General features: G+C 34.2%; 5 protein-coding genes and 2 long non-coding RNA genes across 7 annotated transcripts in view; 1 reads left to right on the top strand and 6 right to left on the bottom strand.

Moving 5' to 3' along the window:
- Nucleotides 1-8432, bottom strand: part of LOC128221744 (protein madd-4-like) — a 23695-nt gene extending 15263 nt beyond the window's left edge. Inside the window, exons 1-11 of the mRNA XM_052930345.1 lie at nucleotides 8411-8432; nucleotides 8177-8251; nucleotides 6204-6283; nucleotides 5425-5490; nucleotides 4002-4107; nucleotides 3688-3810; nucleotides 3275-3442; nucleotides 2634-2804; nucleotides 1162-1329; nucleotides 838-968; nucleotides 50-146 (exon numbers count right to left, since the gene is read on the bottom strand). Of these exons, the coding sequence (XP_052786305.1) occupies nucleotides 50-146; nucleotides 838-968; nucleotides 1162-1329; nucleotides 2634-2804; nucleotides 3275-3442; nucleotides 3688-3810; nucleotides 4002-4107; nucleotides 5425-5490; nucleotides 6204-6283; nucleotides 8177-8231 (1165 nt within the window). The 5' untranslated portion in view covers nucleotides 8232-8251; nucleotides 8411-8432. The remainder of the gene's footprint in view (nucleotides 1-49; nucleotides 147-837; nucleotides 969-1161; nucleotides 1330-2633; nucleotides 2805-3274; nucleotides 3443-3687; nucleotides 3811-4001; nucleotides 4108-5424; nucleotides 5491-6203; nucleotides 6284-8176; nucleotides 8252-8410) is intronic.
- Nucleotides 8433-18630: 10198 nt separating this feature from the next.
- Nucleotides 18631-19086, bottom strand: LOC128221743 (uncharacterized). The gene has a single exon (XM_052930344.1). It carries the CDS (start codon nucleotides 19084-19086, stop codon nucleotides 18631-18633), a length of 456 nt encoding a protein of 151 aa, XP_052786304.1.
- A 2971-nt stretch (nucleotides 19087-22057) lies between these two features.
- On the top strand, nucleotides 22058-31910 carry LOC128221742 (uncharacterized). Its single transcript, XM_052930343.1, has 8 exons — nucleotides 22058-22837; nucleotides 25075-25137; nucleotides 25536-25598; nucleotides 25810-25872; nucleotides 28987-29038; nucleotides 29393-29481; nucleotides 30153-30337; nucleotides 31781-31910. The coding sequence occupies exons 1-8, from the start codon at nucleotides 22058-22060 to the stop codon at nucleotides 31908-31910; spliced, it is 1425 nt and encodes a 474-aa protein (XP_052786303.1).
- Nucleotides 31911-40800: 8890 nt separating this feature from the next.
- On the bottom strand, nucleotides 40801-47766 carry LOC128221740 (uncharacterized). The gene is made up of 7 exons (XM_052930341.1): nucleotides 47658-47766; nucleotides 47260-47294; nucleotides 46365-46821; nucleotides 45035-45072; nucleotides 43821-43981; nucleotides 42444-42479; nucleotides 40801-40954 (listed from the first exon to the last, which is right to left on the bottom strand). The coding sequence occupies exons 1-7, from the start codon at nucleotides 47687-47689 to the stop codon at nucleotides 40931-40933; spliced, it is 783 nt and encodes a 260-aa protein (XP_052786301.1). The 5' UTR covers nucleotides 47690-47766; the 3' UTR covers nucleotides 40801-40930.
- A 2134-nt stretch (nucleotides 47767-49900) lies between these two features.
- Nucleotides 49901-51964, bottom strand: LOC128221828 (uncharacterized). Its single transcript, XR_008258995.1, has 3 exons — nucleotides 51840-51964; nucleotides 50888-50973; nucleotides 49901-49977 (listed from the first exon to the last, which is right to left on the bottom strand). It is a non-coding gene; the product is annotated as an uncharacterized LOC128221828 (long non-coding RNA).
- Nucleotides 51965-52003: 39 nt separating this feature from the next.
- LOC128221739 (uncharacterized) lies at nucleotides 52004-55442 on the bottom strand. Its single transcript, XM_052930340.1, has 5 exons — nucleotides 55318-55442; nucleotides 54498-54784; nucleotides 53904-53990; nucleotides 52112-52265; nucleotides 52004-52020 (listed from the first exon to the last, which is right to left on the bottom strand). The coding sequence occupies exons 1-5, from the start codon at nucleotides 55373-55375 to the stop codon at nucleotides 52004-52006; spliced, it is 603 nt and encodes a 200-aa protein (XP_052786300.1). The 5' UTR covers nucleotides 55376-55442.
- A 2336-nt stretch (nucleotides 55443-57778) lies between these two features.
- Nucleotides 57779-59886, bottom strand: LOC128221827 (uncharacterized). Its single transcript, XR_008258994.1, has 4 exons — nucleotides 59841-59886; nucleotides 59337-59360; nucleotides 57975-58154; nucleotides 57779-57871 (listed from the first exon to the last, which is right to left on the bottom strand). It is a non-coding gene; the product is annotated as an uncharacterized LOC128221827 (long non-coding RNA).
- Between the last annotated feature and the right edge of the window lie 12203 nt (nucleotides 59887-72089).

Raw genomic sequence — 72089 nt, 5'->3', positions numbered from 1 at the left:
TATAGTTAACAATTTAAAAGAAAGGTTTGTAAGTGAATACATGCTTTACCTAACCAGTGTTCTCCATCAACAGATCCAAACCCATCTTCATAGTCTTGAAAGTTTTTGTAAAAATCTAGAGACCCATTGAACCGTCTTTGGAAAACCTAAACAAAAATCGTAATGTTTTATCATGTGCGTAAATCAAATGATATAATACATGAGCTTTATTCAACGCAATAATATTCATCGAGTACTCTCTAATATGGTTGATTATGACTAGAAGGGAGATCACTTTGTACCCAGTGATTTTTTATAACAATATCAGCATGTTTTATGTACGATTATACATTATATATAACAAGTTTGATAAAACATCAATATCAGTAAATGTCATGCTTCTTGTGCAATTTTAATTTACAATTTGACAGCATTACACCTTCTCCTGACGCCAGTTGGCTATTCTTATACCGTATTGTTACGTTTTGCTTAAGAAATATTTATATACATATAGTAGTATATCTAATGACGTTGCCCCAATCTACAAAAATCATTACTTGTATTTGATATATAAAACTAGTGTTATACATTTGATGTGGCGTTATAATGGACCTGCGTTGTAAACAGGCGACATATCGTTCTTCATTTGGCAAAGTACATCGTAAAGTTCAAATTTATTATGTAAATACAATTATTTTCTTTGCATGCGAAATTTGTGTAGAAACAATGTAACTGAAATTGATCAACTCCGTGTTGTAACACCACTAATGCAACATCCTCTCTGTTGTGTTCAGGATTAATTCCTTTAATCTAGAAAGACAAAAATAGACTAAAATGATAAAAAACAAATCAATTTACAGTCCATCCACCGCCTGCAGTATCCATATCGCAATATACTTGTATGAAGGTCCTCGTCACGGGTGTTGAAATGGTATACACTCCAGATGGAGCTCCGGTCATCGCATTCCGGATATCAAGACAGTTATTAACTATAACATGGTTTTAAAATTAATGTCAAAACGTACGAAAAACATGTATTACGGTCATTTCGAATTTTCTTCGTCAATTTTAAAAGTATGAAAGAACGTTTCGGTAATAACAAAAACATTATCTTATAAAAAGATTTTGAGAAAACATCTACGGAGCTATAACACTGTCATGAATTATAACCCATATACTTACTTGGACAATTTCGCCGGAAACAACTCCCCCAGTCTTTATTGTCTCCATCACATTGCTGACCTAGTAAAGATGGCGCGGGATTGTTGCATTTTCTGTCACGTGATGTAACACCAAACCCACACGTGACCGGACATGGCGCCCATTGTTCCCATGCAGACCACTCGCCATCTTTAAATTACGAAACATGAATTCAACAACCAATATTTACTGTAAAAAACATAAATCTACTTAATAAGTTGTGTTGCAATATGGAGTTCATGGTGCACGCGTTTTTTTAACATTAATGAAACGAGCCTTGTTGGTATTAAATTATTGCTAGTAAACCAGGTACAACATTTAGTTTTGAATGACCACACATGAACATTTCTAGCTTGATGATCTTTAGCAAAATCATTCCAACAGTTAAAATTGATGACTTGACTTGAACCTTATTACACTAGTTTTCCAACATATTTTATTTGCTATCTGTTTTATTAGAATTCCGATTTGGATATAGCTAGATTGATTAGGTGTTACTATCAACGTTTGAGACCTGGACTTGTTAGAATAAAGTTTCAAACCTGGCCATGTTAAAAAAAAGCTTCAGACCTGGTCATGTTAGAAAAAAGATTCAGGTCTAGTCATGTTGGTACAGAGTTTCAGACCTGGTCATGTTGGACTCAAGTTTCAGACCTGGTATTCTCTGAATAAAGTTTCAATCTATTAGTTTATTATTATTTGTTTCATTATTAAGTTTCCTCACGTTAATGCATACTTTAATAAGAATTACTTTTTACGTGTTTTTCTTTATTCAGGCTTGTTGAGAATAGTGCACGTAAACTGGTTTAAACCCCCAGTAAATATACATTTTACTGACCGTTCCAAGGCGGTACCTAACAATCCTTGATAAACATATCTAGTTTTTGTACACTATATATGCAATGTTCTGTTAGTGGAGTTTTGTGCTGTTGTTCCATGTTTCTTGTTTTTGATTTTTTGTTTTTGTGTTCTATGTCTTCGGCGTTTACCCAGTGCCATTGAACTTTTGGCTACTGAGCTTGTTACTGTAGTGTTTCACATAAGTACTGGTCTAAATAAATTTAAAGTTCTAGACCTGATTTTGTTGAAATACAGGTTCTGATCTGGTATTATTGGAATAAAATGTCCGACCTGGTCTTCTTGGAATACAGTGCTACACCTGGTATAATCGTAATACATTTTCAACCGTAGTTTTGTCTGAATAAAATTTTAGACTTTTTAGTTCTTTTTGGAAAAGATTGTTGTTGCCGACCCGGCTGTGTTAGAATAAACTTCTTGACCCGGTAAATGAAATGAAGATCTAGACTTGTTCTTGTTGAAATACAATTTCAGACGTGGTGTTGATAATCGAATGTGTATATGAAATTCATATAATGAAATAAAAAAGGTACTGGCATACACACATTTGCAAACAAATTATATTCTGAAGAGCAAAACAAAACATATCTTCATACTTCGACACGGGCGGGGAGTGCAGATTCTGCTTTCCTGTGGCTTGCCAAAGCAGTGGTCACCGAATCGATCAGGTTTTGGATTAGTGCACGTCCTATCTCGACTGTCAATGCCAATTCCACAAGACACCGAACACGACCCCCATGACAACCATGTACTCCACCCTCCGTGGACTTAAAACAGATACGATTTCTACAATTATGATTCTTTATTGTTTTATAATTATGTTATATTTTCTATTTTATCATTCATTTAAGAAACTTTTGAAGAATAGAAAAGTAGTCATTAATGCATATATCAATTGAGAACATAAACGAACTCATTTTTTGTATTCACAATGAGAAACCAGATTAAAATAATATATCAAGATAATGTATTGAAGAATGCAATATGGTCAAAACATTCAAGAGCTAGAAACATTCCAGACTGCTATGTGGTTAAACGAGTTGAGGAATTGACCGGGGGTTATAATTGCGGTCGAAACATTCAAAAGTAAGAGTCATTCCATACTGGTATGTGGTTAAAGGAGTTGAGGAATTGCCCGGTGGTTAAAACTGCGGCAATTTCTTGTGCACATTTACAATAAATCACTATAATATCATTAAGAGCATTGTTTAGAGAAAACATAACCATATTGAAATACCAGGACATGGTTCGCGGTCACAACGTTTATATTCATTGGCAACGCCGACACAGTCACTGCCGTTATTCTTTGGTTCCGGGTTGGTACATGTTCTTGTGCGTGTGTGTTTCCCTTGATCGCATGTGACGTCACATGAAGTCCAATCACTCCAGTTTGCCCACTGACCATCTTAAAATTGGAAATTAAACACCTTCCAAATTTAATCACAGATGGGTTCCTTGTCTCAGATTATTGTTAAGTGTAAGAGGCTTTTGACTCCGTTGTATGCTATGCGATCGAATTGAGTTTGATCATTTAGTTAAGATGGTTTATGTTCTGTTTACTCAAAGATAGGTTTATAAATAATATCACCATAACTTGTTTTAATAATTTCTAACATTTGTATAAGTAAGCTAAAAAAAGTCTAGACTTACCTACTGGGCAAATTCCACAAAAGTTCGGACATATCTTCTTTGCTTCGTCAACATTATTGCATATTCCAAAAAGAGTGTTTGCCCGAGGGCAGTCAAACGATTCGTCGTCATGACATGCAGTGGCTGAAAATTTATCAAGTTGGATTTTTTTTTGTACTCGCAAACAATTTTGAATCCCCTACATATACAGTGTATACAAACTATTCAATATAAAATAATAATATGGCAGTACCTCGGGGGAGTCTTTTTTTACACACTTCATTGTAAAAACACAGAAAATGGTATGATTATACCACAGAGGTAAAATTATTTACGTGGCAGGTAGGAACACAAATGCGTGTTACACAAATCGTGGGCACAACATTCGTGGCACGCCGTGGATTGACGTTTGCCGATTATACCAGGATCTCTTTGACATAACTGAAAAGAGGACAGCTTTAATTACACAAGTACGAGTCAAACCCTGTTTGCTCGACGCGCTTGGCTCGATGTATTCCATGTCTCAATCATTACATGTAATTTTCTATCATTATTTAGCCGACAAATAAATCAATATTTAGTTTAAAATAAAAATGTGTGCAAGGTTTACGTTGTCCTCTCTTGAAAATATTGGGCCATCTTTTAAATACAAATCTCTAATTACGAGTAGTTAGACATTTAGTTATCTTATAAAAAAAAGCATTTCATTGTAAAATTTCATTGTAAAATTGAAGATTTCAGATTTTGACACTTGGTACTCATTTAAATGCAATTTCTTGCCCTTACTATTCTTGTCAAACGCTCATTGATACGACTTCCCTATATACACTGATACTTGTTAATTATTTTGACATTCATGATTATTGCATTTTAAAATCGCTCACCTATAAGGCCAGCATGATATTATTGATACGACCTAGTGTTATGGGCTCTTGATTAATAATAACACTACTCTTATTTACCGCAAAGACTCTGGCAATTGTCTAACGGTTGCGGTTACCCGTGGTAAATGACATAGAACCGTTTAAATGTAACACAGTCTGGACTTTTATTATAAATTAACTCCGCCATATGGGGAAATATTTGATGCTTTTTATATGATATGATTATCGTATTTAAAAATCGCTGACTTATAAGACCAGCATGGTAGCATTAACACAGAGGTTTGCAAATATCAATAAATCAGAACATTTAACAAACAATAGACTGAAAAGGTCAAACTTGCTGTAAATTTCAGCGATGGTTATCGTATCGTAATTCGCCAACTTTAACTAGATCTTATATATAGTATCGTACCCTTCCGACAACAATCGTTGGACTTTAAGGTTATAAGTTATTAATGAAGTTTCGATTTAAATAGTAGACCAATCGTTAAGAACCTTGTTAACAACGTTATTGATGGCTTCGTTGTTTCCTTTCAAATTTAAACAATTTAAATTAAAAGTTTTAAGAAATAATAAGTGGTGTTTAAAATAATGTTTAAGACAATAGCTTCAATTGTTCTTGTTTGAATATAATTTATGAATCCTTAAAAACAAAAGAGTTAACAATATGAATAAAACATTATTGTTCCATTTAAGAAATGTATTTGCAATCGATGAATCAATCTTGCATGAGTATTTACATGTACTATGAATAAAACTACTTTCAATATATTAAATATCATACTACTTGGGTATGTCGATAAATATTGTAAGAATAAATCAATATATAGTAACAATCGATTTACATCAAAGCAAATGCAGATTTTAGATCTACCTGATTATCCATACATGACAGTGTATACGTCTTCGTGGGTCCTTGTGGTACAAACATGGAGCAGGACTGAAAAAATAAATCAAATATATGATCGTATTATAGTCGAACCCCGTCAGCTCAAATTCGTTTGGCTCGATTTCATCAATAATGTCTTGATTTAGATGAAAGGGGCTGATTTCTATCTAGCATTTCAGCTTTGCCCCTAGGCTCGAGCTATTGTTACCGGTCCCTGGGATTTCAAGCCAACAACGAACGACAATATGTTTTTCTCATTAAACATTATATATTTATCAACGCTTGTGATAACTTATACCAAGTTACTCTCGTTGCCACGATGTTGCATGAGAGTGTGGTTTCATTTTGTCGCGGAAACCGGAGAACTCGGAGAAAACCCACTTGCCCGGTAACCACTAACCACAAACGCCCAGGCCGGGAATCGAATTCGGGTATCCTTGGCGGGAAGCGAGTGTGCTATTCACTGCACCAACCGGACATCATTCCTTACTGAGTGGGTAAGGGGTAGTGACTATATACGAGTACAGTTGGATTTTCTTTTAAATAAACTTACTTTATCTTGCTTGCATTGCATGATTTAATAATGTTCTCTGATCAGATTATCGAAACGCCTTTTACAGTTGAGGACAACTGCTGCTGAGATTCACAGACGAAAAATGGGAGATCATCAGTTTCCGTCCAATTGTGCATTACTCATATACTGCATGCGACATTAAAGGCAAAAAAGTTAGAACAGGAAAGCAAGTGAAAATAATATTTTGTACCTGATGTTGGTTGCACGTAACCGTCTGATTACAATCCGTCATGCCTGGTGCGTTGTCGCAGGAATAACATTGCAAGGAATCTAAAACATGGAACATAAGTTAGAACCTAATACGTTGTCGTGATATCTCAATCATCATTTTTGTTAAGCTTAAAGGCCTAGTTTAAGTAATGTTTGGCATGACAATCCCCTGCTGTGCATATCCTGCAAATTGCACTGATGTCACAGTAGGGGCCAATTTCCTGTGTATTTGTTTATGGCTCAGGGCCATTTAGGGTCCTTTTTTATTATTAAACCTCCAAAACTACCCAGCAGAAAACTCAGATCAGAGATCTGATCAGACAATTGGGCAATTAGATTAAGATTAATACACGGAGGTTTTTTACTATACACGATTTTTTTTTGATTTTTTTATTTTTATTTTTTTTGGGGGTGGGGTGGGGGGTCACTTATAGAATGATTAAACTAAGCCTCTAAGTCAGCACGAAGGATTTATGCTATTTGGTTTAATCAGCGTCTGTACATCGAGCGTGCCTGTATTACTCATCGTTAAATAATGAAAACAACAGGGACTGGCCAAATAGTCGAAATCAAAAACTGACCCTGTTAAGAGGCACAAAACAATAACACAAACGACAATGAAAAAGAGAAACAAACGACAATGAACAAGAGACACAAACGACAAAGAACAAGAGACAAAATCGACAATGAATAAGAGACAAAAACGACAATGAATAAGAGACAAAAACTACCATAAACATGAGACACAAACGACAATGAACAAGAGACATAAACGACAATCAACAAGAGACACAAACGACCATGAACAAGAGACAAAAACTAACATGAACAAGAGACAAAAACGACAATGAATAAGAGACAAAAACGACAATGAACCTGAGACACAAACGACCATGAACAAGAGACAAACACTACCATAAACATGAAACACAAACGACAATGAACAAGAGACAAAAACTACCATAAACAAGAAACACAAACGACAATGAACAAGAGACATAAACGACAATAAACAAGAGACACAAACGACCATGAACAAGAGACAAAAACTAACATGAACAAGAGACAAAAACGGCAATGAAAAAGAGACACAAACGGCAATGAACAAGAAACACAAACGGCAATGAACAAGAGACACAAACGGCAATGAACAAGAGACAAAAACTAACATGAACAAGAGACAAAAACGGCAATGAAAAAGAGACACAAACGGCAATGAACAAGAAACACAAACGGCAATGAACAAGAGACACAAAGGACCATGAACAAGAGACACAGACAACAATGAATAAGAGACACAAACAACAATGAACAAGAGACACAAACGACAATGAACAAGAGACAAAAACTACCATGAAAAAGAGACATAAACAACAATGAATAAGAGACAAAAACGACAATGAATAAGAGACAAAAACAACAATGAACAAGATACAAAAACAACAATGAATAAGAGACAAACACGTCAATGAACAAGAGACAAAAACGACAATGAATAAGAGACAAAAACAACAATTATGAATAAGAGACAAAAACGACAATGAACATGAGCCACAAATGACATTGAACAACAGACACAACGTATAAATTTGACATTCACGATACAAACACTACAAACAGGCAACTGGCGCAACAAACTAGTTTTGCCGCTTATTGATTCAAGGTCAGTGAAACAGGAATTTACCGTAACACATGTCTACATTTGGGCTTTTACTAGTTTGTATGGCATTATATAAACCCCACGCCTCTCAATATTTATCAGTTTTTTTTTTCAAAAATCAAAAATACAAACCTCTTCAGGGACAGCATCAAGTTAAAAAGTACGTTAAATACACGATACGTGCATCGGGAGTTAGAGTTAGAGGACGTTGGTCCAAGTGTGTGCACCACTCTATCATTAAAAATGCTCGCACACCAACACACTACACTGATTTGAAATCTAAAATGACTTACCAACATTCTTAGCACATATCCATAGAATGGTTACTCCCACAAGTATTGCTGGCATATTCTTAGGCTCAGTAATTTCTGCTGAAAAATATACACGATTAGAAGAAGGGAAACAGTCTGATAAAATAACACTTTTAGGCTTGACCATTTTAAAGCTAAGAAAACTATAATAAGAGTAATTCACATTAACCGTGTCATCAAATTTGTTGAAATATTGCGTGTATATTCGCAGTTTACCGTTTACGAAACACAAACACAGCCTTGGTGGTGCATACTTAATGCAAAATGACTATTACAGATTAGAGATCTACATGTGATGACGACCTTATCGTCGTTCTTAATAAAATTTACAGTTAAGATAACACTATTATATTGTTCTCTTTTTATGTACAGAACATGTAATGACATGTAATGACACAATACAACGTTTATTTCTTTATTAACATCCGATCATTTAATGTTATGCATTTACTTGTTCAGGGTAAAGGATAGCCTATATACACAAGATACTTGCGTTTGGGGTAAAGGGGATTTGCTAATATATCATACTGCCAACATTCATTCATATTTATTCAGTGTATATAAATATATAATCTTTGTTTGAAAGAAGAACAAGCCCCGTTCTAATTTGAACTTAAATAAGACTGAAATGTTATAGTACGTGTAATAACGCTTTATAGACTTATTAAAAGCATTTTCTGCACAATCATCATATCTTTATGATCAACATAGCTTCATCGCTACCAATGATTTTGTTAGCTTAAGATTGAAATTGTTCATTGACAAATCATTGACATTTTGGCAATATACAATGAAAAGGGAAAGTGAAGACCGACTCCAGCAGTAACAGACCAATATCTTAGCCCATGTTTCAGCAAAATCTTTGAAAAAGTAATTTTGAACAGACTCAATAACTCAATAAAAATAAACACATCGCGTTTCCATACAAACAGCAGCAAGGGTCTCGTTTCGGAAAACACTTAGTTGTGTTACGACGTTGTTTAAACTGCAGGAAACTATCTATCAACAAATAGAACATAACAGCAACGTATTCGTAGGCATGCTTGACCAAAAGGCTGCTATGACTCTGTATGACACGAAGGCCTCTTTCTTAAGATGGGACGATTTGGCTTCGTTGGAAAAGCATTACGAACACTCATGTCCTCATATCAAGACTTAAAATGTTTAGTGAAAATGAACGGTAAAACCTCAAAGAACATTTCTGTACGGAAATCAGTCCGCCAAGGGGGTGTTCTTTCCACGTTTTATTATTTACTATACGTGGACAAACCACTAAAAGATTTAAAAAAAACAGTAACCATGGTTGCACCGTACAATCAACAAAGGCCGGTAACCCTTCATACGCAGACGACATAGCTCTGATAGCATTGTCTCCCCTCAACCTGAATCTGAAATAATTGTTTACAGCAAGAAACGTGCACCTCCTAATGTCGCGATTATGTTTGGAAATAATATTATTATACAGACTAATTCGGCAACTCACCTTCGTGTTAAGAAAACTTCCAACACGAAATGTAAACCTTCAATAGAAACGAGATATCAGAAAGCAAAAAATGCATTTTACGCAATGACTGCTCAATGGGTCCATCCATATGGGTTAAATCCACTAGTATCTGATGACCTGTATATCAAAATAATTATGCCAATTGTTCTATGTTGTAGCGAATTTTGGAATAATATTACAGCTAGTGACATCACTACAATCAATCAACTCCAACACTTTATTGTTAAGAAAATCCAAGGATTTAACTTGACAACTAGATTTGATATGTGTGAGTCCATGCTGGGACTTAAGACGTTATATTCGACAGTTATAATCAGAAAATTGTTGTTTTTTACATCTACTTTTATGTCTCGACTCTAAAAGTACTAGTAAAAATTTATCCTTAAGACGATACTTTCAGTACGTCCAAGATTAAACTGTCACTTTAGGTTTTATACCTGCCATCTGTTAAATTCTGTGTGCCTTTGGACTTTATTACTTTATGAACCGTGCTTTAATACACCCTGAACAAATACCATCAAGACACCAATGGAAAACTACTGTGAACTGTCTCGTGCATTTTAAAGAAACGTTGCTGTGGGCAGATAGAACTGTGTCGGACAAAGATTTTAGACTTTTCAAAATGTAACACCTAAATGTTTCCAAAGCAACAGTGTATTGTATTTTTGACACGAACTATTTCAAACACACCCGAATGTTATGTTATTTGTTTGCGCAAAATACCAACACACTGTATTCAACAATACTACAACTGTGATAAAGGGGTTTATAACATAGAAATACACAGCGTATATGAATGCAGTGTACATAAACGGGATAGGTAGTGTTTCATCACTGACGTCACAGAACTTGACGTCAACCTTGCCAAGAACTAGCATTAATGGACGGAGAAACATTTTTCCTCGCATTTCTTGGCGCAGAACTCATAGTTCCTGACTACCAGCTGACTCGCAAACAGTTCTTGAGGCGATCGTATATGTTTATATATAAGTGCCTGTATGTCTAAGACATAAAGCTGTGTTTTAAACCACGTAAGAGACACTTTTGCACTGAATAATCGTATTTATTGCCAAAGTGAAACGCTAATCCGCTTATTTTGTACAGTATTGTCATTATTAATTTTTATTTGTATATAATATGAATATCGTCACGTGTGGTGGAAATAAAGATAAGTTGGGTTGTTGAGTTATACGTTATGGAAAAACGGACTTTTTTATATCAAAAATACAAAGAAAACAAGACAGCCCTGTAGTAACCGATTCAAATATAAACCCTGTTTAAAAAAACGATACACGGTATGATTGTAACTGCTTACCATACAGTCGAACCCCGTTGGCTCGAACTTGCTTGGCTCGAATTCATCGTTGGCTCGAACAAGATGTTAAGGACCGATTTATGGAAACTGTAGTTAAATAATCCCGCTTGGCTCGAAATATTGGGAGTTCGTGCCATCGGGGTTCGACTGTATATTGCAAAACAATGATGTACTTCTGTGTTTTGTTAAAAAACTGATATCTAAATATCTTGTGTTCAAGAGTGTTGATGAGTCGCTCCGGGTAACTGGCTTTCTTCACTGTGTTAAGAGCGTTAACTTGGTATAAATTGAAACCCCAAAATGCCTGTTTAGTTGTTTACAACTGCGTTCCACCCCTTGATCTCACCATTGTTTATTCGACCCTGAAATGAAAGCTGTATGGCTTGAACGACGTCAAATACCTTTCTATTCTTGATCAGTTCGCCTGGGACAAAGCGAAACAAAACATCGATCATAGATACTAATACATATTTTGTCGGCATTGTTGACGTTGGCCATTTAAACCATCTCCATTAGTTATGTATCTTTCAACTCAACTCAACTTTATTCAGTACATAAAGGCCTCCGGCCCAAAATACATACTATAATATATACATCATTAATTACAATAGTGTGGTGTCATTGCTTAATACAAATTGTTAACAAATTTAAATCTGCCATTTTTAACAAGTAAAAAATAAATATTGCCAATTGTCGAATAACAAAACTATTATCTGACTTTAAGAGTTTGTAAAAGGCATGTAGGTCAGATCGACCCGTGTACCAGCTAAATAAAAACTGATTTCTTACAGTAGAGAACCTTGGGCATATGAAAAACGCATGAAATTCATCTAATAAAAGCCTGTTCTCGTTGATCAAGCATGACGCACATTTTCTGTCATTTTCTTCTATGGTAAGATGTCGGCCAACTTCGATATTTAACCGGTGACTTGAACACCTAAATCGCGCGAGCGCTCGGACAAATTTATGTGACAAGTTTATGGAAATATATTTTTCCGGATTTAGTAAGGATTTAACATGTTTATAGAGATCGCATCTTGAAGATGAATAACTGTATCGTGCCATCCCTGAGTCATACAGTCGATTAAGCGAAATTTAAATTGCGCGTTAAAAGTATTAATGTCGCCTACGTCTTGCCATAGCCAGACGTAGCCAAATCCATACAAAAATAATATTTCTCTAACTTTTGTTACTCAATTTATTCTTCCAATATCGTCTTGACGTTTTAACATAACGTATCAATGTTTAGGGTAGCGATGGTTTTGCATATGCAGAATTTTACACCAGTATTTTATACATTTTGAATAATACGAGGGGTGTCCCAGAAGTTCGCGGAATAACGTCATTATTCGCAAACGCAAATAGGTATTATCTTGACATTTATTGAGAATGTATTTTAAACTAATTGGTGTTTAAAGTGGAGCACGACCACATTCACCTAGTACCATACAATCATTAGTACTTATATTGAGACTGAGACAATTTTTACAGAATGAACTTCGAGCTCGTTCGATTTCAGGAGCGTAACTACAACCCCAGATCTCCGCTCCATATGTCAGAATGGGGACCACCATAGAGTCAAACAGTTTAAAAAGTTCCATGTTATTAAAACGACCAAACGGTCTTTCATAAGATTTGATAGCGAAAACTGCTTTCCTGGCCTGCAATGTTAACTGGTGTTTTGCATCTGACCAAGAAAGTTGGGGGGGGGGTAAAAAGTAGACCCATATATTTATACATGGAGGTTGCTTAACATGTTAACCTTTGTATAGCCAAGTTTCATAATTTCTCAACGGACCGCCGTTTCGAAATACAATGATTTCTGTTTTCTTTAAGTTAAGTCATTTCAGCGTTATCACAATATTCCGATATACGGTTAAGTTGCAATTGTAAGTTATTCGCGGTTTCTGCGCAATTTGCTACGTCGTCAGCGAATAGCAGACTTATAATGTCGGGGATATCATTTGTAATGAAAATTCCTCTATTAAAATGTTCCCTTAAATAAGAACAGAGGTCGTTTATATATAGACTAAAAATTATCAGCGAACTCAAATCTCCTTGTCTGGTACCGATGTTGCAAGTAAAGGCTTCTGATATTTTTTTCTTTTCTTCTCTAACGCACGCGGTCAATTTGCATACATTGATACAAGAACATATAATACTTTTCCACGAATGACTTTACTTATCAAACTACTAACAGTTTTTGATGAACTAACGAATGAAATGCCTTTTAAAAGTCGACAAACAATACGTAAAACCTCCCCACAGGCTTTGATGTATATTTCGTTATCATTGATTGCAAACAGAAAATATTATCTATAGTAGAATAACCCGCACGAAAACACGCCTGCGCCTCGTCAATTACGTCGAACTCCTCCGCCCAACGTGTAAGTCGGTCATTTATTATACCAGAACAGATTTTATATATGACAATGATGAGAGAAATGTCTCTATAATTAGATGGATCGTTTCTCGAACCTGACTTGAAAATAGGCACTAAAATGCTTTCGCACCAAGCATCTGGGAATGACCCTATATCTAAAATTTTATTAAAAAGTATCAATAATATGGGTGCTATTTGGTCACACGTGTGCTTATAAAACTCTGCCCCTATCCCATCAGCGCCGCATGCCTTGTCCGTTTTAAGTTTACCGATACTCCGAAACACTTCTTCGTAAGTAATATGACAATTCAATACTGAATCCATGTCATGGTTATATATACCATCCGTGTTTATATTTAACAAGTTAAACTGACCATCTTTAAATAATAGGTCTTTAAAATACCTAAACCACTCTTCATTCGTAATCTTACAAGGAATTGGATTAGTTTGGCGAGGGCTAGACTTCAATAATGACCAAAACTGTTTTGGATTGTTGCTAGCTCGTAACAGTAGATTTGTACGGTTAATTTGATGCGAAATTTGCTTAGATCTACAAAGTGATAAACCTGTTACGCACTGCTTTATATGTAGCAAAATCCTGCTCATTATTTGTGTACCTAAAGCTTCAATTCATCGCATCCGTTATCCCACCAAACGGGCTGTGAGTGTATAGTAGTCTTAAATCCTTGATTTTAGCGCATATTATATGCAGACAATTTATATACATGTAATATGAGCGCGACCGCCACGTTGACGTTTTCGTTAAAAGCAGTATGAATACGTTCGAGGCTTAATTCAAGATTTATGCCAAATAAGTTAAAAAAACTCAGTCGATACATTTTGTTGCCATTTATAAGTATCGTATGTCATGTTTGTTTGTTGGGCATTATTGATCTGAATCCGATAAGGGACATCGCTTCGTGCATCGCGGTATCTTATATGAGAGGCGATGGGAAAGTGGTCCGATTCGTCTCGATTCATGACGCTAAAGTATGAAATATACGGAAACAGTTCTGAAGCAACAATATGATAGTCTACAACACTCTGTCCCTCATTTGCTAAACATGTTATATCCCCTGAAGTATCATCATGTAACCTACCATTTAACAAATGTACATTGCGAATACAACATAGATCAATTAATGACCTACCAAAATTATTTACTCGACCATGGTCTTTATTATTATGCGGTTGTTCAAACGTATCGCCAACGTCTCATGACTGTTGATACCATTTAGAATGGCCTTGGAACGTTTGAAATGACGTATGGCCCCTTTTGTCAAAATGAAGGAGTCCGGATCGTGTAACTTTTTATATATATATTTCTCCCAATACTTAATTTCCCATCATACAGATCTTAACCCTCTGAAATGACCCGGGACCTAGAAAATTACTCGGAAATACAGGATTGAAATACATAAAAGACAAAATTTATATCCAATCAGATATATTTAATTCCGTACACCACAATCAACATTCTTGCAATTATTCATCAATATGTGAATGAAAAACAAATACATTCGTTACATATTGTTTACAGTTACAACAATTGTTATATCGCGTAAATATATATCTACACAGGCAGAAAACAAAATGAGTCCGCATGCATTGAAAGCGACAAAAACAATATCCACACTGCAATTTAATAGTTTAAATATGTCCATCACTGATTGGTTGGTATTATGTTTATAAACCATTTTGATCTGTTTCTGTACATTTTTTTATCAACTAACTGACCACAACTTAATCAAAGCTGAATTTCAACGTCCGAATAGTTGCCATAACCTGTAGGTGCAAATTTACATAGAGAAACCATGACAAGAATATCTCACCTTTGAATCGATGCACTGATAAGAACGTAGACACGTAAACAATGTGAAAATTCTCTGTTACAGGATGATCAAATCCACCAATGCATTGATTTACTCATAACAACTTAGAGACGTGAAACAAGGCGAAAATTCTCTGAAAAAAAACAGTCAAATCCACTTGTGTATAATTTACTCATAATAAGTTAAAAAAAGAAACGTGAAAAGGGAAACATCTCTGTTAAAGCAGAATCATATGCCAACATAATATTTGATATTCCTACATCGACAATATCGCAAATACAAGGTTTATGTCCATATTCCCGATAATTCAAACACACTTTAGTGCAAGCGAAAGATCTATATTACATATGTTATACTAATATAAAGATTAGGATGAAAATGGTGTAACGGTTTAACAGAAATGCAAGAAACGTCAATTTTCGAACTGAAATATAAAAATCTGCGATCTATTTTTTGTCAGCAGTCTTGTAATACTGGTTCCCATGCATTTTCGCAGAAATTGGCTCGTTCCAAGACCAAAAATATAAAAGTTTCTATTCCAAGATTCTATTCAAAGCCTAGCGGCCGTAGACAAGTAAAGGCATTCGCGCGATATTTTGCATCATCGACATGTCCATTCATTTTATAACACTATTTTAACGAAACATTTACTTGGTTGTCAAAAGAGTGAAGTATTCGCAGATTCGGAATGTCCATTCAAAAATGAGCCTTATGTCACCATTGTATAGAAGCAAGATTGTGTAAAAAGGTCAGATCCTGAGATAAGAAGAAAGAACAGAACAGAACAGAACAGAAGTTTATTTCGACTTATGCAACACAGCATCTCGTCAAACAAATATATACAATTAAACAAAATATTCATGCGTGTGATCATCGTTACAAGGTAGCCAATATCAATAACAATTCAAGATAGCTCAAGAAATATGGAGAATGTTCACGTATAACAATATTGATAATAATAGATATAAGAAGCTGTTTATCTAGTTATTTAGATACATTATAGAAATGCAGATGATTAGTGGTCACGATAGTGATTGTACGATACCGACTTAAACAATATCATTGATTAATAGGTTTCTTCTAGTATTTGTCTGTACCAAAAATTTACATAAATTTACAATAGTTGTTTTGTTATTACTACTAACTAGTTGAGTAAATTTAAACATGCAGGGTTTTACATAAAAATACTTTTTAATAAAAAATTACGTATGTCATCGAAACAGTTACATTTTATAACAAAATGAAATTCATCCTCAATTTCCTGTGTATGGCATAATAAACATAATCTTTCATTTCTTGGCAGTCTGTTTTGTCCGTACCTGCCAGTTTCAATACGTAACCTGTGAGCTGATACACGTAATTGAGTGAGGTATTTTCTATTATTTTTGTTATATAGTAAATTAAGATATTCAGCCATACCAAACGTACTGTGCAGATGCAAGTATAGAATATTAAGTTTCGCACTGTTTTCAATATCAGCACGCCACATTTGTAGAAACTATCGATTAAACGTTGTTTAAAGACTTGAGCAAAGAGTTTGACATTACACTTCCCCGGATTAACCCAGACATCTAAAAACCCATTCTCAAGTTATTTTCATCGTACCAATTTTCGACTCTTTTAGTGAGCACACGTGTAAATATTTTTCCTAGATTACTAACTAAGGTAATGCCTCTATAATTGTTTGGGTCATTAACGTCACCCTTCTTATGTATCGGTACGACGAAACCGTATGACCAAGACAAAGGGAAATAACCTCCGTCGAGAATGATGTTAAACAAGTCCGTTAAATGACCGACTAAAATATCTTTAGTATCGATAAAAACTCATTTAGTAAATTATCAATCGGACATGAGGATTTATTACGTTTAATGCCTTTTACAGCAAGACGAATTTCCTCAGGAGTTATGGCAGCGTTAAGTGCCTCAAATGTGGGATCATCGATATTAAAATCAGTATCGTTGATAAAATTATCTATTTCGTCTATTTGTGTAGAGCGTATATCATTGAACAGACCGGCAAAGTATTCCTTTAATGTTTCGGTGTCAATATTGTCTGAAAAACTGGGTTTCTTAGATTTAAAGTGGTTCCAGAATTCTTTTGGGTTTTTACTTCGCAACTCGTACAATTCTTTAGCTTAACGCGTTCTATACGCTCTCTTTTTCTTTTTAGCAAGTGTTTTAAATGCACACTTTTTATGACACAAAACTGATCTATTTAATTCAGATTTATATACGTTAAGGTTATTTAGTGCCTCTAAATACGCCTTTTTGACCGTAAAACATTCGTGGTCAAACCAGGCATTAGAGGATATATTTATGTAACTATTACTATCGCTTTGCAATAAATACGTTTTCTTAAAATATGGGTCTTCACTTTTAAGCACGACAGACGAAATTCAATGTCGCATGGCCTTGAAGAGTGCAAATCGTTGAATATAGTATTCATAGTATTTAGATTCGCTATCAAATCTCTTCTAAATAGGGGTTTATTGTTTTCACACCAATTATAATATGTATGACTTGTCTCAATATTAGGCCGCGGGGTAGTATCTAGTTTACGCTCATAAACTCGAATCTCAAATAATAACGGTGCATGATCACTGAAAGCATTAAACGGACCTACTTCAAAATGCCTTACGATTGGAAAATCGATTTCTCTCATCACTAAGTAGTCAATAGTGCTACATGCATTACGACTGAAATATGTATATGATCCTTTGTTATTATCCTTTCCTAGTCTCCCATTTACAATGCGCATATTAGTGGCCTTACAAAAATCAAGCATGCGAGACCCTCGTGTGTTACATAATTGATCTTGAGAGGCCCGTACTCTAGTTTCGTCAGGTAAATAGTCCTCCGAGTCTAAATCAGATATTACATTATCGTGCAAAATATGATCTGGCCTATCACCTACTTTACAATTCCAGTCTCCGACTAGCAATACTTTCCCTTGATTTTCAAAATGATACATATCATCACTTACAATATCGAACAAATCTACATCATATACAGAGTTAATTGGTGAATCGTCTGCCCATAAATACAGACAACATAAATATATATCATCATCCATTAAAAAGTATTTTTTATCAATTCTCAACCATACAATAGTGTCAAAATGATTCCTAACAATTGATATTCCTTTACTTATTTCATTTTTCACATAAATAACTATGCCGCCACTATGTCTTTTTGCCTTTTTATGTTTATATTTTCTAAAAAAGTTATAACACTTAAACCCTTCAACATTTAAACTAGAGCAAGAATCAATCCATGATTCAGATAAAATTACAACATTATGTTTTGTAAATATCTTAAGAAAATCTTCGTCAGACAGTTTATTTTCCGTTAGACCATTACAATTCCAGACAAGTATTTTTAGTTCATTCTCCGATGTATCCTAATCAGATGTTACCGGGCTCCCATTAACGTAAAGCGTGTCATACACTAGCCAGGTCCGTTTTCCGGCTTGCTTGGCCGCATTTAGTTTAGGTAGAAGCCTCCGTCGTGCTTCCATGATTTCAGCAGGGAACTGCTCACTTATGAAGAAGGTTGTGCCTTTCAGCTGCCGACCTTGCTTTCGGGCCGTTTCGCGATCCTTGAATTCGGTGAATTTGCACACAATGTTGCGAGGACGTGGATTACCCCCATTCTGGTTATGAGCACCAATACGATGAGCACGTTCAATCTTCATTGCAGTAACCAGTTCCTGTGCCAGATTTAGTTTAGATTTTAGAAATTCACGAAACTTGACCTCTGTGTCAGCTTGTTTTTCCTCCGGACCCTCTTCTATTCCACCAAAGATCAGATTGTTTCTCATGCTTTGAGATTTCATATAAACCAACTCGTTTTTCATCCTTAAATTTTGTTGTTCTAAAGCTTCTATGTTTGACTGTATTTTAGATTGCCGAAAGTCCAGGTGCTCAACCTTTTCATCAATGGTATTGATTTTCTCATCAAAACGTTTATTTGAATCATGAACCAAGGTCCATAGCTTCTTCAAAACAAGTGTTGTAGATATATAAGTGAAAGACTCATATTTGACCCCCACACACACAAACGCACTTCTCCCACAGACATACTCACATGACTCTAGCAGTACCAATGTATATGCTGACCAATAAATGGTTTTACTCTCAGTGTCCTTGTTATAAAATATACGAAATATGTGGGTCAAAGGGTATACGGATAAGTAAACAGTCATGGTCAAGGAAACATCAAACTCATTCAATTTTGTATTTGGGTCATGCCCTTTTGTCCATATATTTGTAGATGTTTAAGGTTGTAAGAACGAATACATTTACCGCATTTGGAGCTCGTCACTTTATTTAAGCATGCCAAATGAGTCAATTTGAAGTGAAGCGGATTGAGTTTTTAATATTTGCCAAGATTGAACATTTATTTGCAATATTATTATACACGCCTGATGTTGAATTTGCAGATGATACTAGCACCACAGTTGTACAGCAAATTTGCGTACATTGATTAAAACATACACGCTCGACAAAATTTACTCGATTTAGGTATTTTTGTTCTTCAGTTATGTTACGATTAGTAAAATTAATCGATTAATGTGCCACAAACTGTTTTAGCACATGGCCGCGAAGGACGCGATTCTCTACAATCGTATTGACCACGTACGACTACGATTAAACGATGTACCGTTGAAATGTCACAGCCCTGATATTCAACCTCATTTTTATCTTAATTTGTAAAGACGTAGTCAAACGTTAAATACAGTACAAAGACTACAAAATCTTACAACAGAGCTGGAAAATAATGCTACAGTCATGTGGAGAAACTAGATTGTCAGCAGTCGATATATAGAGAATACTAGGTTAGTGCCGTGGATGGAGGAAGTTTATCTGGCAAGGCCGAGAAAATTATCGGATGAGCCGAAGGCGGTTGGGGTAAGATGTTCACGTCACATGTAGATTTTCTGGTCGATTGATTGTTTTGCCAGTGTCATTATTATGCAGATTGGTGGGCAAGTGATTGTTGAGGTCGGTTGTTCGCGCACTATTGATAAGATACTAGAACACTATTTGTGCATTTCCTCTGACATTTCAGAATAAAAAATAGTCCTTTTTCGTGGTCACATGACCAACTGACTGTAGATAGACATCACGTGGTCAACTAACCAAATAAACTAAAATTTACACGGCACCTGGTTATCGGACCGATTTTTATGAATGTGACAGGATAAAATTGTGCGTCAGGATTCCAGTGTCGCCAATATTCCACGGCGTAAATAGGATTAAGCATAAATCTTCCTTTGCATATCAGACAGAATAATTACCTACGGTACCTGTAGACGTGGGCGTCCAGTAAAAGGTATCGGTAGTTCTCAAAAGTAAACGTCAAATAGTCCTCAAGAAAATAATATTTCGAAGAATACTTTGATTTCCATGTATCTTTAATTTTTTGGTGAATTTACTAGCGCTTCTTTACCATTCTTTGCTTGCCCTAGTGCGTTCATACAGCACAAACGCGAGAAAATATGCGTTCAATACTTATATTTGCATTTTAAAAAATCATTACGATTAGATATTAACAATATATTCAGCAATTGTGTATTTATTCTTAAAGAAGTGTAACCGACAACATCCGTTGTATGATTGACGTTGCGCTTATCAAATGGGACATGCATTTAAGGAACATTCTTTCCAATGATCCACTCATTGTTCATGAAAAACAAATAATACGAAATTCCATTTGAAACTTAACTGTAATAAAATGACCTATGTGTGTACTTTCAAGGCCATAACCAGAAGTTGTTGGTTCTGTACAGACACGCTTAAGACGGAAACAACGATGATATTAAGATGCTGTTTTACTGATAGTCTTACTTTTATTGCAAATCGCAATACTGTATCAAACCTGAAACTAGACCATCTTTTAACTAAAAACACAATATTTTGAAACTCTGGTTCATTAATCTTTAAGCGTGTTTAAGATTGACAAAAATATTTAAAACCATGTTAATGTATTTTATGTTAAGATAAATCAATACAATTCGGAAGAATTAAATAATATGTAGCATAATAAGAAATTGCTAGATTTATAATGAAATTCTAAAACTATGTCAATATTTCCAAAAGCGTTATTATAGTGTTTTCAAAATCTCGGTGTTCGAAAGAGACCAAGCCCTCAAACTTTATGCACATTCGTAACAAAAAAGACCACCATGTGCACACGATGTCTGCACATGCGCAATTTATACTATTTTTTCAGAAAATGCAAACACGTTTCCAGTGTTGTACGTTTTATGAAAATAGATCGAAGTTGCAACTGAAATCAAGACACAGTCTTTTTCATAATCAAATACACATGGTACTTCATTGTTCTAATATCCTAAACATGGCGAAGTTATTCATAACCTTTTAACAATAAATAAGTCGATCGTTACACATTCCAAATAGTGCACGCAGGAATGCATATTATTATGCTTTTCTTGTAACTTGTTGTTGCTTCGGAGTTGAAGTATCTTCATTCATCTTGTCAATTTAATCAGCGCTCACTTTATACATAATTGTTAGTCTGTTATTTTATCATCAGCCTGGTCATTATCTAAATATTATCAGTAATGCATACTCTCAAATGACGATTTAGTGATAACAACGTACTGGTTTATTGACTTAATATAATCTTGTGCACAGTTGATTTAAGAACATTTAATTTCATCAAAATAGTCTTCTTAGCTTTCATTTATATATAGCACCGCGTCAAATCAGTGTATATTGTGCGGTAATGAAAATGCAGGTGGATATTGCAAAACCTACGGATACGTTGGAGAAACTTGTTTAGATATTCACAAGACAGGAACGATGTTTCAAACTGACAATGGCATTATGAATGAGGAAAACAATGAAATCCCTACAGTCACTAAGCGGGACATAACAAAAGAAAGATGTAAGCAGCATCCGACAGAGAGAGCTATATTTCTTTGTAAAACACATGAGTCCATGATTTGTGGCAGATGCCTTCATTCAGGACATCTTGACTGCGTACATGACGTCGTGGACTTGCTGCACGAAGCTGTTACCATTGATTTTGAGAAAGTCAACAAAATGAAGTCAGCTTTGAATGAGGTAAAAGAAGAAATTCTGCTTTTGCATGATGAATCAGAAGATAAGAAAACAATCGCTACGAATAATGCTGATAAATGTGTGCAAGAATGCATGGAATTAGGAAATCAAATTAAACAACGTGTAGATGAATTGACAAGTGGTATAAGAGACGGAATAACAAAGACACATGACGAAAACATGAGCAACCATTCCCGCATAACTGAGACGTGTGATGTGAAAACCAAGTGGTGTGACAGTGAAAAAAGTAAAATTGATGATTTTGTTGGCAATAATATGGTTGGTTACTTGTACCTAATGAGCAGACATTTTGAGAAAGAGGTTTCGGAAGTTAGATCCCACCTCAAAGAAATCAAAGACAAACATACGTTTAACAAGTTTTACTTTAAACAAAACAAAGTTATTCTGAAATGTGTGTTTGAGGATTTGGAGGAAGTGTGTGAACAACAAAAAGAAGCTATGGGGAGCAACGATGGAAATTTCAGCGATATTTTCGAATCCAAAATAGAAATAAACAAGGTATGGCGTATGGTGTCCGTTGTTGAAGTGCTTAATACCGTTAATGCCGGCATGGAATTTAAGTTATAATTACGTATAGCTGCCCAAGTATATAACAATATACTGCTTTTATGTATTTACAATTCGACCAAACTAAGCCAATTAAAAAATCATCATAACAACTTGCTTGCATCTGTTTTTAAAGCTCATATTCCGCTGTAGACTTGCATCATATCTGTAATAAGTTAGGCTTGCATCATATCTGTAATGAGTTAGGCTTGCATCTTATCTGTAACGAGTTAGGCTTGCATCATATCTGTAACGAGTTAGGCTTGCATTATATCTCTACTAAGGTAGGCTTGCATCATATCTGTAATGAGGTAGGCTTGCATCCTATCTGTAATGAGTGAGGCTTGCATCATATCTGTAATGAGTTAGGCTTGCATCATATCTGTAATGAGTTAGGCTGGCATCATATCTGTAATGAGTTAGGCTTGCATCATATCTGTAACGAGTTAGGCTTGCATCATATCTGTTATGAGTTAGGCTTGCATCATATCTGTAACGAGTTAGGCTTGCATCATATCTGTAATGAGTTAGGCTTGCATCATATCTGTAATGAGTTAGGCTTGCATCATATCTGTAACGAGTTAGGCTCGCATCATATCTGTTATGAGTTAGGCTTGCATCATATCTGTAATGAGTTAGGCTTGCATCATATATGTAATGAGTTAGGCTTGCATCATATCTGTTATGAGTTAGGCTTGCATCATATCTGTAATGAGTTAGGCTTGCATCATATCTGTAATGAGTTAGGCTTGCATCATATCTGTTATGAGTTAGGCTTGCATCATATATGTAATGAGTTAGGCTTGCATCATATCTGTAACGAGTATGGCTTGCATCAGTAAAGAGTAAGGCTTGCATCAGTAACAAGTTAGGCTAGCATCATATATGTAATGAGTTAGGCTTGCATCATATATGTAATGAGTTAGGCTTGTATCATATCTGTAATGAGTTAGGCTTGTATCATATCTGTAATGCGTTAGGCTTACATCATATCTGTAATGAGGTAGGCTTACATCATATCTGTAATGAGGTAGGCTTGCATCATATCTGTAATGATGTAGGCTTGCATTATATCTGTAATGAGTTAGGCTTGCATCATATCTGTAATGAGGTAGGCTTGCATCATATCTGTAATGATGTAGGCTTGCATATTATCTGTAATGGTGTAGGCTTGCATCATATCTGTAATGAGTTAGGCTTGCATCATATCTGTTATGAGTTGGGCTTGCATCAGTAACGAGTTAGGCTAGCATCATATCTGTAATGAGTTAGGCTTGCATCATATATGTAATGAGTTAGGCTTGCATCATATCTGTAATGAGTTAGGCTTGTATCATATCTGTAATGAGGTAGGCTTACATCATATCTGTAATGAGTTAGGCTTGCATCATATCTGTAATGAGATAGGCTTGTATCATATCTGTAATGAGGTAGGCTTGCATTATATCTGTAATGAGTTAGGCTTGCATCATATCTGTAACAATTTAGGCTTGCATCATATCTGTAATGAGTTAGGCTTGCATCATATCTGTAATAAGGTAGGCTTGCATCATATCTGTAATGAGTTAGGCTTGCATCATATCTGTAATGAGTTAGGCTTGCATCATATCTGTAATGAGTTTGGCTTGCATTATATCTCTACTAAGGTAGGCTTGCATCATATCTGTAATGAGTTAGGCTTGCATCATATCTGTAATAAGGTAGGCTTACATCATATCTGTAATGAGATCGGCTTGCATCATATCTGTAATGAGTTAGGCTTGCATCATATCTGTAATGAGTTAGGCTTGCATCATATCTGTAATGAGTTTGGCTTGCATCATATCTCTAATAAGGTAGGCTTGCATCATATCTGTAATGAATTAGGCTTGCATCATATTTGTAATGAGTTAGGCTTGCATCATATCTGTAACGAATTAGGCTTGCATCATATTTGTAATGAGTTATGCTTGCATCATATCTGTAACGATGTTGTAAAAGGTTATAAATTTCATGCACTTGCCCGATGACTGTATAATCTGTATCATCAGTATCTTCTGTTAAAAGTATTCAGTATTAAACTGGTAGTCGTACAGCGCTCGTGTGTTTGTTATTCATTATTTGAGTTATATCTTTCACCTGCATTTAATTGACTCACGAACAACACACGAAAATAATGCAATACCCTGTGCTTGTTTGAAATATTTCAGACACGGCGGGAGCTTACTGCACTGTTGAACCAGGCCAAACAAGACTTAGATAACACAGAACTGGTTTGTAGACGAGTGAAAGAGCCCAATTTAGTAACGCACGTACATTTTCAGAAAGTATTGATAGTAGCATCATTCTTGTCAAACAAAGTTCTTAAAATTTGTATCTAAAAAAAGAAATCCGCACATGCTTCACTTGCATTGCATGTGTAAATGTTTATTTGTGTAAATTATTTCTCTCCCTGGCCATGTGGTTTATTGAACATGTATTCAAAATAAACTATCTATCTTTCCATCATATTTTTTAAATTCATAATTGTACTGGTGCACTTATGTAAAGGTTTTGACCTTGGCAACTATTGTCACATACTTATTTGTGTTCAGTTGTTTCGTTGGTATATAAGTTCTGCTAAAATAATCGTAACTCATACTGATGTAACACGGCTGTGACATATTTCCAGGCAAGGAAGAAACTGTGTGATGAGCTGAAACAAGTGAAACAAGACCTAGCTCATTCAGAAAAGGTTAGACCTCACACAAGCAATAATTGAATCCTATGGACAGAATAAGAGGGAAAGCACGTATCGTGAACCATGGAAATTAGTCACTGCTATAACACCCATATATAGGGCTACATTACATTAAGTCAAATTGTTTTCGATAAACGCATTTGCATTAGTCTATGTGCACTGAAAGTATAATTAAAACTACTAAGTTTCGCTTTGATTCTTTCAGACAAGCAAAAAGACCGGACAAGAGTTATTGAAAGCGAAACAGGGCGTAGAGAAATCCGAACAGGTAGAGTAAAAACAATACATATGTATAATCTGTTAGAGGTTATATTCAATTAAAAAATACACAAACCTCTTATGATGCTAAAGAAATGGGAGTAGAACGGGCAAAATAAACTCAATTTAATATTAAATGTAGTATTCAAATAATGCTCACATACGAAATTAAATTTTTAATATTAAACATAGGAATGAATGGTTTAGCCATATAATATTTGTCTTTATTTTCGCGAGTTTACAGTTAGTGCACAAGTTCGTGTGTAATTGTAGGGAGGTGCGGTGCTCGAATCTTCGGGCGAGAACATCTATGCAACATATAAACATAAGCAGCTGTAAGAACGAAAGAGAACAATATATCATTACGTGTTCAGTTCCTTTTATGCAAATTATATTAAACAAACAAAGCTATAAACGGTCTTATAAGGTAGATATTGACATCAATGCTGTCATTTATTCGAAATAATGAACACTTAATATGTGCTATCTTAATGTTAATGGTATTATTTCTTTATTATGATCACAGACCATGATATATTATTACAAACTATGTTTAAATGTTATATTTTTAATCAAAATGTGTTATTACATTTCAGACTTATTTTAAGAATTCGCAAACTTGATTTTCTCTGAAAATTATTGTTCTCTAGAAATAGTTCTTGTCCACAAAATTGTTGTAATATTATGGGATATTTAGATGAGGCAGTAATCCTTTTCATACAGCTGTGCAAAATAAGTTTAACGCACTTAGATAATTTCTCTGAAAATTATTGTTCTCTAGAAATATTTCTTGTCCATAAAATTGTTGTAATAGCGAAACAAGGAAACTCCCCCATCAATTTTTCAGCCGCTTATATATGATGGCCAATAAATCAAGTCGTGATCGTACAATCGGATATGTCAAGCATATACATGTGCTGTGTTTCTTGACATACACCCTTTGGCACCATCGATATACAATGAAATAAACAGGGACAAGCCAAGCATACACAATCTTAACGCATAAGTTTCAACAGTAGACCCAAACGTACAAATACACAGGAAAACACCACATGTATCAAATTGTATTTAGCCCAAAAAGTGAAAACGATCATTAAAATAGGAGTATTCGGGTATATGTATCCTGTTGTAATGAAACTAAATTAATTCGTAATAAGCATGTAAACAGGATTTATAACACAATTACTAAATACTTAAACGTGATATGTCTATTGATGTTTTTTCAATACTTAGTAGCCATGTATATTATATTCATGTAGGCAATTTCGGCACATTTGTAAAGAATCTACTTGACAAATGTACTCAATAGGTCTCAATAAATATTATATGTTTCACAAGCAGTTATTTTTAATTCAAGTTCTTGTTTGAATAGGTTTATATAGTTTTACATTGGACCGTAACAACATAAATATGTCAAATGTTGTATTCATCACTTTATATTTACACCTCAATTTCCATTCCTTAAATGAACTGCCTTTCGGCAATTGCGTTCATCGATCGATGAACGCAACATCTTCGGATATGTTTGGATCGTAATTCATTGCATAACAATATACATGAAAGCTATTGATCTTGTTATTGGTAGTATTGTGTCTGCAGGTTCCGTAAAATTTAGATCAACATTTTTAAAAATGTTAGTTTATTATATCTTAAATATATTGGTACCAGAAGTGTTTCAATTTTACGTTTCAAAGTGATTTCAAGTGGTTAATCTTTTCCCGCGTTATAGTGACGTCATTTGAAAAAAAATGTTTCCGGTTATAGTCGGGTCGTTCTATTTACCAAATGGATAAGAAGGGTTACTGAAAGGTTTTCTTAAATGAAATAAAGTATTTTTAAACAATTCTTGAATGAAATAATGAACTATTGGTGTAAATATAAGGAATGAATTGCGGGGTTGATGTCATTATCAGGGATATGAACGCAATTGGGTTGGTCAAAGTACGCGTGGAGTCCTTCGGACTCCACACACATTGACCAACCCAATTGCGTTCATACCCCGATAATGACATGAACCCTGTGATTCATTCCTTAAACATACAATTCAATTTAAAAAAGGGAACATCAGAACCAAATATTTTGAATGTTCATAGAAGACCTATATCACAACATATATCTGGATCTATTTTGTCAATTACAGCTATAAAGTGAAAACAATTGGACGGCCGATGTACATATAATAAGTATAAGCGTGGCGGGCAACACTTTAAAATGTTGAGATATATGTTGCTTGATATTATTGCACGATGATCCTACCTCAAACATACGCTCTGTGTAAGGCCTAAAATACATTTGGTTCGGGTTACCCGACCTTCCTACGAAATAGGCGCCGACCCTACCGTTTTTATAGTCAGTTTGAAAAAAAAATGAAAATCTAAAAAAATAAATGCTTTTCAATAAGTAGTTTAAAACCTTGAATGCATTAGACAGAAGATAACTATAACACCATTCTCTAATGACTAAAATAACATTCTTTTATAAAGCCTAATAAAAAAAATAAAAAGCCTACCTACCCTACCTATTTTTGAAAATGATGTTACCCTAAACAATCCTTTTATTTTTAGGCCCAAGCAAAGATAACACTGCCGGATTGATGTTACTAGATCTCTGATTTATTTTTTCGTCGTATGCCTTTGCTAACCTATATTGCTTTGTCTAGATGATAGTTGACACTGAGACGGTCTTAAAACAAACGAGCAACAAATTGGAGCGAGTTCAAAGGGTATGCAACGTTCGCCAAAATACAAAACATATGCTTATTGAATGACAATACTTGTTAGATATATGTTTAATTGAAGGACAGTACTTGTTAAACATATCCTTAATTGTAGGACAATACTTGTTAAATGTATGCTTAATTGAAGGACAATACTTGTTAAATATATGCTTAATTGAAGGAAAATACTTGTTAAATATATGCTTAATTGAAGGACAATATTTGTTAAATATATGCTGTTTTGAAGGACAATACTTGTTAAGTATAAGTAAATTTTTACCGACTGCAAAGTGGTCGAATGATAAACGATCAATATTGTTCTATATTTAAAGTGTTATTTATGTTGTTAAACGGTAACAAAGTCCAATCTTGAATAATTCTAGTTATTGATATATTGTCTGTTTTCAGGAAGGGGCAAATATACAGAAACAATTTCTACACATCCAACAATACCTCAACTGTAAGTTATCCTTACAAATGTATTATACAGAATCAGTTATAGACAACGCATGTTTATGTCCGCATTTCATATTTATCTTTAATGTTATGAGTTACAATGTTAATGATTAATCGTGCTTGGTGGTATGGTATTTTCTTCCTGTAGGTAAACTTTATTAGGAACATTTTGCTCTTAAGATGAATCTACGTAAAATAAAAAGGATAAGCTGTATATATAACCGTTAGATTTCGCTTGTTGAAACCATTGGGTTGCTCAAACAACGACTAATGTCCGAAATGGCCAGGATGTTCAAAAATCCGTTATATGTTTTATTATTTGAGCGGACAATTATTAAAGCCATTTTTTGTATCAAAGGGACTCAGCCAACTGGAACAGTTGTGGTCAAGACCGAAACACACCCGTCTATCGAGTTGGTTTTTACATTCCCGGATGGCATCCAGACGGTAACCATTTTTTTGTTAACAACATTAAATTTATCATTCATGGTTTTCACGTCAAGTATTGCAAAATGCTTTATAAACAAAAAGTTATTTTACGACGTTGTAAAAATGTCTGCGTCCGTTGGTAGAAAACCATTTGCATAGAAATGAGTTTGATTTGTAATGCTTCCTACGCGAGATAACTCGACTTTTATTCAATATTTCAAGAAGCGAACTATAACATCTGAAAAATATTGAGCGTTCTTATTGCACTATCTAAGCGGCGCTGACTTACAGGAATTTTTATCTTTCATGTCCTTTGATGTAAATGGATTTTATACAATGTATTGACCTATTTTAATCTTTAAATTTATACTTTGATTCCATTGTCATACTCCTAATTAAGTAGATTCGCATCTGCATGTCTCCACCCTTACATTAAGCATATAAGAAACATGCTGGATATGTCGGGCGAGAAACACACACGCACACGCACACGCACACACACACATACGCAGACACACACGCAGGCGAGTACAAACTCACACACACATATACAAACGCACGCACACTCAACTTAAAAGTAATGCTGACTGGCAATGACAAATGTTGAATATAATTCATGGTATATTTATACAAAGTTGTTATATCAATTAAATTTTATTTGATATTACGTTCGTCTACCCTAATTGCAGAGGCACCATCCGTCTCGCGGAAAACCGTATAAAGGCGGCACCTTCGTAGGAAATCTGGAAGGCGGCAGCGATGGTTTGGCCCTATGTATGATGTTAAAGGAGGCGTTCAAGAGAGGACAGATGTTCAATGTTGGGAAAAACGGGAACGTTGTTCTGAATGGCATCTCGCTATATAAGGGTCGAACGTATACGCGTTTTGGGTTCGTATTAGTGATTAGTCTACACACGGTAAATATAAGCAGCATGTTCATAGAATGTTAAAGGCGTAGTCAGAAGAAGGAATGTATAGTGTATAGAAATGGAAAGGATTTCGTATTACTGGTTAGTCTACAGTAATAATCTGTGGCATCTATACAGCCTGTTAAAGGCGGTAGTAAATAGAAACAGTTATGGAAGGCGTATTATATAGTACTATAGTTTTGGTAAAAATGTTTAGTTTTACATGAAGTATATATCTATAGTAGAGTTAGTGTTTACATTTGAATTTAACGGGAAATAATGTTTTCTCTTTCACAATTTGGTAGCCGTAAATATTGTCATTGTTTGCTGTTACATTCTAATATTACTTTCTTCTTGTGTAACGGTAATTTGTTAGAGCATGAAATATAAAGCAATTGTATTTGAGAAATTTTCACAGGTTTTGTAAATAAGGTACATATTCATAACGAAACCGCCATTTGGACTTAGTTCACAAACGCCAGTTGAATCATTTCCTGTTTTGGTTTTCCTGCACTGACCATCATGAAGAGCTTCTCGCTAGAATTAAGTCTTACAAGTTACGAATATGTGAGCATCGCATGACCTTTCCTTTTAATATAATTTCTTATGACGTCATATAATGGACGCCATAGGTTATTAAGTGTTTACATTCAAAGCAGAACATTGAAGATATAAGTTTGAATGGAAATTTGAAACTAAAATCCAGTTATAAAAACTGTGAAACCTTAGAAACAAGTGACTGTAATTTAAATATGTATCAAGATTAAATGCGAATGCAAATATTTACCATGTATATGTCTGCATAACATGCTTTATTTTGGCTTTCTCTTATGTTGGATGTCCTGTTTCAATTGTCCATCAAATTCTTACAATTGTATATATGTAAACGCAAGTTCGTCATTGAGTAGACAATCGAGTTATCGCCCTGCGGTTGAATATTCCAGTCGTCCACCTTGTTTTCGTGGATATCAATCGTTGCAGTGTATTTCTGGAACATGTGATAGAAACAAAACATAGTAACATACATAGCTTAGTTCATGCATGTTTAACAACACAGACACTGACATTCCATACCTCGAATTTTTTGCTACATAGTTGTTCATGTTGTAAGGGCATTTGTAATAGATATGAATTGTTATTGAAGTTCAATTAAATATTCTTTTTTTCCTTTCTTGTTTATCGACTAGTAAACATTGATTGGAAAGCCTTATCAGAATTATATCAGAAACACATATTGGGTTAAATATTGATCGTATAAAAATATAATAACAGGGTCTGGTACACGATCTTATAACACAAGATGTGTTTACACATCGAAAGTGTATTTTTTAAAAAATGAAAAAAAAACATAATTGGGTCAAACTGAATTGTTTACTGTTCATGACTATATTCTGTCTGTATATTTGAAGGCTGCCAACTCCTTTGGCTTACCTTGAATACAAACAGAAGATGAAAGCGGAACTGGCAGCCAAAGGCATCACAGAGGCAAAGATAGATCAGACGGGGACATTAGAAGAGACAGTGACTGTCGATGGTTAGTAGATTTCATACATCTCATGTTGTAGATATTCTATCTCCAAAGTATACTGTTCTATATTAAAATAATATGCATTTTGGTGTTTTATTCTACTTGACATACAAGCCTGTGGTCTTTCTCCCTACAATCTATTTCGCCTTTGTGCCTTTATTGAGTTTAGTTTTGGATTGTTTATCTACTAAGGAATATGAAAGGTTAAATTTAGCTTTTCATAACAGCATTTATTTGTTTCAATACAAATGATGAACTATTTTGCCAGTTAACATCTCTATCGGATAATATAAATCTTAAAATCGATTTCAATTATAATGACTTGACTTACTAAAACATACTAACACTTCTCATTATATTTCATCTTTGTGATATCAAATAAACATATCTTTGAAATTTCAATGTTCATGCTAAATAATTTTATTTCGAGCCTTTAACATTGCAAAAGTTGTTGGGGAAGGCCACAAATTAATCGTTTCAAATGTTTATATTTTATTTAGTTTTGAGCAAAAATATTTTCCGGAATAAAACAAACATTCTTTGTGACATGTTTTAGGGCCAAAAAATTTGACAAACATTTACGAAAAAAAGATTTAATTACATTTTGGGTAAAAAAGTAATTGCATATTTTTGGAAAATTTTGTTGACACTATAACTATGTGTCTGTGTCAGAAAGCCCAAGACTACCATATCAACAATAAACGTTGTGTTCTTGGTGATATCTTTCAAAATAAGAAAGATAAACTATAAAAAACGAAAAATAGAGAATAATATTTATGTCTTGGTTACACAAATGCAAATATATTTCTGAATTGCTGTAATCACCAAAAAAGCCAATGTACATTGTTTACTCTTTTGTCACAAAATAAGATTCAGTTTGTACACATTCATATTCGGAATAATGCAAATGCTTTTTGATTGGATATCTGATAAAATCTTCTTTCGTTATAATTGCTCAACTCCTAACTACAGATACATACGTTGCAACGGATATATCATTATGCTTGCTAAATATTGAACCTCAAAACTAAACAAAAATAAATTTCATTTTAGTCGTTCAAACGTTTGTTTTTTTTGCATTGAGAAATCACACCCAGATGGAGTATAATTATGCATTGTGTTGATATCAAATATTTTTTCTCAATAATTATTAAAATCTTGATTCGACGTTGTTGGTTTTGTTTAATGGTATTGTGTCGTCAACAAAGTTTATACTGCCATTTAACAGTAGTTCATAACTGATGTAGTACCTTTGGTTTTAAATAGGTTGACAGTTTAAGAAAATGCAATGGAATATTCCGTAAGTGAATGAGATAATGTTTATGTATCTCTATTTCATTGTCATGATTGCAGTACAATATATATGGTTAATAATTTCAGGTTTGTCTTTGCTCGAAGCTGAACTGAGGTCATCAATGAGTTGACAGTGAAGTTGTCAGACAATGACATGACAGAGGCGAATGTAGAACCTTAATGAATATTGCAAACAGACATACGTATATTGTCCGTGGTCAACTGCTGTGGATATTATATGTCCCAATGACCTTGTATTGGATATGAATAAGCGTGTTGTATACGATGTTTAACGTTGTTGTTTTACTTATACTAAGGACTTTAATGTTCCAGTCGTTTATGACTTTGGCACATAGAAGAAATTGTTGTTTATATCAGTGACATTTTAAAACATATAAAACCGTATAATTTTAGAATGTTATAGTTGTCCATGCGTTGTGTGTGTGTGTGTGTGTGTGTGTGTGTGTGTTTTATTTTATTTTAATATGCATTGGTGTTAATAATCATGAATACATATTACTAGACCCTTATATCTACCCAGTTAGAAGATTTAAATACACAAACATAATGGACATGTTTAGATTGTTCTGTTTAGAATGATCACATTTTAAAAAGCTACAACGTTTCATAAAAATAATACAACGGGAACTAAATTCATATGAGAAGCTGTCAATGCTTCAATTAAGACCTTGTCCGAACACTCAATACTTACATCTAAAAACATCCTCCACGGCATAAACATAGCGCCACAAGACAAGAAATAGAGGCGTCTGGTCATTGCCTGGCGCATGGTATTAATATGATTATTTTTAAATATATATGTTGTCCCAATTGTTTGGTCGTACGCGATTCAAATAGCTTAAATTTCCAGTCAGCTCGTCTATCACTGACCGTTTCAGGGTTGTAATCTCGGCATGTGATATAAAAGCTTTCAAGTGGATGAATGGTCGAACTGTGATGTTTGTACGATTAGTGTATCTCGTTCGATTTATTTTAGGCCTTAGACGTTGTATGTTAAGTAAGCTGTTGCTTAAACGTTTGACTACTTGGCTTGACCCTCAGTTTCTTGTATTGTATTATCACATTTTTTTAAAAGGCATTTCGTGTTAAGCGCAACCTACTGTAGTAATGCACTATGGGGAAAGTAGTAGATATTTACGTAACAAAAAAGCTTGGATATATAATAATTTATACAACTTCAGAGATATTTGTTGTACAATGAGTTTTTTTATGTTTAAACATTTTTTGTAGTACTTAATGCAATACAGTTATTAACGTGTATATCACTTTTACTGCATACGTGAATTCTCCATGTACTTATCACTTATACATTTTGAATGTTTATCTTAAGATATATGATACTTGTATTATACACGTCCAATCACAGTACTGTAATAAGAGTAAAGTAATTGTAAAGAAAAAGTGACAAACCATGTTATACAAAACACACATACTTTAATGCTGTTTATTACGAAATAAGCCAATTGGATAGAGGATGAATAATCTGTCGTCTAATCTTATCTTACATTGTACAATATTGTTTCGAAAGCTCTGCAAGTATGGTTCATTGCAGTCGTATAATAGTTATCCTGATATGGTGTTCAGTATTGAAACTGTTTCATAATATAATTCCTGAATGCAGTCATTGCCATAATGTGTATGCAAAAATGGATGTGAATTATAAATATGCTTTGTATTACTCGATATCATGTCTGTATTTCAAATTAACATATTAATCGGAAAATAAATACGAACATATTAAACATGCTTAGGTTCTAACTTGACCTTGAATTTTCATAACACCTACTTATTTCAAAGATATTTTGCCAATGTCTTACTTGATTAATTTGAATTTCAACGGTTTAACATGCCCCCCCCCCCTCCTGTTTCTAATATACAAAAATACATGCAAGTATATGACGCTCATGAACCTCTGTTTTAAGAAGTCAATTACCGGAGTTATTTGGTTTTATTTGGAAAAAATCGGTATAAAACTACATATATTTTGGTGTGGAAGCAACATACTAAATCTGGGCAAACTCACTACTAGTTAGGACTGTAACAGTATTCACCACGTTTTGGTGCATTATTCTAGGTGTGTCAAGACTAAAAAGAGCTAGGTTATCGCCTCCATTATTACTGCGTCGTATCATACTCATTTTGTATCGAGGTGAATCAAATCCAAACACATATAAAGATTTTAAGAGCAGAGGTGGATCCAAGCTTCGATATAAGTGGGGGCACAACTCAGAGTGACCGTGCAAATTAATAGGCGGATTAACATCCGGCTATATAAAGACAGCTCATACTGAGCTTGATATTTAAATTTAAATGACACTTGTCACTTAAAATAACACTATAATTTTAATTGAATTTAAGCAAACGCAATAAAACCTTGTAACAACTGATATAGCTGACAATGCTGAACGTATTAATAAGGAATGTGCTGGTTATAGACGGTTTAAGAGAAAACATGTTTAAGCACTATATAAAATCTCGTTAACGATAGTCCATAATATCGCCATTTAAGCAATGTTCCTAAACGTTTCTATACAAGTGGTTGCATAATAAAATATATACAGATAAGTAAATTATTACGTTAAAAAACATGGGCTCAAACCCCAACAACGGGGAAAACATACAATAACAGTCTTAAATCTTTGATTGGTAATACTATTACACATTGAGATTTCTATGGCGACAATCTCAAAAAAGCCACGTAAAATTAAAATGCTTCCTTCTATGAATTGCCTTTAACATACTTATTTGAGTCGAGGGTATAACGACACTATTTTACATGGAACCTGTCTTCTAGTATTCAAATCTTGAATATAAAATTCATGTTGTTCCCAACTCCATGCGACGAGATTAATTGACTAACACTAATACAAGTATACTGATGTATATCCTATACCATTATAGGTTAACGTAACACGTTTGATGTATTGTGTTTGTATTTATTTACTATTGACTTGTACATAATATTGTTACATGTTTATGGATGATTAGCTAGATGTTTAAATCCAAATAAAATACATTCTGATTCTGATATTCTGATTCTTCAAAGACCTTTCATTTCTTGATCAATTCTTATTGAACAAAACAGTACAAAATATCAATAGATACCTGTACATATTTATCGCCATGGTTGTCGTCAACTTTCTCCATTAAATCTGTATCTCATTGGCTGTCGATAGCATTTTACAATGTTCTTGAACGTATGAAATGAGGTCTGAGCCCTTTCGTCTTGAAGTGGGAGTCCTAATCTTGTAGCAATTTTAAAGTTCTATTCCCCCAATCTTTAATTTCCATTCGGACTTGACACTCTGAACCAATATTTCGGGATCCAGAAAAGTACTCGGATATACAGGGTCGAAATACAAAGAAGACTTTTTTTGCTTCAAATCAGAAATGTTTATTGTTATTCAGAACATTTAACATTCTTGCCATTATATATAAATATGTGACAGAAGATCATTTACATTCGTAACATATTATAAACAATTACAACAATAATTAAATCGTAGAAATATATACCTCCACAAGTGGAAGATAAAATTTGCCCGTCGGATTAAAAAAGTCGGAAACTCTATCGTCTTTACACATAGTACATATTAGGAATACATCAGTTTTGTTTGGTGGTAATGTCATGTTTTCCAGCTGTACATACAATGCATTTTGCTTGGTTTATGTTCATACAAGTATCGATAAATAATCTAGCCAAGGAGTTGGTGCAAGGATCATTGTTTGGTTTTAGTGATTACAATTATCGAAAACAAATGAGTAGGCCATGTGTATGTAATTTACAAACTGTTTGGTTTATTTTCGAAATAATTTGAATAGGCCGTTGCTTTAACGTATTCACACCAAACTTTACCTTTGAACAGGCTACGGTTCAATTGATAATTGAATAGGCCATTGTTCACTTGTCATTTGAAATGTTCATTGTTCTCTTGTCATTTGAACAGGCCAGTGTCCACTTGTCATTTGCATAGGCCATTGTCCACTTGTCATTTGCATAGGCTATTGTTCAGTTGTCATTTGCATAGGCCATTGTTCTCTTGTCATTTGAACAGGCCAGTGTCCACTGTTCATTTGCATAGGCCATTGTTCACTTGTCATTTGCATAGGCCATTGTTCTCTTGTCATTTGAACAGGCCAGTGTCCACTTGTCATTTGCATAGGCCATTGTTCTCTTGTCATTAACAGGCCAGTGTCCACTTGTCATTTGCATAGGCCATTGTTCACTTGACATTATTCAACTGCCGTTTAAATATACAATTGTTTACCTGGCATAAGGCTATCGTTCATCTTTGATTAGAAATAAGCATGGGTTTACCTGGTGCAAAATTTCCATGGTGATTTTGTGAATACGACACTAAAATAGACGCGCCTAATAATTATAATCGAGTCATTTTGGATGTTGTCACTTGGTAGAAAAACGTTAAAATGAACGCTCGTTAAGTTTCTATCTACATCATGTTTTTCATCTAATTATGTTTAATGTTATTATAACGAAAAATAAATGCTGTTAGCGTATAAATCTATTTGAATTACTATTAAAAGAGCTTCATCTTTACGATATTATGTTTTAATATATATGTGTACACATGATAAATGGCTATAGAGAAAGTCGTTTAAGTCTAGGGTCGAGGTCCTGACCGTCAATGTCTTTATCGTGTATACAAGTTAGCGCTGTATTATTTAGGGTCTTAAAGTGGGTTGTCTAAAAAATGACATCGCTGATCATTACTGTTTTTAAAGAAAACGTTATAACAATAAACCCATTAGTCAATTAAAAATTGTTGTGATCTTATGTCGTTTCACCAGCCGATGGTATGATACTGAAAATACCCTTTTACTACTAAAATGACTGTTTCATATCTTGGCGGGATAATTTTAACACATTTCTCGAAATCATCCCTGTTGTATAATACATAGTGTATAAAAGTAACTGAATATCATTTAATAGTTTAACAATATGAAGTCTAAAACACTTAATTTGAAATTTTAAACACAATCAAAAACTAAAGATGAACAACAAAGACAAAGGAGATGATGTTTATAAGCTCTTAGGTACCGATAATGTGAAATACATGCATTGGAATATATGTTTGTATTTATACCTTTCCATTAATTTACATATGTATAAACCAACTCTTAAATGTCAATAACAAATACTACAGTTAAATTCATAATGTAATATAAACTCGGTTGTGCTCGAAAACATAAAAACCTTGCGAAATTTAAGTTAAATACAGTCATTTGTGACACATACATATTCTCACTTCTTATTTACAAATTTCCTGATAACAGATCAGCAAACAAACTGTACTCGAAGATCTACATAATTATGAAAATATGATAACTGTACAACTATATACATAATCGAATGCGCTGTGTGCGGAATCTACACAAAGAACATTTACAAATATTTATTTTTTTTATCAAGTATCTGACATGATCTGAATAAAAGCGGAATTTTAACATCCATATAGTAGCCATAACTGGAAAGTAACAATATAAATGTAAACACTATGACTGGAATATACACCAGAGTGGAACCATTATACGCTGATAAGAGCATATAGACGTGAAAAAAGTATGAAAATCCTTTGTAAAAGCAGAACCCACATGAGAATTGATTCCCTCATAAACAATGTGAAAATATTCTGAAAAAGCAGGATCACATCCTCCTGTCTATTGATTTACTCATACAAACTTCGACACGTGAAACGCTTAATAATATGTACAATAACACATTTACAATACCGCAACTATTAAAGTTATGTCCATATACCCGATCATACAAGCATATTTAAGCGCAAAAGGAAGGTCTATATTTCATTTGTTCCACTTGTATAAAAAACAGTCAAACTTGTATTAAGTGGCCACCTTAGGGAAAATGTCAAAGTGACTGCTTAAGACAGGTGGCCACTTAATCTAGGTTGTATATTTCAACCAGTTGAGCATTTTTAAACGGAGATCGATCTTATATCTTAACAACCACTTACACAACCAGTATCATCAGTACTTTAATCCTTAAAACAAATGTAGATTAAACTACTTTATTTCAAAACCATGAATAGAATGCAGTAGCTAAATGATTATTCAAAGGATAAACAAAAAACACAGACCAAAAATCAGACTACAAAGTTATACTTACAGGTTCAATTTCTAAAGTAATCACTCATTTTCGTTTGCTTAACTACAGTCATTAATCTTAAGTGCATGGTCAATTCATGTGTCGACAATATCATGTCAAGCATGTCACTCTGTGACCATTGTAGAGCTAATGTTTTAATAATTGTGTTCGTCAAAATTTTGATTCTGTATTTGCACTACGTTCGTTTTCTACTAATTTACATACTTGACACGTTGTTTTGGAGTCAAACACTTATGTTTTGCCTTACTGCCAATTATAATCAACTTTAAAAATAATAACCCGCACAACACAATGTACATGTTCGTTTACTAAAAAGTATGCTTTGAAAACTAATATTGAAAGGACTACAAATCAAAACTCGTTTAATAACTTGAAGCTACAATGCAAACTGTGAATTCATAAAAACAGATGTTCTTTGTTGATACTTTTGATAATAACTTCGTAATCAAAAATGTTTATTCAAGTATCTTTATTAATTGTCTCATTTCTGCTTAAAACATTTGCCAACGTGTTTAAAAAATGACTCCTCGATAAGTAAACACGCATTGCAATCGTGTGATGTTATAGGCATTTTCAATGGAATACGGAAATATCCGAGGCTGTCATTCTTTTTCGTAATTACCTGAAGGCAATAAAAGCTCTGTATTAGAATTTTTTTTAGCGGAAGTGTCAGTAACAAGGGACAAAGATCGCTTATCAGCTTATATGGCTTCATGGATCAGAAATAAGTGACCGCGGCCGCGTTAGACAGTTGGCCGCTTAATACACGTACTTTATATGGTTAAAACGCAATGGGTGTGTGTGTGTGGGGGGGGGGGGGGGTGGAGTGACCGTTGTGAGGATGAAATTGGTGAAATATGTCAATAATGATTGAATTTATTATTGATAACTTGGATAAAGTTATCATGGATGAATGTTATTCCTAACAAGTACAAATTTAGAAGAAAATGTCAACTTGAAGTATCACGTAAACCTTTTATGTTTAAATCAAGAAGTAACTTAATATATTCATACGGCTCCGATAGTCCGTTTTACTGGCAAAACAACTTTTACGACAATTTTAACAATATTTCTAAAATTATTACTAAATGATAGCCTTTTTTTACAAACTATCTTCAGAAGCTGACTTTGTAATTGCTTTATATATATTTTATAAAAATGTAGTAATCAACCTTTAAAACAAATAAGATTACATATTGTTCTCATTCTCTTGGAATGTCTTACTGTCAAAATGTCCCACAATATCCGATCAACAAATGATTAAAGACGATGACTTTTACCAAGCATGACGCAATGTTGTTCAATTTATGGTAAACAATTTATCAAAATGGATAACTAAATATTTATAAATCAGATATCGCATAAGAGATATCGTGATATCATCACATGAACAGACGGTTGAACCCCGTTGGGTCGAACTCGCTTGGCTCGATTTCCTCGTTGACTCAAACTAGATTTAAAGGACCGATTTCTTTAAACTGAAGGTAAGCAATCCCGCTTGGCTCGATATTTCCGCTTGGCTCGAGATATTTTCGCCGGTCTTTGGGAGCTCGAGCCAATATCTCACTGTTTTTATAGCTGCGTATTTAACGTAAACTGAAATGTAACAGATTATAAAAAATTACTACAGCATTAAGCGGTTAAAACAACTTTTATGAATCAACCTTAAGTAAGGGGGTGAGAGTGGTCTAGTGGTATAGGTGTCCGCCTCTCACCCAAGAGGTTGTGGGTTCGATCCCCACCAGGGGTACTTTCTTATAGCCTCCCAAATAGGACACAGTACTGGTTTCTGCCTAGGAAACGGACTCGAAAGTGATTCTATAAGCTATCAGCTTTCATCACAATCGAGCTAAAATAAATTAGTATAAACCAACCTTAAGCATAATGAACGGATGGCTATTTGTGTTTAGGAGCTGCTTATAACCTTGATTGTTGTAACAATTGTTTGTTGGAGGTTAGTTGAACCAATAGTTAATTCGAAGAAAGCATAATGCCAGTAAGGGTGAATGCAAATGCGTCTTTAAAGAAATAACCTGAAACATTTATGTTGACGAGGTGAACTATATGGCAAAGTTTTTTTTCTTTTATCTGTTTAACTCATGCATACAAAGGATATTTAATGGCATTTCATTGCATTTTTATTCAGAAAAGGACGCCAAATTGTAAGCAAACGTTCAAATTGTCATTGAAATTGTATCCAAGTGCTGTACGCGCAAAAGTTTGATTTTGACGTGAGATAGGGCTAACATGTCTTAACAGTAAAATCTATTAATTACATTTTCCCTGTTTGAAACAGTGAAATATCAATTTCATTTCACTGATTAATCTCTATAATATACAATAAAAAGTATAAATTCCATTTTTGTCTTTTATAATTACATGTTTTAAAATATTAGTCGAATACTCCTTAAATGATAGGAATATTATATTATATATATTTCCTGTGAAATGTAATCATACACTGAATTTGATTTGTTACTTTTAAATCCAAAATCACGAAAATATCAAATAGGAAAGCAATATATTTGATTAATTTTGTCGAAGTACCGTTAATGTAACAATGATTAAAAGGTGCCTCTTTTCTTTTTAAAACAGTATGGCACTGTAGATCATTCTGTCAGATTAATATCAATGTATTAAGATGTATGTTAGCTATTAAAATCAGAAAGATCTTGTAATATGGCAGACAAAGTCATATGACTACGCACAACAAAACAACGTTCAAGAGGTTATTTTAACAGTGAGTACCTTTTATATCTTTAGAACACTTTGTCATCGATTTTTTACCATCGTTTGTGTTTAAGAACCACACAATACACATTCGTAATTTTTGTGTTTATTTTTGATGACAAGATGACAAGAGACAAGTTAAAGAAAGAAAATTGTCTACGGTGTTGCATATTTCACTATAAGACATTACATACACATGCGTTGACAAGCAGCTTGACATAGCAAACTATGATATGTGAAAAAACGCTTGGTTAAAGAAAGAGGTATTCTAAAGTGATACCAATTTTTGCATCTTAGCTGAACATTCCGTTTGCAAAGAAACATACACTGATAAAAGTTATTGCTATTATCTTACCCTTTGCTCCTTTCTTTTTGATTCACGTGTACGGCACTGAAAATATAAGGCATAATTACTGAGAGTCATTTAGCCTTTACCACTGTGATTATGTTATTCATTCCTATTGTTAAATGCTAGAATCTTATTGTTTTCAGTATTTGTATATATTTTCCTTGATGCACCAGCTAATCTGGAATACACATAACCTGTTTCAATTGTTTAGTTATTCCAGGTTGTACTCTTTCTATAGTGCTTTGGATTGACGCAAAATTCAGTTCAACAAAACGCATGATACAACTTCAAACATCAGCTAGATCTATTAGAAGATCGCTCCTAAAGCTTTGATGCAGGAAAACCCTGGACTATCAAAGAACAATTAAGAAATGCCAAGATATGCACAAAAACTACTCCATGTCAAGTTGACTATCATTTGCCTACACCTTGTATCCTAGGAGTATACAAAACACCTCAGAACTACCCAAGGCCAATACAAAAATACAAAAAATACCGTTAAAACCACACTGACGAATTTATAAAGTATTTATAAGAGCAACCAAGGACACAATTATTAAGGTCAGGGACACTCCGGGACATCCCAAGGATACCCCTCCGATACACGAGGACTTCCTGTGACTAGACAATTATATTCAATAATAAACGCAATGGATTCCTAAGGAAAATATAGAACTACCATATATCTATCTAGGGCCACCAAAAGACATTCCAATACAAACTAATGACATCTGATGGACACTTAAGGAATTAACAAAAACACAACTTGATAACGTAACATCATCGTATAATTACCCAAAGACACCATGCCACTTCACAATTGCATCCATGGGATACTCTAAGGATTACACAATACATTTCCGATGACACTTTATACTTAGGACTCTACAAAGCTACACAACACTACCCACGCATATATATGGACTATCTTTTATACATCATACTGTACATGTCATACCATACTAATCAAAGATTAAAGAAAACAACACAGAACGCACAGTGATACCTTATGTCTACCAATGTACACTGCATTATTTCCCAATAAAAACTACACAAAGACATTCAAGGACTAACAGATTAATGCATTTCTGAGGAGACATAACGACATTGATTTTTGAAAGACAAAATCTCATTCGAAGAACCTGTTTGCAAAAAAAATAAATATAATACACGATTTGTAAAGGGAATATCCGTCACAATGCTTTCTTTACTTTAGTACCCTATTTATATTGTATATTTTATATCTGAAGTAGTTTGATTTTGCGCAAAAAGAACACTTGAACATACCAGTTCACAAACTATGAAACACGCGTTCTATACTCAAAAATTATATTGTATTGCCTCCACTAAACTTAATTGGGTGTAACAATTTGTTGTACATACCAAACAATAAATAAAGACGCTAATGTAAATCAACACGGCTGTGCCACACACAATGGTAGAAATAATCCAGTCCGTCATTGCTCTTCCCCTTTGCATGATCGTCGTTGTTTCTGTAGTCGTTGTTTGCAGGGAGATGGTTGTAGAGGTGGGATTGGTCTCAGCTGTGGTAGTTGTGAAAGCAAAGTGTGTATATAAATAATTCGATTACAACAAAACATCGATATAAATAATGGAAACGACATGGATAAACAAAGCTGACGACATTATGACGTAAGATCTCCGTCGATTGCCCACCCTTCATTAAAGAGGTTTGTGCGCTATAACTATTTGAGTAAACGTGAGCTTACTTCGTATCCCAAGGTTCGGTGGGTTACAAATTAGCACAGGGTTACATTTAGTAAGCTCTTTTTTTCATTTCAAAGTATGTAAATAAATTCGCGCTCCTTATAATGAACCTCTAAGGTGAATTTTAACAATCAATGCTGGATTTGTTATTGTATTTTGGACACATGTTTATTACAATGGATAGGTTATATGTATAAATGGATGCACATCCGTGACACATATACACTATTCCGTTCTACTTCGATATTCAAATCGAACCCATGTTATGAAAATTATTTAGCTTTGAACTTTACGTTCTAAGACGACGCTTTGCCTACATCGATTTTCGTAATGTAATAAATTCCAAGCAAATGTTATGATCACATTCATATATTTTACAATGTATCATGAGGTATTCAGGTCTACCAATCATTCACATCGAGTTACATCGAATATGAAAGTTTAATTAAGCCATCTTGTAATTGATTCCTGAACATTCCTTGGGCTTCATGAATCCGTTCAAAACGTAAAGAAAATGTTATCTACAAAAATTGATTCCCCCCACCCCGATCAAAAGTAACTCTCTCCAATATTGATCTAACATTAGATTCAAATAACATTTAATAAATGCAACGAAGGCTCACGAACTTTACGAAATTCCTCCTTATTGCATATCTGAAAGACGTCATTGATAGGTATTGAAACTAAATGAGTGTGAATTAATATTTAGAATTAATGATTCTGATTTAAAAACGCCCGAAGATATAGAGTTCAAACTCAAAACATAGACATTTCTGCACGGCAATTCTACAATCTGTTCTTTTTAATAAATTAACACAAATATATTAAATTGCTATTATTTAGAATAAGTCCCTCAAAAATTATCATACCTTTAATTAATCCATCAGTCAGTGTCGGAGACGAATCGCTTAAAAAACAAAGCATATACGTCAACAACAATTGTCATATTGTGTCAGGTAAATGAGGAACATGAATAAATTGGATATACGTTTTAAACTTGCATTCCATGGATTTCTTAGGTTGCATCGACTAAGGAAGCAAAACTCATGCTCATAAAATCAAATGAGTACACAACTATTTTAAACGGTTATACCTCAAACCATTGTTTAACAACTATGGTCGCCAATATTATTATCATAATAACCTGCAAACAAAAAACACAAGCCACACACGTTTTGGAACCAGATGGGTATATAGCTTACACCAATGCAATACATTTTGATAGCACAAAGAAGAGGCGCCAGCAATTGCTTTTTATCATTCAAATAAAAACGGCCAGAATATACAATATGTGATCTGAATAACAGCAAATGTTGTTGAATGCATTAGCACCATACCAACTATTTTTTATTATCAGACCCACTCAATATCAGTACTCTCATTCAATAAACAAAAAAGGACCACTTCGCAAAAACATTTCACTCAGTAAAACAAAACGTGTTATCCTCACATTTACATGGAGGTAATGTTTTGATAATATTATTTTCATGGTCTTCCAGACAAAATGGAATGTGCATCCATTTGCTAAGGAAACGCCAACATTGATTTTATGGTAATGATCAAGTTCCAAGTTATTTACTAAACAGAGAACAACCAAGTACAATAACAAATATCGCGTTGAGAAAGAGCATATTTAAGCAATGAAACTCATGAAGAGAGCATCGCATACATTTCCAAGTTAATATTAAAATGAAATTCCTCTACCTGTATACGTGACATATGTCATGACTGAAATACGAGGTGTGATCCAAAACTTTAATGCACGCCGAATTTCATTTATGTATATTAATGTATGCTTTTAATATATGAGGTCAGAACAATCTGATTTTCTTTAATTATATAAAAAATAATATGTTTGTTTATAACGTTTTACACATTTAAAATAATTGTTGAAAAATATTTTAAGACACTGTAAACAAACTGTTTTCAAAAATAACTAACTGATCACCTTTTGTATGTGTTATCGTAAGTATTAAGTTCAGTCTTTGAAAACGTGATTCCATCCTGCATTCAGATTATCGTTAATGCAGGGGTTTCAAGTCAGAAAACCCATTCGTCCGATGAAGTTAATCAACGAATAAATATAGCGTGGCCTAAACAAAATATTGACCTTGGAGAAAATATCACATGTACACAGAAACTGGGTGCGTATTTCGAACTTTTGAACATATGAAATAAAGTCAACGTTTTATAACTTACCTTTTGTCTGTAACATAAACAACGATCAATGCAACAAACACCGCAGCAGACACCAGACCGAAGGCTATAGCTATTATCTTCCAATGTCTAATGGCAAATGACCGATTGTCTGTTTCTGACTCAATATCGTTCATGTCATGGTTATTATTCGACGTCATAACCTTTGGGTCTTGTTCAGGCCCAGGTGCGATATCATTCGTTTCTTGGTCAAGCGCTGACTGTATACCAATCGTGTCATGGTCAGGCTTTGACTGGTTACCATTCGTGTCATGGTTAGGCTCTGACTGTTTACCATTCGTGTGTTGGTCACCCTCTGACTGTATATCATTCGCGTCAGTATCCTGCTCTGTCGTTGTAACTGGTGTCTCTAGGATCGGCTCTGATGTGATATCATTCGAGTGTTGGTCATGATCTATCTTCATATGTTCAGTGTTGGGTTCATCTTTGACTTTTGCATCTGCAAAAAAGTAACCAAAAGACAAGGTTAAGAGAAGTCATGTAAAAAGTTTATATAACAAATATTTACTAAGATCATAATAGTTAGTTAATTGATACATACACTTTCATTTGAAAACTAGGGTAAGAATTCGCTATGTCGAATTCGTTGGGACCTCGGGAATAACTTCGAGATAACGAAGATTATGTAAGACCGAAATGCAAAATATTATGTTTTACTTAACCCAATAGCAAGTTTATTTATTTTTTCGATGTATCCAGGACATCGATCAAACATAGTTCGGCATAGAGAGTTTCGGTTGTATCTCAAAAGCAATGTTTTAACCAAAATCTGATGCTATGATAATAGGTAAGACAGTTGTCGTGGACATGAGTGTGTACACAAAGTATCAGTTCATGGTAACACATTACTCAGTTCAATAATCTAAGATCAATTTACCTGTTTTCAAATTTAAAGACTCGTCCTTTTTCTTACTGAAATCATACGAAAACATGCTGTAAACAATAACCCGAAATGCCTTATTAGCAGTTTTACAAGAAATCTTGGCAGATCAATTATGTTTCACAATAACACAGTCCTTCATTCTTAACAAAAGTAGCTTTTGATACCATTGATTACACATATGATGTTTTGTAAATTTCAATGCATATATGAACGTGTTGAACGTGGCAAAATCATTTTAAAGGTATCGTGTTAATGGAGTAACTTGCTTACATCGAAAGCTTCTAGATTATTGCAGTTTTATTCTTCCCTTTCCGTACACATGTAGCAAATAAACATATATTAAAACATATGGCATTAAAATAAACATGAACGTTATAGTAATTTTGTCTTACCTTGCTTCACAACATTTCAATACAATGGTCATAACTGTGGTAATAATTGTACAGAGTGTACCAACAACGGCTAACACGATTTTAAGGAGGTCACGAGCATTTTCGTCTTCAGAATATGCTGGTTGGGTTGTGGAATCAATACAATCTGGAACGAAATGTAGCATGAATTTATCCAAGTTCACTCTCCATATACAACCACCCGAAGTACTAAAGTACGATATCTTTTTTTGTTGTTGGTTTGATGAAATTATCATCGATACCATTATTTTTGCCTTGTTCTTATTTATTTTGGCCTCTTCTGTAAATGGCTTATGTTAAAAGTCAATTAAGGGCGCAATTTGTGAACACCAAAACGTCGCTTGAATGAACAACATAATTCAAAAGCTTTTCTTTTATTTAGTTAAATATTCTAGTGGAAAGCAATGGCCTTATGCTGAAAGCAATCGAGATCTACAGGCTCAGTCTACTTATGCTGCTACTGTTTTATGGCAGTTAAAATAAATCATAAACTTTGTTTTTCAAAAAACATTAATTGGCACACACTTCAGTGTTTTGAGATGCTTGATAATATAGTAACAAACTAAAAATTGGGAATATCGGTATGATTGATACTAGTTACAAACTAATAATCGGGAATATCAATTTGCTGGATAATAAAGTAACACACTAATACTTGGGGATATCGATATGCTGAATAATATAGTAACAAACTAATAATCGGGATTATCGATCTACATGATAATATATAGTAACCAAATAAAAATATAAAATATGGATATGCTTGATAATAAAGTAACAAACTAACAAATAATTGGGAATATCCATATGCTTGATAATATATTAACAAAGTAATAATCGGGAAAATCGATACGCTTGATAATATAGTAACAAAATAATAATCGGGAATATCGATATGCTTTCGATAAACTTGATATTTTAGTAGCAAACTAATAATCGCAAATATCGATATTCTTTTTAATATAGTAGCTAGTAAATAATCAAGAATATCGATATGCTTGATAGAGTATCGTAACAAAACAATAATCCGGAATATCTATATACTTGATAGAGTATAGTAATAATCTAATAATCGGGAATATCGATATTCTTGTAGAGTATAGTAACAAACCAATTATAGGGAATATCGATATGCTCGATAGAGTATAGTTACAAACCAATAATAGGGAATATCGATATGCTTGAAAGAGTATAGTAACAAACCAAATAATCGGTAATATCGATATGCTTGATAGAGTGTCGTAACAAACCAAATAATCGGGAATATCGATATGCTTGCTAATAAAGTTACAAACTAATAATCGGGAATATCGATATGCTTGCTAATAAAGTTACAAACTAATAATCGGGAATATCGATATGCTTGCTAATAAAGTTACAAACTAATAATCGGGAATATCGATATGCATGATGATAAAGTAAAATATATGTAATCGGGTTTATCGGTATGCATGATAATATAGTAACAAACATTTAATCAGGAACAGCGACATGAATGATGATTCAATAACAAGCGAATAATCGGGAATATCGATGTGCTTGATAATATAGTTACAAACAAATACACGGGAAATCAAACTTTTGAAGGCAATCGGGAGTATCAATTTTATGAGAGTATAGTTACAACTAACATTACACCTTAATGATGGGGAATATCGACATGCTTGTTAACAAAGCTACAAACCAACAATCAGGAATATCGATATGCTTTAAAATATAGTATTAAACCTATTCGGGAATATCGAAAAGCTTGAAAATATCGTAGCAAACCATTGATCGGGAAAAGCGATATGATTGATAGAGTATAGTAACCAACTTTTTATCGGGAATATCGATATACTTGATAGAGTATAGTAAGAAACAGATAATCGGGAATATCGATATACTTGATAGAGTATAGTTACAAACCAATAATAGGGAAGATCGATATACTTGAAATAATACAATAACCAACTTATTATCGGGAATATCGATATACTTGATAAAAAAGTTTCAAACTATAAATCAGCAGTCCTTTCGCAATGATGCTACATAATACCAGCGAGCTTCATTCGTTTAAGTGGTAATTCCATACACCAAATGATCCTTAAGGGACTAAACAAAAATATACTTTACCGTGGGTTCAACTTTGCGGTAGACTAAAAAAATCTCACTACGTACTTATTAAATAATTATAAGTTTTTCGATAGACTGTACCGTTGATTTCCACCCATTGTACTTTCTTCCCCATCCTTTCGCATCGCATACATCCATACTCGTCGTTTTCATTGTAGCATATTGCGTCTATGGTACAAAATCCATCCTAGAGATAAACAAACAAAAAATACGTTTCTAAAACATATTTTATAAGGATACGCAACATTTAATGAATAAGTGTAACGATTTTCCAAATAATAAGTCATTGACGCCATATAAGAGGACGAGATTGAATCATTCATATAATTCCCCACAAAGGTATAACAAGCAACTTTACATCGTATTTTGGTAACTTACCTTCTTTTTTAATATCTTTCAATAATGAGTTAAGGTTATACAAGTGCCTTTCTTCTAAAGCTAGTTTAAACTCCCAACTTATCAAATGTAGTGGTTGAAACGAAATGAATTCGTTTAAAACTCAATTTTTCATACAAATTGTTAACAGATTTTCACATATTTAGAAATGCGTTTTATGTACCGCATTTAATATCAATGTGCCCATGTCCATTAACAAAAACATTTTAAATTTGCTAATAATTGCCCACTTGAGCCAGATTCTGTTATACACGTTTTTGTCCCTCAATGAATACAATGTGATTACTATTTGATTATGGATTATGTGCGGTATAGATAATATAGAATACCATTTCGTAGTCTTCGTATTTGTCACTTAGGATTTATAGCGCTACTGTGAATTTTACCAAATATAATCTAATGTTGAATTACGTGATGTTTAGTTCACAAAGTTAATTATGCATTTGACGAGCACTAAACAAATTTGGTAATATAACTCTCGCAAATAATATTTTCTTTTTTAATAAGGCCATTTACTGGCATATCAGAAATAAATAAATAAGAACATGTATTTCTAACCTTTCTTAATGCAATTTAAACGTTACTTAAAGTGTAAAACCATAATAAATCCTTGCATTTTTCATGAGTATTTATTGAATTTCTTTACCTTTTTAATGAATGTTGACATTCTATAGGGTATTTATACTTAAACTTATACTTACAGGCCATCAAACGTTTTCATGTGTGGATCGTTGTGTGAGTAACAAATCTTGTTTTGGAGTTTTGAATAGTCGGTAGAAACGTGTACCTAAAATGGTAAAACATTTAAAACGGAAGTATGTGTGGTTAGTTTCGTTAAATGTTTTCAAACTATTGATAACACATGTATATGCTGGGCATTAAGCACAACAATAGGAATGACTGAATCGTATCTTTAAAAAGTTCGTGCATTAGGTGCTCTGAATTGTATTAACCCGACTGCAGATAGAGTTGTGATCTCTTATGATTGAAGTTCTAGGTGTTTGCCTATTAGTTTAATATTATTAATTTTGTATTATCAAGTTTCCTCAAGGTAATGCAACTTTGATAAGAGTTACATTTTACGTTTTTTTTCTTTATTCAGGATAGTTTGGATAGGAGTTCGGTTTGTGCACATTAGCTGGTTTAAACCCCCAGTTAAATTACATTTTACTGATCGTTCCAAGGCGGTACCTAACAATCCTTGATAAACATACCTATGTTTTACATAGTATATATGCATTGTGTTGTTTGTGGAGTTCTGTGGTGTTGTATTATGTTTCTTGTTTTTTTATTGTTTTTTTTTGTTTTTGTGCTCTATTTCTTGGCGTTTACCCCGTACCACTAAACGGGTTTTTGTTTAAACTTTTGGCTACTGAGCATGTCTCTGTAGTTTTAATATATATATACCGAGTCAAGATACATGTGTGTCAATACATAGATCGACAACAGCAATATGCTATGTCAGTTAAAACATTATATACTTTAAAACAATTTCCTCAAGCGCCAAGGCTGGAAATTAAACCCGAGTCGCTTTGGTAAAAAGTGAATTCGCTAACCACTCGCTTACCGGACAACCAAAGATGTTATGTTATTGTTTTGAGAGAACATATTGGTTTAATACTTAATCTTAACATATATTACTTTTTGCATTACCTGAACTGTATTTGGTGTATAATTCTGAAATAATCCGTCGCTTTCGAAGTTTCCGTCTATGGACAGATGCATTGGAATTAATACTTCCATTGGGTACGATACAGACCCTGGCCGTGATACAACATGAAATCGTCTCAGTTTGCCGACATCCTTTTCAGATAAGGTTATACCACAAGGTAGGCTGAGGGTACCTTGACTACTAACATGTTCCAGCTCGCCCACATCTTCTTTTCTTCTACGATTAGCTTCGTATAGGTAAGTCCTCGCGGCACCAGGAATTTCACAAGAGTCTGTTGTGTCGTTAAAAAATATTTTTAATTCGATAGTACATGCTGGCACTGACATCCAACATTTGAACGGGACTGTGAGTTCTATATATAAAGTGTCTATTTCCGAGTTGTAGATGTTCAGGCTTTCGTTGTGTACCTTTAAAAAAGGGATACTTAGAACATATTATTGTCATTTAGTTAACGACATTTGACACTGAACTATTTTAAAATGAAAATAAATGATATAATATTCGTATTATTTTTTTCAAACCTAATGTGTTTGTTTTATCTCCAACTATTTGTGAGTTTTATTATATTACGTACAAAAAGGAAATTGCTAAGAAAATTTATCATACGACATCCTAAAAAATAACTTATTTGAACCGCTACTCTTATTTCTGTTGTGGACAAAAAAAAACGGAAAATAAGCCATCTGCTTGCAAAGAAACTCTGTCGCGGAAACAATTATTAATCAATTATTAAAAGATGCTCGTAAATGTGAAAAGTGTGGTGTATATTATCTTATATTTTGACTTTCCGTTTAAAAATATTGATGTTGTGTATCATTTTTATAAAGAGTGAGTTGATGAACTTATTACTAGGCGTCCTATGCTCATGTAAATTATTTGTATAAATAATATTAAGAATTGTCTTTTAAAACATTTGTATGATACCGTTGTAAATAAGTATGTTTTGCGTGATATGTCAATCTTACAAAAGCATTAGGTAACTGTTCTGACCTTTGTTACCAATGTACTGGAATTCTATCGTATTGATTATGTACGTTTTATGAAAAAAGAAATGAAATACTTTATTCACAAATCACGAATGTTAAAACGAATGTTGTCATTATTAATGAATTGAAATAATTATATGGATTTTATTATCAGAGCGACGGATGAATTCGTAGTTAAGTTTAAACCTATATATTTTACAACGATTGTGAATAGAGTTATTACGATATATTAAACATTCTCCTTGGCACGATGCTACGTTTGGTACGGCTTGGTGATCACAAACCAAACACACATGCACCCAGGCCGGGAACCGAACCCGGGTCGCCTAGGTGAGAAGCGAGTAGTTAAAATCTCCGCAAACCGCCCAACCATGATGAATTCGTAGACTGTCATTTACTAGCGGTAATTGTTCTTAATAATGAGCTAATTAGCACAGATACAGTATATAGGATGAATGAGCGATTAATTTATCATATGTGCATGTTTTATTATTATTTTAGTTTGAGAGTAAGTTGTTACTGGATGTAATTCCTCCTTTCCCAAGTTTTCTCGCATCACGCCTTTTTCAAAATTGTCTAAGTCCTTATCAATTTTATTGTTCATTTGTTGTTGTTTTTGGTTTTATGATTCGAACTTGATTCGATTTACAGTAAAGCCTGTTAATGTGTACTTGTATGAAGTGCGTCGGAAGAAAGTACCGTGGTTGCCTATGATGCCAAATCATTTGTTGGTTTTGTCTTGTTGTGTTTACATAGAGATAAGACGGCAAAATAATTTTATCAGTTTAAATTGACGCTGCTTGAAACTTGTATTCATTTCACCGATCAGACTTTCTGTTCGGAACTTAATAAGCTCTACGCATAAGTAATGTCCGGTATGTCATTCTTTGCCGTAACTTCAGCGTCTGCGGGTACGCGATAAAGGCAGATATTTGTTTTCAGAGTTCTGTGTTATTATAACCTAGTTTAGAATGGAATGGACATTTCAACGGAAAAACGAATTATGTGATATACAAATAACTATTAACTTAAAAATATAAAAATGTGAATGTTACCAACCTTGATTCCACAAAACTTTTCGTTACTAAAAATCGGGGGTCCCTCGTCTGACCACTGGTTATATCTTGCTGTTACCTGGCAAGATATCTGCAAAATATTAATGTATTCATTAGATAAAAATTATTGTTAACCATTACATTTGACGATAAAATTGCGAGAAATGTAGTATTATGTTGTGAGAGGAATCTGGAGAACAGCTCATTCTCAGGTTTTGTGACCTAACAAATTTCAAATGCGCAAATCTTGTGAAATTCAACCAGAGTCGCTTTTGTTACTGCGATAATCAGACACCCATAAAGTAAAAAAAAACAATCATATGCTATATTAATGACGTTTATTTGTATCAAACCCTGTAGGCATATGATTTTTAGTTTACTGTAATATATATATGCAAAAAGCTACAGAAACATGCTCAGTAGCAAGAAGTTTAAACATAAACCCGGTTTAGTGACAATGGGCAAACGCCAAAGACATAGAACACAAATTCACAAACAAGAAACATAGAACAGCACGTAAGTCGTAAATATGAGTACATTACTAAACTTAGATATCAGTTTATATTTGAAAACTACATGACTCATGCATATTCCTTACGCTGAATCCCCAGCTTTTGATTCCCTTTTCGATCAGTTTCGACGATGTGAGAGCAGTGAGTTGTCGAAAGTTTTCTTTGTTGTCCCAAACCGTCGGATTTGATATTAACACAATTTCATTCCAAATGGAGTTTTCTGAAAGTCCCCAACTGACCGTAAAGTAGTAATTGTCAGAGGTCAGATTTTCAAGTTCACAATATAATTCAACTTCACTTTCATTTCCATTTTTTCTAAGTCCGGTATTAATTGTTGCATGCATGTGAGATATGTTTGGAGCTCCGGAAAGTCCTAAAAAATAAATTAGTATTATTCAAATATGGGAACAAAATGAAATAGTTCTCCGCTCGCACTGAGAAAATTAGAGAAGACACCTTAAGAATTTTGTGTTCTCATATAATGATTGAAACACTTCATCAACCATTCAATGGCTAAGAACAACTCTCATATTCAAAAGTAGTAGCATATTTGTTTTCTTTCACGATTTCTGCGCAAAAAACGACAACAACTAAACAATCAATCAGAAAAGATTGTTTGATAAAGAAACTATTAGTTTGTCGGATAACATGTGCCGGGAAACATCAATATCACCATTCCTATAAAGTTAAACAGTTGTCCTTTGGCATACGCATACACACTGCAAATCGACAATGAAAATCATACAATAAATTTTGTCAGATTTTGGCTCTCCATATTTTGAAATAGGTTAGATGAACAGTCCAAATAAGGTACATTATATAATAGAATTGGATTATATATGAATAATGACGTACATTTAGACTGTAAGTAATAATTTTCATATGTTTATGTTCATGAATGCATACCTAAAATACACATTGTTGTCTCATTCGGTATCCACGTTCCGAACTCAGAACACTGCATGTATTCTGGCCCGTACCTTTCGTATCCCGTATTGCAAGAGAAATGTGCAGTACTTCCGAATATTGTCCCATTGACTGTAATCTCGCCATTTAAAATTGTTTTTAACAAACTACAATCTGAAAGGTGTAATAAGGCAACGAAATGGTAAATAATTGGCGTTTGACTGGATTCTATGATTATTATAAATGTAGTATCACAACGAACCTCAAAGCGAATACATGCACTCTTCCACTGAATATTAACTTTTACTTTAAAGTGACACTCTTATTTAAAATCAATACATACACATGCACGACAAACATAGAATTTGAGTGATAAACCTTTTACTGCTAACTGAATAATGCATTTATGGAAAGTAATAATTCCTGATAACAAAATTGTAACTGTCTATTTCATAGCTGAAAAAGCAAACCTATTAGATGATTGGTGAGTTCTAAAATATTTACTATGATCTACTATCGTCTCATAAGGTAGAAATGCCGCTTTTTCTGCAACTTTAAAATCAAACTCGCTATCCTTCATATAAGAACCATTGTTTCCGACATTTGATTATCCTTTCTGTTATATTAGAACATTTGTATTTATTGTGTTAAATCTTATTTGGGAGTAAGAGTGCATCTTTAAAAGTTAGTTGATGATAATGTGCTGACCTATAATTGTATCGTTATCTATCTAACGAGCATGTAAATAATTTCTTATTCAAATTTATCTTAATTTTCTCCATTTATATGGTATCTATAATTAAAGATAATGACACCACTAACGAAGTAACCCTTTTTCATCTAAATCCTTTCAAAGTTGACAATTTTTCCCGACAACAGCATATGTATGGTGTTTCTCAGACTATCCCTTTTTGTTGATTTGAGGATATTTGATCATTCCGATCTTATTTTATTTTCTCGAGTGTCATAGAACAACATATGTCCACGAGTGAAATAATATACAATCTAACACTGAAATCAACAAAACAAAATTCTTGTCATGCTTTCTTGAAGATGTATTGGTGTTTAAATTTAATTTTCTAAATATCCCCTTTTTAAGAATAACCATTTAATACCATTGGCACGCCCATTACGAAATGTTTTGAGTTGCTCAAACACGGTTTAAATCGCCGATATCGTAGACTTGTTCAAACGTGACGCACACAATTGTATTCAAGGTGACGTAACTACAAAAAAATAAACAATTAGTTCCTACAGCTCTCTTTTCACGCCTAAGTTTGCGGTGAGAACAATCTCTGTTGACATTCCTTTGATAGAAAAAACTCCATATTTCACAGAACAGCATGGAAGAAATAACTTTCTTTTTCGATATAATGTTTATATAATCATTTAAGGGAGATAATTTGTTCGATACTTACTTATTGGTACACATTTTGTAACCTGCAAAGGTACCCAGTTTCCGGGATCCTCACATATTTGTGTAGATTTTCCGGACAGTTTGTAGCCTCTCAGACAAGTCACAGAAGCCACACTTCCTAGATTTGTACCGTCTGTATAGTTCATGAATCCAAAAGATGGCGGTATAATCTCAGCACAGTCTAAAGCAATAATCAGTTGATCAGTTTAGGTAACAGGGTGTGTAATCAGGAGACTTTAAATTAAAGGGGTTTTCACATAGGTCAACACGGGTCACAAAATATGTAAACAAGCAAGTAAGTGACGTTAATTTATATATAACTTGTTTGACATGAAGAAATTAAAATAGTTGTTAGCAATAAAAGACAATGATTTTTTTTCTGTTTCTACACTGTGTAAGGTATTTTTGATGTGCTTGTATTTTAACTTAGCCAATCTTTCAACCTACACATTTTTTTTCAAAACGATGCAACGCTGTTTTTTTCCCAATTTTCTATAGAAATTTGAGGTGTTTCAATTCATATCAACAAACAAACAACTAGTTATAGGCAATATTCAGAAGATGAACTACCATTAAGCCCTAATAATTGATATGACACCAAACCAAACTGGTATAAGAATGCATAGATGTCCAACCGACAAAAGTTTCACTAATCATGTGACAATCATCGCTAAAAATGAAAATCATTGACAATCAAGTGGAATTGGATTCATTATATATATATATTTGTATACATATATAGATTACATATAAAGCTGTAGTTATCCAATAAAGCTTTAGATCAGTTACTTAAAGTGGTTTTATAATCATGTCTATTATAATGAACAAAATGTGCATTTTGAACTCTCATTGTAAAGTTTAAAAGTTAGATTAAAAGTAGTATAACATATTAATAGGTAAGCCTTACTTTCGGATTCATTGAACTTATCATGAAGTAATTCGACATTTAACTCTTACCTTTCGCCCTACAGGATGCTACTCCGATTGGTTTCCAAAATCCGTTTCCAGTACAAGTCTGAGATGAAAATGGCACTGCTACGAATCCTCTATTACATGTGTACGTTATCACACTCCCGAATCTATTTCCGTTTGTAGTATAAATTAAGCCGTTCGCAAGATTGTCAGGTGATGGACATTCTATTAAAGATACGAATCGACAGAATGCTATAACATACGCACGCAGTTCTATTTTGATACATTCATATAAGCATGTTACGTATATTAACATTTACATACTGACCTACTACGATACAGTCAACTGATTCCCGAGGTTGCCATATTCCAAATTCATCGCACGTTTTACTTGATGGTCCTTTTAGATTGTATCCAAAATCACACGTGAACATAACCGTACTGTTATAATTGCCACTGGCAGAATAGTCCAAATTTCCATGTGCTATTGGTTTCAGGATGTCACATTCTAAAAGATGTAATGGTAATGTTGTTTTAGTTGTAGTGATATGTATACCAACACTAATTACAAGAGATAAAACACAACAATAAGCATACCCTTAAAAGGTGTTGTTAAATGTTAACAGTAAGTGTGTTGTTATGTACCGCTATTTTATTGTTATAGTTTGATTACAATGTTGGTAATTACACTAATAGGAAGTTTATATTTTGAAGTACATTCAAACTGTTCATTTATTCGTAAAATTGGCGGTGAACATAGATTATTATTCTGTGTTAGACTATTTTAAAATCACTTCATACATATACATACTCTTTTAAATTTGTTGTCAGAGACCAAAAGTTCCGAATGAAGGTGTGACCATAATTTATAGGTGCTACCATACATATATGTATAGAGCGAGCATCGTACATAATCGCATGAGTGCGACGAAATAATACGATTTGTTTCGATAATATAAAGCTCTTTTACAGGAAATGGCGGATATACGCTCCGTCGTGATATGCTATTCGCTTATCTCCTAAGTCTAAGTAATATCATTCATTTGAAAACAATCTGGGATGCAAATGGACGGGTTATATTGAGAGCATTCTTGACATTTAACTATGCTGCAAGTAGATGAACAGGCGTGATTATATAGTTATTTGACCATTATGTTAACATTCAATAAAAAATGAATCCACAAAATATAAATATATGAAAATTGCTTTCATCTCACAAGAGTATTGGTAGTGTAAAGTTACTTAAATGAAATCCGATATAGGCTTAGGACGTTTTGACTATTTGTAGAAGGTCAGAGTTTATTAGCCAGCAAGTTTTAATTTTCTGCGTATTTATTTATAACGATCTATTTCCATCTGTTTCTTGCCAATACGTTTTTTTAAGAATCTTCAGCTTGCTTTCAAATTTACATGAAGCTTACAATTTAAATAAAACATTGGTATAAGGTGATCCGTTTATTTACCTTTTTATACCGCATAACACATACACCCACTATATAACCCTGTTGTATTAATTATTTTACGATGTCGTGTCAAAAAGGAAAAACCTAACGATACCTGATTTCGATTTGTGGTGTTAAAGGTTGTAGATCAGTGGCCTACAACCTAAATTTAGAACGCTTGGTACGTACATTACAGCCAAAGCTAAATGTATCAGGAATAGCAGATTAAATGTGCATAGTAAACTTACCAATATGATCGGTCGACTTTATCTCTTTAAGTATGAAATAAAAAAGCACATAAGAATTCATACAATACATGGATTTCACATAAGAAAGACAAGAAACTATATTTGTGAATACTGAAATGCTGCCTCAGCAGTTTTGGAGGTTTAACCGATTCACGTTTTTAATTTTTATCAGCTTTGAATATGAACAATTGAAATGAAACATGTGGTTGATTTTTCATTAGGTAAATTTTATATATACGTGTATATACAATAAAACCGGTCGGTGGAATTACCAAAATCCCAGAATCCTGGTAAATACCGAAATCCCCTTTCATTTTTATAGGTATATATAGTTTTCTTTTATACACCTGGATTTAATACTTTATTGTGTTCGAATGTTGTGTGCCGTAATTGTTGGAGATTGGAGAGGGGTGGAGAAGTCGGAGGAGGAGTGGGGGTGGGGGTGGTGGTCGTGGTGACTAAAACCCGGGACCCCCTTTCATTTATTTCAATTATGCCTCTTACCAATACAATATGCAGAGAAGCACGTCTCCAGATGTTTTAACTGAAATATGTAATTGCCATTTCCACATCGTAAACATTTAACGTCCAAAGAACTGCTGCATGAGTCACTGCAGACCTTGATATCCTTGGTGACGTAAATATCAATTGGCAACTCGTCTGCAATGTAAACATGTTCATGCTCTGCGGTGGTTATGAAAATATAACGGTGATTTATAAGTAAGTAAATCGTTTATTATTGTGGCATGCGCAATACAAACGGAGTAGTAATAACATATAAACAAACATTTGCACATTACCCTTTGGGTTTAACGGTCACAATATCTAAAGTGTAATAAAAGTAACATACGTTATATAACATAAATTGACTTGTTATAACAGATACAATGTGAGTTCTAAGAGCGATAGAAAATGATCAAATATCACAGTAAGAGTACATAATAGTTCGTCTTTAAAGGTAGTCATTGAAAGCAAATGTTCGAACATTTGCTCATTTTCAAGATGCAGACAAACGTTTGAAAAACGGGAAAACCGGTAATAAACGGTTACTTGTTAATTTCCAAATATATATTTATTCAAATTTATTTAACATTTCTTTAAATTTTAAACATTTTTTGCAAACATTTTCTGGTTCAAAGTGGAGTGTTCTGTTTTGACAAAGGATTTTAAAAGTAGTTCTGAAAGTTGATTTTTTCACTTCTCATTTTGCAGTAAATATATCAAATTGATATTTTCACTGTTGTTATTTCTCTGATAAAACCCATTATTTCATCGTAAAACATGAAAGAAAATGGAAATTATCATCATTTATGTTTTAGGTGCAGAGTTACCATTGAATAAGTTTTGACAATCTCTACATAGATTTACATGTATCTCTAATTTCACTTTGAATTGTCATTTACTCTGATTTGCGAATTCCACTAATACGAGTACAGCATTGTTATGTCCTTACGCTCGAGTAGTGAGTAATACATATTAAAGAATAAAAGCTTCACCTATTAACCCTAAACCTGTATATTCATACGTTATTTTAAGATGACGTTTGAGGTAAATTTAAACGGCCTTTACTCATAATTTGACTGTTGTCTGAATTTATTATATACCTACTGCAACTCGAATAGTTGATATTGAATCCATACGTACCACCTCTGTACCACGATGTTGTTGTTCCGCAGCCTTTTGTTGATGATGTTATCACAAAGTCTTCCATTGAATACCACCGATCATCCAACTTACTGTCACACAACATGGATTCTGAGCCAGAACTGTTGTATCCTACATGCCTTTGGGTGAGGTTACCAAGAGGCTGGATGGTCATATTGTGACATGGATACTCAATCAGTGCTTTAAAATTAAGTATACGTTTCTTGGAGGCTTTTAACATAAGAAAAACGAAATGTTTTTGATTGGCCAAAATGTTTGTTATTGAATTGAAATATATCGTTATACAGTCGAACCCCGTTGACGAACACCCAGGGAATGGTGAAAATACCTCAATCCTCGCAAAATTCGAGCCAATCGTGAATGTTTACTTTCATTAAAAGAATTCGACCTTTTCTTAACGTTCGCACTATTGAATTCGACTGAGCGCGCTGCTATTTTGCTGTTAAATGTGTGTTTTTCATAAATTCTATGTCATCATATTGTTGCTGAGATGTGTTTGTTTTTATATTGAATCTATCAATCGTATTCATGCAATTAAGACACATGTCGTTGACCTATTTGCAACAGGTTGGCTTTGCAAACAACCGGCTTGAAGTAAATGATTTCTGACTTTTCGAAGTCATTTTAACAACACTTATACCAGGAATGGAAATATACTTGTCTACCTGGCAAAATTGAAAACTTTAGTTTATGTAATAGCTAACCAATTATGATCGGAGGCACTGATTATTGTGATAGTCAGAGCTCCCACCAGGATTTGAAAAGGCTAGGGTGCTAGGACACTTGTGATGCGCATCGGATGAGCCTTAATTGGGCAAATGCAAGGGTCAATGCTCAATTCTAATGTGAATGTGTTGTTACTACTTTCAATACTAATATCTTGTTATGAATAACATAGCTGTATTTTAATATAGTGTCCATATTATGTATAATTATTATTGTAATGCTTATTTCCAAAAATTGACTGTGTGAAACAAAAAGACGTAGCAGGTGTAATGAAAAGGCGGCTTAGCGCTAGAACGTAGCAGAATGGTGTCCCATCCCTACCTGCTATTTAGACCTAAACCTGATAGTGCTAAGTATTTCTTTCGTATTGGAACAGTATTTGAGCACATTCAGGCCCCAATTTGTCCAGACATCTTATATCCCTTATAACAGGATCAAGCGCATCACACTATTTTTGATTTGGTATAAATTTTGTTATAATGCCTTTCAGAATAACTTTGAGGCTTTAAAAAGATATGACATTTGGGATAAATAAGATATACCAATTTTTGTTTCAAAGCATCATATTGAAATAAGTAAATTTGCTAAATGAAATAAGATACTGAAATGAGTTAAGCTTAAGAGTCTTCGAGAAATCGGGGCAAGATGTCCGTGCTTAAAATCAGCTAATTATAACAAATTAAAATGACTGTCAATGTATAGGAATCACAAAAGTTTGTTAAATTCAGTAAAAGAGGGGGAAAACAAAATAAATCAAGACACTCAAAATGCTCTTATTAATCATTTTCGATATAATGTACCAGTTTGGAAATATGATTTGGGTAATACAAATATATAACTTTCGGTCAGCAACAAAGTCCCTAAGACGATATGGTCCAATTTGCCAGCTAAAAAGTATAAACAATTTCTCGTTATCTTGTTTATCGGACGTAGCTCATATTTATGGCCATACAGAGAGCTTCATCAGAGTTCATTTCAAAACATTTAAATATATAACGAAAATACTTATGTCAAATCTCAATCTAAAACCCATCCCAACTCTCCATATAACATTAAAAGTTTATTAAAAGTCATATATATGATTACACCTTTAAATCCGCTCCACATTTTATCATATAATAAGTTGATTAATACCTTTGGTCAAATTCCAATGGAAAAATATTCTACAGGAAAAGAGGTATTTGAGTACAATCCTTTTTTATTTACAATTACTCAAGCCTATTTTTAACTGAAGGATATTTTTTCTTCTAATCATTATTGGCCTTTTTAATCAACACATTCCATTAAAATATATTTTCAAAGATAATTAAAACATGCAAGATTTTGAATCATGCTATGCTTAAATATGGTAAAATGAGTTGAGTCTAAGATCGAGATTTGACTTAAAGTATTTTCGTGATGTTGGGGCTTGATATACGCACATTTGGGAATGCATGAAGTGTCCTCCTCTGGGAACCAATGTCCAGTTTCGTTGCATCTTAACGATGACGGTCCTTGTATTTCATAACCACGAAGACATATGTAGACTAAGTGACTGTCAAATGATGTTCCATTTGAGATAATGTAGCCGTTGTCTGGATATACTAGTTCACCACACTCTGTTTGATAATACAGAAAATTTCATAAAACCACACAACCTTCGCCCTTAATTAAAAATACACGGAATCAATCCAAAAGATGACAATGAGTCTTTCAAACAAGACATTTCACATGTATGAATTTGCGTAGTACGATTATGTGTACATTCCAAAAATAGCTATTTACTATATCCTATATGCGCGGATATTTTAATTCAATAGTTATATCAACTTGTTTTCTCTAAAACATGGCAATTACGAAATAATTATCAACACTTGCTATGTCGATGTAGTTTGGTCGGAAATATTATTTCGAGATAACCGATATTCGATAAAACAGAATAGCAAAAAGTGTATTTCAAAACGCATCATATTCGAAAAAGGTTAAAGAACATCGAGATAACAGAGTTCGACATAGCGGGTTTAACCTACAATTGCACGGTATGGCCATGTCGAAGTTAAACTAGAAAACGAAACATGATAAAAAAAAATATAATTATCATCTGTGATATATTTCGCATTTCGGTTCCAATTAATGGAAACTATTGACTGGTGCCAAGAAGATTGCTTATTACAGTTAATTGAACGTACCGTAAGGTATACACTCGTTTAACTCATTTGGTTCCCATATTCCTGTGTCATAACAGCGTTTACGTTCTGGGCCTTGGATTGCATGTCCTGCCGAACAGTCAAACAATGCTTCATTTCCAAACCGTGTGGAGTTTGTCAACTTGAAATGCATGTTTTCTGGAACGTCGGGAGGACCGCAGTCTGAAAAAAATGAGTTAAATTCTTAAATATCAGGCAACTATACCGTTTGTAAATTGTGTTTTGGAGACTTCATTTTCAAAGAAAGGAAAGTAAAACTTGTACTTTAATATAGAATTTAGAGATTTCAAAAGGACATTTGTAGACCTGAATATAGTCATGCTATTTAGTTAAGACCAGAAAATGCGTATCCGCGGATCATTTGAATATGTAGAAAAATAAAACGGTGTGATAACATAGTGAGTAGGTGTCTCTAATTCACGAGCCGTATTATGTCCCTTTTAACAATTGTCAAGCTAAGCACGGTACTTTTGTAATACTGCCAAACCTAAATTACCTGTAAGTGAACACGTCAGTGACTCAGAAGGCAGCCATATTCCATCTGTGGAACACCTTTTAATAGTTGGACCAGTCGGTACGTATCCAACTTCACAATGAAACGTTGCAGTTGACAGCCTCCCTTGTGGATAATCTACGATGGCATGTTCAGGCGCCGCAATAGGTTCACATCCTGTTAAATTTGTAATTGTTATGATGAATATGTAATTACAATGTCATGTATTTCCGAAAAAACAAGCACACTATTTTTTCTCGTGATAGTTTATGATTGACAACGCATGGAAGACCAAATGGGCAGTTCCTTTCAAACTGATATATGACCATAAAAATGACCATAGTTGCATATTTAATACCACCTAATGCCTACAAATCAGGCGTGGAATCCAAAAGGCATCTTAGTGCAATCTTATGATCATTTCTCATTGAATCCATCCACTGTATAGGTCAGTTATATATATATATCAAGCAATCTGATAAGCTACATTGTTCGAAGATCAAATTAGGACCAATATTAAATACAACCCCAGCTGAAAAGTGAGAACAACGCACTATATACACAAACACACTACCTTCACCATGTGCGCTTCAGAAGTGGTTTAAACTGAACGACCGTTCACCTGAGCGAGGTAACGACCTGTTAAGTTCGTTCATTAGTTTATTTTCAATGTGTTATACGATGTGGGAGCGGGGGTTGTAACGACATGTCAAGCTCGTTCATTAGTTTGCTTTCAATATGATATACCAGGTGGAAGCGGGAGATGTAACGACATGTGAAAGTCATTCATTAGTATGTTTTCAATATGTTATACGAGGTGGGTGCGGGAGATTGAAAGACATGTAAAGGTCGTTCATTAGTTCGTTTCAATATGTTATACGAGGTGGGAGAGGCAAATGTAAAGACATGTTAAGGTCGTTCATTAGTTCGTTTCAATATGTTATACGAGGTGGGAGAGGCAAACGTAAAGACATGTGAAGGTCGCTCAGTAGTTTAATATCATATGTTATACGAAGTTGGAGCGGGAGATGTAACGAAATGTTAAGGTCGTTCTTTAGTTTGTTTCAATATGTTATACGAGGTGGAAGCGGGAGATGTAACGAACGTCATGTGAAGGTCGTTCATTAGTTTGTTTCAATATGTTATACGAGGTGGAAGCGGGAGATGCAACGACATGTGGAGGTCGTTCATTCATTTGTTTCAATATGTTATACGAGGTGGACGCGGGAGATGTAACGAACGTCATGTGAAGGTCGTTTATTAGTTTGTTTCAATATGTTATACGAGGTGGAAACGGGAGATGAAACGACATGTGAAGGTCGTTCATTAGTTTGTTTCAATATGTTATACGAGGTGGAAGCGGGAGATGCAACGACATGCGGAGGTCGTTCATTAGTTTGTTTCAATATGTTATACGAGGTGGAAACGGGAGATGAAACGACATGTGAAGGTCGTTCATTAGTTTGTTTCAATATGTTATACGAGGTGGAAGCGGGAGATGTAACGACATGTGAAGGTCGTTCATTAGTTTGTTTCAATATGTTATACGAGGTGGAAGCGGGAGATGCAACGACATGTGAAGGTCGTTCATTAGTTTGTTTCAATATGTTATACGAGGTGGAAGCGGGAGATGCAACGACATGCGGAGGTCGTTCATTAGTTTGTTTCAATATGTTATACGAGGTGGAAGCGGGAGATGCAACGACATGTGGAGGTCGTTCATTAGTATGTTTTCAATATGCTATAAGAGGTGGGAGCGGGAGATTTAACGTCATGTGAAGGTCGTTCATTAGTTTGTTTCAATATGTTAACGGGATGGGAGTGTGAGATGTAACGACGTGTGTAGGTCGTTCATTAGTTTGTTTTCAATATGTTATACGAGGTGGAAGCGGGAGATGCAACGACATTTGGAGGTCGTTCATTAGTTTGTTTCAATATGGTATACGAGGTGGAAGCGGGAGATGTAACGAACGTCATGTGAAGGTCGTTCATAAGTATGTTATCAATATGTTATACGAGGTGGAAGCGGGAGATGTAACGAACGGCATGTGAAGGTCGTTCATAAGTATGTTATCAATATGTTATACGAGGTGGAAGCGGGAGATGTAACGAACGGCATGTGAAGGTCGTTCATAAGTATGTTATCAATATGTTATACGAGGTGGAAGCGGGAGATGTAACGTCATGTGAAGGTCGTTCATTAGTTTGTTTCAATATGTTAACGGGATGGGAGTGGAAGATGTAACGACGTGTGTAGGTCGTTCATTAGTTTGTTTCAATATGTTATACGTGGTTGTGTGGGAGTTGCAACGACATGTGAAGGTCGTACATTAGTTTCTTTCAATAAGTTATACGTGGTGAGAGCGGGAGATATAACGACATGTGAAGGTCGTTAATTAGTTTGATTCAATATGTTATACGAGGTGGGTGCGGGAGATATAGCGACATGTGAAAGTCGTGTATTGGTTTGTTTTCAATATATATTTTACGAGGTGAGAGCGGAAGATGTAACGGCATGTGATGGTCGTTCATTAGTTTGATTTCAATATATTATACGAGGTGAGAGTGATAGATGAAACGGCATGTGAAGGTCGTTTATTAGTTTGTTTTCAATATGCTATACATGGTGGAAGCGGAAGATGTAACGACATGTGAAGGTCGTTCATTAGTTTGTTTCAATATGTTATACGTGGTGGGTGCGGGTGATGTAACGACAGGTGCAGGTCGTTTATTAGTTTGTTTTCAATATGCTATACGAAGTGAGAGCGGGAGATGAAACGACATGTGAAGGTCGTTCAATAGTTTGTTTTCAATATGCTTCACGGGGCGGAAGTAGAAGATGTAACGACATATGAAGGTCGTTCATTAGTATGTTATCAATATGTTATACGAGGTGTGAGCAAGAGGAGTAACGACATGTGAAGGTCATTCATTAGTTTGTTTTCAATATGTTACACGAGGTGGAAGCGGGAGATGTAACGTCATGTGAAGGTCGTTCATTAGTTTATTTTCAATATGTTACACGAGTAGGGAGCGAGAGATGTAACAACATGTGAAGGTCGTTCATTAGTTTGTTTTCAATATTCTATACGAGGTGGGAGTGGAAGAGGTGTCCCATCCTTTACGATCATCTTAAAGAAAGCACTATTGAAATAACCTTTGTCAAGCATTCTTTAAATTCTCAACTCCAACATTCAGTGACAGTATGACAAACATGAACTTAGATTGTTATTCCTGATTATGAGATTTAAGCACTTGCTATTTCGGGGACACCAAACATGTTTTGTATGCCCGGCCTACGACGCAACAGGACACAAATAAATAATGTTTCGCTCACCGATGTGTTTTTCGCTGCCTTGCTGATTGTTTAGTACGAAGAAGGTTGTTAAACTTACTACAGCCGACGCAATTACGATAGTGATTACCTGAAAATACGACAAATCTTCTACATTCAGCCATTGTATAATTTTACTCATGTTATAATTATTATAACGATTGGTTAATTTCCGCAAAGGTACCATACACATGTACCTTATATTGATGGATTGAAAATCGATATCGCTAGAAATTGGCAGATTGGATATCATTATTAAGTACAATAATTATCTCGGAAAGTGATTTTGGAATAACATTATATTAGGCCATTATGAAACTTTGTACGTTTGTAAACAGACACAAATAGAGTTATAATATATTTTAGGTACCACTGTTAACATTTTCAACAAATGTTTGTCGGGAGAGCAGGGCATCGATGTCGGCTGTGTTTGCCTAAAAAAGCAAACATACTATGTCATATCATAGTATTATGCCAAATCAATAGATGGATGTAGTCTGTAATTAATTATATCGCAATTAAAAATTAGAAACGCCGCAATGCGAGGAAGCCAGGTTTTTGTTATGGGCAATCAGAAATTATAGCCAATTAATTTGTTGTATGTCTTTACTTTTATCAAAAAGAGACGCTCCCCTCAAAAGCAATCCCAAGCTAGCTCTTTACATAAGCTACCCATACACCAAGTATATTCAATATCTATAAATGCTATCCAAAGTTATTTGGCAAAAAACATTTTTCTATTTCAAGTAACAGTGACAATGACCGTAACCCCTCCCCACTCGAAAGCAATCCCAAGGTAGCTCTTCACATGCTACCTACACACCAAGTTTCATCAATATCTGTCAATCCTAACTAAAGTTATTGGTAGGAAACCATTTTTCTATTTTTAGTAATAGTGCCCTTGACCTTAGCCCCTCCCAGCTCAAAAGCAATCCCAAGCTAGCTCTTCACATAAGCTACCTACACACTAAGTTTCATCAATATATATAAATGCTAACTAATGTTATTGGGCAGAAACCATGTTTCTATTTTTTGTTACAGTGACCTTGACCTTAGCCCCATCCCCCTTAAAAGCAATCCCAAGCTAGCTCTTTACATAAGCTACCTACACACCAACTTTCATCAATATCGGTAAATGCAAACTAAAGTTATTGGGCAGAAACAATTTTTCTATTTTAAGAAACAGTGACCTTGACCATTTTTCTATTTTAATTAATAGTGACCTTGACCTTAGCCCCTCCTCACTCAAAAGCAATCCCAAGCTAGCTCTTTACATAAGCAACTTACACACCAAGTTTCGTCAATATCTATCAATGCTAACTAAAGTTATTGGGCAGAAACCATTTTTCTATTTTTAGTTACAGTGACCTTGACCTTAGCCCCTCCCAGCTCAAAAGCAATCCCAAGCTAGCTCTTCACATAAGCTACCTACACACTAAGTTTCATCAATATATATAAATGCTAACTAATGTCATTGGGCAGAAACCATGTTTCTATTTTTTGTTACAGTGACCTTGACCTTAGCCCCATCCCCCTTAAAAGCAATCCCAAGCTAGCTCTTTACATAAGCTACCTACACACCAACTTTCATCAATATCGGTCAATGCAAACTAAAGTTATTGGGCAGAAACAATTTTTCTATTTTAAGAAACAGTGACCTTGACCATTTTTCTATTTTAAGTAATAGTGACCTTGACCTTAGCCCCTCCTCACTCAAAAGCAATCCCAAGGTAGCTCTTTACATAAGCAACTTACACACCAAGTTTCGTCAATATCTATCAAGTTACAGTGACCTTGACCTTAGCCCCACCCACCCCCCTTCAAAAGCAATCCTAAGCTAGCTCTTTCCATAAGCTACCTACACACCAAATTTCATCAATATCTATCAATGCTAACTAAAGTTATTGAACAGAAACCAATGTTTGACGCCCGCCCGACCGCCCGCCCGCCCAACGACAACCTCATTCTAATAACCCAGTTTTCGTCGAAAACCTGGTTAAAAACAACAACAAGAAAAGTACGGGGAAAGGACAAGTCGTCTACAATTTAACCCAGATTCCTATTGTAGCGATAAGACTAAGAATAAGGCAAAAGAGACATCAAAAAGGACATACTGTGACACAAGAAAAACACGTGTTTCTTGCACTGTTTAGTTTACTTATAAAACATCGTTTAGTCGATACGGACGACCCAATGAAATAGATTGTTATCATACTGATTTAAAGGAAGGACGTTTTGATGGTTTTGTTAAATCGTTGTCGAGTAACAAAATGTAACGAAAATCTCGCCTAATACATATGCTTAAGTAGATAAAACTGTTATGCCAAAATACTGTTTGGATGTGTTTTGTTAGTCTCGACTCAGAATTTGGCTTAAATTGCTATATTCTTTAAAAGGAGTGGTTGGATATCAATCAAACTTCACAGAAATGTTTTTTGGAAAGCGTTCTTTGAGTTATACTCAAGTTATTAACTTCTGAATTCTGGTAGCCATGGCAACGATAAAAAAGGCAATTTTAAAATAATACTAAGCCAAACCATTAGGCAAACCGAGAGTCTACTTTTTTATATGTAGCATTGAATAATGGTATTCTACTAGGTCTGCTCAGATTGTGCTCTTTTGGTCAAAATTATCCAAGCCTTATGTTTCATTTTCAAATGCTCTTATGCTTTCTTTCCTAATACTTACCTGTTGCTGTGTTGAGTCATTTCGATCGACGAAGGACGACGATTGAGATCAGCTGAACTCACGGTTTTCCTGAAACGTAAATGTTTTAGTATAGCATAAATTTGAATCCGTCAACAATTCATTTTATAATGAAGGTGTACATGTGGCTTTAACACTCCGAATTTAACGACAGTTGATAAGACTAAATTACTAATGACAAACAAACATTTTCAAAGCATAGCGGGATTTGCATTTTTGGTAAGTGCGGTGATCATCCTCAAAGAAGTAGAAAGTGATGACCATTTTATTTATGTTGTGTCTTTAGAAGCTATGGTAATGCCACAAACAATCCTTACAATATAATATAGGATGACATACGAGTCGAGTGAAGAGGGATCAGTTGAAACATTAAGGAAACGGCTGAATTAAGAATCAGAATACTACACGTTGCATGTGAAACCGTATGAGCAATTTTTCAGAGAAAACAAATAGATAAAAACTTTGAGTCTTTTAGACAATAAAGCATTTTCAGTAACACGATGTTAAATTTGTCAAGGCGAACTTCTAATGAACTGCCGGAGAGTATACGTTGGCACATACACAATGAATTAAGACTTTGTTATAGGTGTTAAGGCTGTTATTACTGTTCTAAATGATGTGGACGCACGTCAGGCATATGACATGAAACTTTGCCAACTTTGAACTTTGCAAATACAGAATGTACAGGCAGCATCATAGCACTTGAAACAGTTCTATGACATTGCATTAGAACTTTATATTTGCAGACAACAGTACTATCAATGGCAGATTGAGTTTCAACCTCAACATGGGAGTATGAAAATGCCGTTGAATGCAAATAACTGGACAGTTGATTTAAATGAGCATAGCAGTAACAAGGAAATAATTGTATAAGGCATTGAAATGAATAAAGACTTGATTATTGTGATTTACATCTGTTGTTGAAGTATGGGGTTATAAAGACGAAATAATTGTTCGACTCACTCCTCTCGGCTGGACATGTGTCGACACAGTGAATTAAAATGATCAAGCAAGCAATAACTTAACATTCTTTACAGTAAACAATTGTGATTTTGTCAGAATAAAAACTGGATCAATAACGTTAATAGTCCAGAAAAGCAAAATAATGTGTAGGTGAACAATCTTGTAAAAAAGGACACATTTTTTGGCTAAAATAAGAAGCAGATAAAATGTTACTATGCCTTGTTAAGACAATGTATGTGAATTACCAGATATTTACGGCATGGTCATAAGGTAGAAATAGCGTATTATCTGCACATTTCTGTCGAAATTATCTCGGTATCCTTCATAAGAACCTTTGTTTTCGACATTTATTCATAGTGTTTTGTATAATAAAAAAGTGTATTAATTGTGGTAAACCTTACTTGGGAGTACTAGTGGAGTTATAATTTGGTTGCGATGGACACGTGAACATAGAAGAGGTGCATGGCGGCAGACGAACGTTCGGAAAATCCTAGCACGCGAATGTCTGTACTCGAAGAAACTAATTACTTACTACATAACAATTATTTGCTAGGTTAAATAGTTGTTTGTGAAAAAAATAAAAACAAACTTTGGAAATACGAACATTGAAAGAACAACACGAAGTGCTTCAGAGGAACAATACTAACCGTGTATTTCTGTGAACACGAGTTTACATTACT

The sequence above is a fragment of the Mya arenaria genome, chromosome 16, assembly GCF_026914265.1.
Source record: "Mya arenaria isolate MELC-2E11 chromosome 16, ASM2691426v1".
NCBI classification, from domain to species: Eukaryota; Metazoa; Mollusca; class Bivalvia; order Myida; family Myidae; genus Mya; species Mya arenaria.
The sequence above is the reverse complement of the archived record's forward strand: the minus strand, read 5'-3'. Positions and strand labels throughout refer to the sequence as shown.

Excerpts from the sequence above, each read along its gene's own strand:
- LOC128221743 (XM_052930344.1), bottom strand. The coding sequence starts at position 19,086 with ATGAAAAACGAGTTGGTTTATATGAAATCTCAAAGCATGAGAAACAAT.
- LOC128221742 (XM_052930343.1), top strand. The coding sequence starts at position 22,058 with ATGTTTCAAACTGACAATGGCATTATGAATGAGGAAAACAATGAAATC. Across the intron at positions 29,039-29,392 it reads CATCCAACAATACCTCAACT|GGACTCAGCCAACTGGAACA; the intron begins GTAAGTTATCCT and ends TTTGTATCAAAG. Across the intron at positions 30,338-31,780 it reads TCGCTATATAAGGGTCGAAC|GCTGCCAACTCCTTTGGCTT; the intron begins GTATACGCGTTT and ends GTATATTTGAAG.
- LOC128221740 (XM_052930341.1), bottom strand. The coding sequence starts at position 47,689 with ATGACCATTGTATTGAAATGTTGTGAAGCAAG. Across the intron at positions 45,073-46,364 it reads GTTTATGTTACAGACAAAAG|CGATTCGTCTCCGACACTGA; the intron begins GTAAGTTATAAA and ends TTGTTTTTTAAG. Across the intron at positions 40,955-42,443 it reads CAAAAAGAAAGGAGCAAAGG|TTTACGTTAAATACGCAGCT; the intron begins GTAAGATAATAG and ends GTTACATTTCAG.
- LOC128221739 (XM_052930340.1), bottom strand. The coding sequence starts at position 55,375 with ATGCAGTGTTCTGAGTTCGGAACGTGGATACCGAATGAGACAACAATG. Across the intron at positions 54,785-55,317 it reads GACAACAATGTGTATTTTAG|GACTTTCCGGAGCTCCAAAC; the intron begins GTATGCATTCAT and ends TTTATTTTTTAG. Across the intron at positions 52,266-53,903 it reads AAAAGTTTTGTGGAATCAAG|GTACACAACGAAAGCCTGAA; the intron begins GTTGGTAACATT and ends CCTTTTTTAAAG.